Source organism: Protopterus annectens, chromosome 5.part1 (genome assembly GCF_019279795.1).
Source record: "Protopterus annectens isolate FY-2018-M chromosome 5.part1, PAN1.0, whole genome shotgun sequence".
NCBI lineage: Eukaryota > Metazoa > Chordata > Ceratodontiformes > Protopteridae > Protopterus > Protopterus annectens.
Genome location: NC_056736.1, coordinates 587,784,474 through 587,856,562, shown reverse-complemented (window position 1 = coordinate 587,856,562; position 72,089 = coordinate 587,784,474).

Sequence of the window (72,089 nt, the reverse complement as noted above, 5' to 3'; positions counted from 1 at the left end):
AAACAGCCTTTGCCACCACATCAGGCTAGCAATTTGCCTCAGCCACAGGTGATGACTCTGCTGTGGCCATTTATTTTACCTCAGACTGCTCATCTTTTAACCCAGATCCCTGTGGTATAGCATGTAGAGCCCCTACGGAGTGCGGGTTAGCCATGTCTTCTCAAGCTGTTAGGGTCCCCTCAGTGGGCAAGGGAGAGCCATTCTTATTGATCCAGGGAGAGGGAATGGGGAAGGTTTTCTTGTTTTGTCAGAATGTTGTGCCCATCCCTGGGGAAGCTGCTGCTGCCATTAGCAGCATGGTTGGCTCCATTTTTTCCTGCCAAAAAGAAACATAAAAACAAGCTTGTATCTATTCCTCTTCAATTGTCTTTGGATAGTAGTAGTTTACTGAGCCTAGTTCAGAGTGTAATTCAGGCTATTGATCCTTCTTTTAAAGGAATTTTTGGTAAAAGAAGGGGATTCCTCTTTTACTGAAGAGATTCAGAATTCTGAATCTGAATGGGAAGATGCAGGGTGCATACAGTTTTTTCCCCTATAGATTTCTGATTCAGACTCAGAGGAAAGTTCAATTTCAGATTCTCCCAGTGGGGTGGGAGGTAGACTATTACTAGAATGTGACAGTGTTTTCAGTGGGGGAACACTGAGGTTTCTCAGAACCTCAGAAAATACTATGAGTTGTTACAGAAGGATTTTCCAGAACCCACACCTATTCCTCCTGTCCTCACTCCTTTAGAAGATGTGTGTGTGTGTGTGTGTGTGTGTGTGTGTGTGTGTGTGTGTGTGTGTGTGTTACTGCCTGGAATTTTCCTGATAGTCAGCCAGCTGTCCCTAAAAGGGCAGACAGGATGTATAAAGGTCTTCAGTATTTTATATTTTTGTACACTATTCCAAAACATGACCAGGCTATAGCTTTAGTTGATCCCATTGCTGCTAAGCACTTAGTTAATTCTAATCCTACTCTTTCTGGGGTTCCTAGCAGCATCTCAAACGTTGACAATATTGAATGCGATATTGTCGACGCAAAAATGCCAAAAGTGCAGAACATCGAACGGGTAAATGGAAATCTCCATAAGGGGAGATTTCCATTTACTACAATGTAGTGCGGTCTCTGAATTGGTATATTTCAGTAGTGGGGGGTGTGGGGGGTGCAGGGGGGCTTGCCCCCCCCTGCCTACACCCTTTAGTTTTTTTTTATTTTTTTAATCGGCATTCGAAAATGTAATAGTTCAATCATTTCAGTTCAATATTTAAGCTCTGCTTAGCTGGTTATCCCCCTTAACATTATGGACATTGTTAAAGATGCCTTATGATTCTTCTTAGCTACAGAGGCTAGTTTTGCTTCATAATTTACTTTGGAGGACTTGACAAGATCTCCAATTTGTTTGTTTAGACTAATGATGGATTTTGTTTTCTGCTGAGTCATTCCCTCTTGTTTTTAGGCATTAGTTTCTTTCTTTTGTTTTATAGTCTGTTTACACCGGGGGTCCATCAGGTTGGATTGTTTTTCTGGCAAGACCTTTTTTTTTATCTGATCTGGTATAGCTGATTCTATAGAACCTCTGAGCCAACACATTTGTGGTCATGTATGTACCCCAGTCAAAGGTAGGATAGCTAACATCACCCATGAGTAAGGTGATGGGCTATATGGTAAGTGACTTCAGTAAGTCCAGGTATGTAGTATGCTTTTTCTGGTTCATTGTAGGGGACCTATAGCTAGCAGTGATGTGGTAGGGGATTTTGCCTTTAATGAATCGGACATGAAGTAGCTTGAGGGACTCATACTATTTAACCAGTCTCGAAGTGTACTTATGCTTAATGAAAATGTATACACCTCCACCTTTGGTTCTTTCCCATTCAGTTTGTGGTCTGAATGTAAGGGAGGCATTTTAGCCTTGCTCACCCGGGGTGCTTTCCATGCCTTTGAACCAAGTCTCAGTGACTGCACAGATGTCAACATCTTCCAAGGTAAAGAGAGCTTCCAAGGAGTGCAGTTTTTGTTAAAACTCCTAGGACTGAGCACCAGTACCTTGAGTTTATCCAGAGAAAATTCTGTTACATTGGGAGGTTAGTTATTTTGACATGGCCTAAAAAAGGCATAATTGGGGTGGCTAATGCCTTTGTCAGTATCCAAAAGTCTATAGGAGACAGGTGCAGGCCATCTTTGGCAAAGCAGTGTGCTCTGCCAGCCATTTCCTCCTAGGCTGACAGATATTGGATTCCCTGGGATTGAAACCAGACGTTAAGCCAATTGTTGAATTAAATCATTTTTTGTTTACATTGTGGCATCATCTTTGGTGATGGCAGAATGCTACTCAAGAGTAGGCATTCACACCCACATGGACTATGATGGTGTCATACTGGTACTTGTGGTTGAGTGACCTGAGTGCTTGAGTGACTTGATGGATCCTGGCACCTGACAGGCAGCGAATTGTAACCCTCTCCTTATCCAGCCTGTTGAGGGGAACATCTGTGTGTCTCAGTATGGAGTCATCTATGACCAAAATGCTTAGTTTTGTGGTGTTATGCTTTAAGGGCTTATTTGTTGACACGCTGCACTGGTGTGAGTATTATTATATGTCATGGCTGAAATTTGCTTTATTTTGTGTGTTTGCTGAAGGCAGCATTTGGGAGGCCTCTGGACTTTTGGTAATTTCCTAGTGAGTACCACCGCATATGTGGATTTATGTGTCAGTTCATTATTTGGTGTGGAAAGTGATATGTGTGTGTGTGTGTGTGTGTGTGTGTGTGTGTGTGTGTGTGTGTGTGTGTGTGTGTGTGTGTGTGTGTGTGTGTGTGTGTGTGTGTGTGTGTGTGTGTGTGTGTGTGTGTGTGTGTGTGTGTGTGTGTGTGTGCTGACAACCAGTTTTGCATTATATATGTTTGTATGTGAGGGATTTGCCTTCAGTTTCGTAGTGTACCTACATCTGTCACATATAGTACTAATTTGTTTTAGCATTAAGTGGCTGTCAGTATACATGAGACAGTTGCTACATTGTTTCAGGAGTAAGTGGCTGTTAGTATACACGAGATAACTGCTACATGGCCTCATGATGCCCATGTCCATCAGGCTGGCCAGAGAGATTATGGGAACCATCCATCTGTGATAGTGGATCTTTACTGTGTGTTTTCCTAGGGAAAGAAATAGGTTACTTTGATTGGACTTTTCACTGGACTGCAATGTTAGTCCAGAGACTAAAAGTGGGAGCCATATTTTGTGTAGTTTGCATAGTTAAATGTAAACAAAGCAATGCTGCTCAGAACAGCAGAGGGCTGTGAATGGTTTCACTGATAGTTATTTAAGGAAAAACTTATCTACAAGACATTTGCATATATACAGGGCACTGCCAACCACCAGTGGGGTATATAGCAGCTCTGTGCAAAAGTGAGGCTTAAATATCAGCACAAATAAACAAGTATAAAGCTAAGGGTGAATGTGAGGTGGAGTTCAGGGAAGAGTTTGCACTTGGTTGCAGTGAAGTGTTACCTAGTAGCTGGGTAACTACAGCAGAGCTAGTAAGGGAGACTGCTGGAAAGGTGCTTGGTGTGACATCTGGACAAATATGGGAGTGTGTTTTTGTTAAATTTGTACTCTTTGAAGGCTGTAGTGGCTGAGGCGCTAAGACAGACAACAATAAATTTTATTGGTTCAGAATCCTTTGTCGTTTTTTTGGAATATTAACTCGTTTCTTTGCTGGTTTACTGTTGGTTGTGATTCCTGGTCTTTCCATGGATTTGGATTCCTTACTTAACATTCCCAGGGTTTTTCGAGAAGATTTGACTGCTACCCCACCCATTCCAGGTGCTTCAGAAACTCTAGGTGTTTTGGGTATGGCATTACAGAAAACCATGGATAATTTTGTGGTCCATGGTTCATCATTTTCTGCTTCCCAGGCTTCTTCAAATGTTCCACTTGGTTCTAATATTTAACCCGGTCCTACTCATGCTATTGGAGTGGCTGGTGTTTCAAGAATTACTCAGCCGCTGAATAATGGTGAGTCTACCTCTGTTAATTTTGCTCTGAAATTTATGGAAGACAGAAAACAGAGACATAATAATCCATTTGGGGGCATTGGTGAAAATCCTAATGTTTCTTTTCCTCAAGAGATACAGGACAATATTGACAGCTTTGAAAAACTGATCTTCTGTGAAACACGTTGTCATTTTAATCTCTTGGGTTTAATAAGATACATGGAATTGAACAGTGCCCCTCGAGGTTTAAGAGCTTTTAAACGTCCAGCCACCCCATTTGATATAGCGGATAGCACTGATGCAGCATTTAAAGATTGTTGGTTAGCTGCAGCACATACTTGTGCTATGGAGTGGGTAAATATCCTTGTGGAAAGGGAACAGTTACTTCATGCAAAATTAAAAAATGATCTAAATGTGATGCACACACAATTGTTGAACCAAGTGGGTGATTCTAAAGTTAATGACATCTTCAAGAATTTAAAAGAAAAGTTGAACAAGTTTGAAAATGAGCAGGTTCATCTTAAGTTACATAAGATCAAACGCGATATTCGCGATTATGGAAATGGGTGTGCCTTTCTATGGAGAAGCAAGCAAAATATTCGTTCAGGACAGTTGGGGAAAACAGGTAATAATAACAAACAATTATCTATATCTTTTGCCTCTTCGGATGGTGTAGGTTTTACCACAGACTCAGAGGGTGAAGTACGTGATTTTCCCCCATTGCCTGCAGCACAAGAACCTGAATCCCATCAGCAGCGTTTTCGCCATAATGAAGAAGGTGCCAAAAGGGGAAATAAGAAAAAAGGAATTGGTTTCAATTCTGCGGCAAGTGAAGGACAATTTAAACAAACTTGTAAATGAGGTAGATGGAACTTACTGTATTTCCCTGAATAATACTGATGCTAATTCTAATTCTATAGATATCTCTAATGTAGTTAACTTATCTGGATGCACTCTTATGGATGAACAAATTGCTGTTCTCCGTCTTGGTTTAAAGTTTGTACCTACTGTTACACCTAGGTTATATATAATTAAACAGGATTTTTTTAAGTTAGTTAGGAAATTGCATTTAAAATGTTTTTTTTTGCACAAGGGGATCAGCAGTTAATAAATAATGACTTTGAATGTAGAATTGAAACTGACAGTAATGATGATAGTTTCTTTTCATGTTTATCTGATGATTTGAACATTAGTGCTTCTCCATATGCTTATTCACTGCTGGATACTACTGGCATTGATATTTGGAGTAAATTTATACCTCCTTATATTAATAGTACTGTGATACATTTTTCAGAAATGGTGAATTTTTCTATACAAGAACTTGTTGAAGAACATACTCATAATTCTCGACGATATAATATGACTAAAAATGAATGGCTTGCTCTTAATAATCTTGCTAATAGAAGTGACTTAATTATTAAGCCTTCTGATAAAGGTAACAAAATAGTGGTGCTTCATTATGCGCAATATTATAATATGTGTATGCAACATTTAACTGATGTATCTACTTATGAAATGTGAAACTGTTGAATACTTGAATGCTATAAAAGATTTTACAGTACTAATTGAAAAAGGTGTACGTTTAGGATATTTTTCTAAAAAGGACTTAGATACTAAATTTAATTTTGATAACTGTAAGTTAGCTACTTTTTATTGTCTTCCTAAGCTCCACAAAAATCTCACTAATCCTCCGGGATGCCCTATTATTTTTGCTGTTAATTATTTTCTGCATAATGTAGGAATTGTGATACATGGTTATTTGTAACCTTATGTGGAAAGAATTGATTCCTATATTAAAGATTCATTTGATTTCATTCAAAAAATATCTAACATTTCCTGGACTCAAAATATGTTTAGGGTTACCATGGATGTAACCAGCTTATATACTAACATTAGATATAGGGATGGAGTCCAAGCCCTGCAATATTTTCTTGAGGATAGTGCAGCTTCACATTATGTTATTGATTTAACTTATTTTTGCATACTTCATAACTATTTTAGTTTTGATGAGGTTATCTATCATCAGTTAAGAGGTATGGCCACGGGGGCACCATTTGCCCCTATGTATGCTAACCTTTTCATGGCAAAATTTGAGTTGGTACGAATGTATTTGTACAACAACATGTCTTATTTTATTTCCGATATATTGATGATTTGATTTTTATATGTAATGGGGGATGAAATGAAGTACCATTGTTCTTTTTGGAAATAAATGATAATGTGTATAATATAAAGTTTGATGGTCTATAATGTGGAACAGAGGTTAATTTCCTGGATATTCATTTATCAGCAATGAAGGATGGCTTCATTGCTACTACAGTTCATCGGAAGTTTGAGGATGGCAATCAGTACTTGTTTGGTACTAGTTGCCATCCGATTCACACATTACAGTTGCTGCCTATGGGGAGATGATTAGATTGTCCAGGCTTTGTAATGATAATTTGGATTTGGAGAAACAAATTACTGAATCATTACTTATGTTCTTATGGAGAGGATACAATGAAAATCTAATCTATGAATCCATTGACAAATTAATACAATTTAATTTGAATAAAGATGGTATTAATAGCAGAAATAGAATTATTAATGTTAATAATATTAATTTTAGGGCTAGAATAGTTAAGAATGTTAATAAAGAAAAAATATTTTTAGTAACAACTTTTAACGTATTAAGCATTAAGATTTGGGAATTAATGAAGCACTTTTGGAAATTTTTACAAAGAGATGAATTGCTACATAGAACTATTTCTGATTTACCTTATGTAGCTTATAGGAGAGGACAGAATTTGGGGGATAAATTAGTTAAAGCATATTATGTTGCTCCAGTAATGAGGCCCTCTATTTCTTTATCAACTTATGGTACTATACCATGTAATAATTGTAATGTATGTCCTTTTATTAAATTGTTTTCCTAGGATTAATGGAAAAATGTTTAAACCCCGCAGTTGTTTTACGTGCCATACAGTGGGTGTGATTTATTGTCTTAGGTGTCCCTGCAGCCTTTTCTATATTGGGAAAACTAAGAGGAAATTTAGAATTAGGTTTCAGGAACACATTAGAGACATAAAGAAGGGGACATTGGAAAGTCCTACAGCATCCCACTTTAAAGAGAAACATAATGGGGATGCTAATTTATTGCAAGCTACTATTTTAGAAGAAGTATTTATTAAGAAGGGGGATGAAAGATTAATTAAAAATATTTTACTTTATAAAGAAACTGTATTTATACTGAAATTTGATACATTGCCACCAATGGGTTTGAAGAGAAGTCAATTGGAGAAGTTTACTTTAAGATTTTAAAGTATATGTTTCACTAATTAATTGATTGTTCATTGTATTCAATTGAATGATTGTTTGATGTATAAATATGGGAGTACGTTTTTGTTAAATTTGTACTCTTTGAAGGCTGTAGTGGCTGAGGCGCTAAGACAGACAACAATAAATTTTATTGGTTCGGAATCCTTTGTTGTTTTTTGGAATATTAACTGGTTTCTTTGCTGGTTTACTGTTGGTTGCGATTACTAGTGGTTGAGTGACCTGAGTGCTTGAGTGACTTGATGGATCCTGGCACCTGACAGGCAGCGAATTGTAACCCTCTCCTTATCCAGCCTGGTGAGGGGAACATCTGTGTGTCTCAGAATGGAGTCATCTATGACCAAAATGCTTAGTTTTGTGGTGTTATGCTTTAAGGGCTTATTTGTTGACACGCTGCACTGGTGTGAGTATTATTGTATGTTACGGCTGAAATTTGCTTTATTTTGTGTGTTTGCTGAAGGCAGCATTTGGGAGGCCTCTGGACTTTTGGTAATTTCCTAGTGAGTACCACCGCATATGTGGATTTATGTGTCAGTTCATTATTTGGTGTGGAAAGTGATATGTGTGTGTGTGTGTGTGTGTGTGTGTGTGTGTGTGTGTGTGTGTGTGTGTGTGTGTGTGTGTGTGTGTGTGTGTGAGTGCTGACAACCAGTTTTGCATTATATATGTTTGTATGTGAGGGATTTGCCTTCAGTTTCGTAGTGTACCTACATCTCTCACATATAGTACTAATTTGTTTTAGCATTAAGTAGCTGTCAGTATACATGAGACAGTTGCTACATTGTTTGTTTCAGGAGTAAGTAGCTGTCAGTATACATGAGACAGTTGCTACATGGCCTCATGATGCACATGTCCATCAGGCTGGCCAGAGAGATTATGGGAACCATCCATCTGTGATAGTGGATCTTTACTGTGTGTTTTCCTAGGGAAAGAAATAGGTTAATTTGATTGGACTTTTCACTGGACTGCAATGTTAGCCCAGAGACTAAAAGTGGGAGCCATATTTTATGCAGTTTGTATAGTTAAATGTAAACAAAGCAATGCTGCTCAGACAGCAGAGGGCTGTGAATGGTTTCACTGATAGTTATTTAAGGAAAAACTTATCTACAAGACATTTGCATATATACAGGGCACTGCCAACCACCAGTGAGGTATACAGCAGCTCCGTGCAAATGTGAGGCGTAAATATCAGCACAAATAAACAAGTGTAAAGCTAAGGGTGATTGTGAGGTGGAGTTCAGGGAAGAGTTAAGACAGGCACTGGGTGACAGTGAAGTGTTACTGAATAGCTGGGTAACTACAGCAGAGCTAGTAAGGGAGACTGCTAGAAAGGTGCTTGGTGTGACATCTGGACAGAGGAAGGAGGACAAGGAGACCTGGTGGTGGAATGAGGAAGTACAAGAGAGTATACAGAGGAAGAGGCTGGCGAAGAAGTAGGATTGTCAGAGAGATGAAGAAAGTAGACAGGAGTATAAGGAGATGAGGTGCATGGCAAACAGAGAGGTGATGAAGGCTAAGGATAAGGCGTATGCAGAGTTGTATGAAAGGTTGGACACTAAGGGGGGAGAAAAGAACCTGTTCTGATAGGTTAGACAGAGGGACCGAGCTAGGAAAGATGTGCAGCAGGTAAAGGTGATAAAAGATAATGAGGGAAATGTACTCACAAGCAAGGAGAGTGTGTTGAGCAGAGGGAAAGAGTACTTTGAGGGATTGATGAATGAAGAGAATGAGAGGGAGAGAAGGTTGGATGATGTGGGGATAGTGAATCAGGAAGTGCAATGGATTAGCAATGCAGAAGTAAGGATAGCTATGAAGAGGATGAAGAATGGAAAGGCTGTTGGTCCAGATGACATACCTGTAGAAGCTTGGAGGTGTTTAGGAGAAATGGCAGTAGAGTTTTTAACTAGATTGTTTAATTAAATCTTGAAAAGTGAGAGGATGCCTGAGGAGTGGAGAAAAAGTGTTTTGGTACCGATTTTTTAAGAATAAGGGTGATGTGCAGAGCTGTAGTAACTACAGAGGGATAAAACTGATCAGTCACAGCATGAAATTATGGGAAAGAGTAGTGGAAGCTAGGTTAAGAAGGGAGGTGATGATTAGTGATCAGCAGTATGGTTTCATGTCAGGAAAGAGCACTACAGATATGATGTTTGCTCTGAGAGTGTTGATGAAGAAGTACAGAGAAGGTCAGAAGAAGTTGCATTGTGTCTTTGTGGACTTAGAGAAAGCATATGACAGGGTGCCTAGAGAGGAGTTGTTGTATTGTATGAGGAAATCGGGAGTGGCAGAGAAGTATGTAAGAGTGGTACAGGATATATACGAGGGTAGTGTGACAGTGGTGAGGTCTGCAGTGGGAGTGACGGATGCGTTTAAGGTGGAGGTGGGATTACATCAAGGATCAGCTCTGAGCCCTTTCTTATTTGCAGTGGTGATGGACAGGTTGACTGATGAGATCAGACAGGAGTCCCCATGGACTATGATGTTTGCAGATGATATTGTGATCTGTAGTGAGAGTAGGGAACAGGGGGAGGAGACCCTGGAGAGGTGGAGATATCCTCTAGAGAGAAAAGGAATGAAAGTCAGCCAGACAAAGACAGAATATATGTGTGAGAATGAAAGGGAGGACAGAGGAATGGTGAAGATGCAAGGAGTAGAGGTGGTGAAGGTGGATGAGTTTAAATACTTGAGATCAGTAGTTCAGAGTAATGGTGGGTGTGGAAGAGAAGTGAAGAAGAGAGTACAGGCAGGGTGGAGAAGAGTGTCAGGAGTGATTTGTGATAGACGAGTACCAGTAAGAGTGAAAGGGAAGGTCTACAAGAGTTTAGTGAGACCAGCTATGTTATACGGGTTGGAGACAGTGGCACTGACAAAAAGGCAGGAGTCAGAGCTTGACGTGGCAGAGCTGGAGATGTTAAGATTTGCACTGGGTGTGACGAGGGTGGACAGGATTAGGAATAAGTATATTAGGGGGTCAGTTCAGGTTGGAAGGTTTGGAGACAAAGCCAGAGAGGCAAGATTATGTTGGTTTGGACATGTGCTGAGGAGGAATGCTGGGTATATTGGGAAAAAGATGCTAAGGATGAAGCTGCCAGGTAACAGGAAAAGAGGAAGCCCTACGATAAGGTTTATGGATGTGGTGAGAGAGGACATGCAGGTGGTTGGTGTGACAGAGCAAGATGCAGAGGACAGGAAGAAATGGAAACAGGTGATCCACTGTGGTGACCCCTAACGGGAGCAGCCGAAAGAAAAAGAAGAAGAAGAAGGAGGAGGAGAAGGAGAAGGAGAAGAAGAAGAAGGAGAAGAAGAAGAAGAAGAAGAAGAAGAAGAAGAACAAGGAGAAGGAGAAGGAGAAGGAGAAGAAGAAGAAGAAGAAGAAGAAGGAGAAGGAGAAGGAGAAGGAGAAGGAGAAGGAGAAGGAGAAGAAGAAGAAGAAGACCATCTACCAATAGGGAAGGCACACAGTGAGTGTTCCTCCAACAATTTGCTAGTTGGGTGAGTTTATATTAGCACCCTTCTACCACAAAAATCCCTCTTAATGTAAGATATCTGGTTTTAGAGTGCAAGTGTAATCAAATGCAAAATAGGTACACTGTAGCCTGGGTCTTAAAGTAACAGTTCTGCTTACAAAGTGCAAGAATGCAGCAAAATGTCAGCAATGAAGCAGTAAATAATAACAAAGTGCAAATAAAGCTGAAATAATAATACTTATTTTGCAGATTCGGCAGTGGATGGCTTTGGGAAAAAAGCAGAATCTCGTAGCCACTTTGGCGAAATCACCAATTAAAGAGCAGCCACAATTAAAACAATGAAACGTTCTTAAGCATATTAGATACACTCACCCCCATCAGAACCAGAAAAATTTAGCACTCCACCCTGGCTAAGTAAACAGATTAAGCAGATCATGAAAGAGAGTTACTCAGCATGGACTGCACGGAAGAAGTATAATACTGCTCCCAACTTACAAACGTGCAAGCAGCTTAGAAATCTAGCCAAAAACAGTGTTAAACCTGACAAGAAAGCTTTCTACACTCACCTTCAAAACTCTAACCATTCCATCCCTAAACTATTCTGGTCTACCTTCAATCACCTCCTTTATCCTGTTGACACCACTCAACTACTCCCCTCACCTCCCATTCTGAATCCAGTTCATCTCTCACTTCATGCAGTCTGTAGCCTCTCTTCTTAAACTCTGAACCCCAAACATATCACCCAACTCTACTAATGACCTACATTTAAACAAACTATTGTTACAACCCATATCAACTTACTGCATTAAGAAAATGCTCCATAAATTAAAACGCACCACTCTTACCTAAGAACTTTCAAAGTCTAGTGCTCTTTTTATGAAAAGCTAATTCCATGCAAAAAACCTACAAACAGCTGCAGATGCTTTTGAATGCCCATCTCTATTTTAATCAATAGATTTATATCAGGATGGTACGTCTCTCTCTTGTAGAAGCGATTCTACATACTCCCACTACATAAAGGTGGGAGCTAAACCAAACCCCCATAGCCATCCCTTCACCGTTATCTAAAATATTGGAAAACGCATCCAGCAGGAACTACGAAAATAAAATATGTCACTGATGATAACTTACTCTCACCACACATGTTTTACGACATCACAATATCTCTACTGCCCTAGTCAGTTTCACCAACTTTATCAACCATAACTGAAATGCTGGCAATCTATTATCAGCCATCTTTTTAGATTTCTCCAAGGTTTTTGATACTGTTTCCCACCCTAAGCTGCTTAATAGGCTGCCCCTTCTTGGTCTAGAAACACCTTCACTGGTTTAATACCTACCTGTCTGATAGGCAACAAGCCATTAAATGGCATATCAAGTTTTTCTCCTTCCTTCCTTCCAGAATCTATGAGAGTCCCTGCAAGACTCCATCATGGGCCCACTTCTCTTTGACATCTCCATAAATGAGCTCCATAAGTTCAGTAAATACGCCACTATCATTCAGGGAGCAGACGAGTCTTCACTAATCTTCTTCTTCTTCTTTCGGCTTTTTCCCGGTTAGGGGTCGCCACAGCGGATCACCTTGTCTGCACATTGAATGGCAGTAGAGTTTTACGGTGTCGAGTTGCCAGCCTGGCGCCCAACCTTCCACAGAAGGCACACTCACACGCACACCTAGGGCCAATTTAGAGTGTCCAATCCACCTGCAGCATGTCTTTGGGATGTGGGAGGAAACCGGAGCACCCGGAGGAAACCCACGCGACCACAGGGAGGACATGCAGACTCTGCACAGAAGGCACCCCAGCCGAGGATCGAACCGGAGAACCTCTTGCTGTGAGGCGGCAATGCTAACCACTGCACCACCGTGGCCGCCCACGAGTCTTCACTAATATGCTCTGCAAATAATCTCAATGTTCTTCCGTATCAAACACAAGGATCCCTCCTCTCTTTTGAATCTTGGCTACATAACTGCCAACTCTTTCTAAATCCACAAACACTAAAGTGATTTTATTCACTCCAGAACAATATAACACCCAAGAAACACTTTTCTTCCTAAACCCCTCTGATAGTACCCCATTTCAACAAGTAATCTACACAAAGTTAATAGGTGTCACAATATGTGAACACATGAAATTAAATATCCACATAAAACAGACTGTCAAGAAAACCCAACAAAAACGTGGCACCCTCTACAGAATAAAACCCTACCTGATACGGATGATATAAGAAAATATGTTGCCACCACATGCCTTCTTCCAGCTCTTCTGTACGGTGCTTCCATCTTCATTAAATTCAAAGTCTCCCAGTCCTCCCTTCTAGAACAATACTACAACAAAGTAGCAAAATTTGCAGTAAATCTCCCAAACAAATCACACCACTTCCTAGCACTAAAGAACCTTCACTAGATCAAATTACAACAATTTACTGCACACTCACAGTTAGTTCTGAGAAATACCCTTATCCGTAATCCAGAAAAATGTCCAAATCTGTCCAACCGCAATATAATTCTAAAAGAAGCCTTTGTTCTGCAGATAAACACCTATTACAGGTAATTAATCCTGTAGCTCGGCAGGTGACTCTCTTCACTCCTTGCATGTCTCAAACTTGTGGACTCCATTCTACTCTCTCTCTAAAACAAAATAGTAATAAAGAACACTTAAAAACCTACTGAAGCAACACGTTAGGCCATTAGTCCTGATCTTGTTCTAATCCTGGTTAGAAAACAAACAAACAAAAAAAGTACCATCCAATAGCACTTATTAACTCTGTCCACATACACATTCCCATTTTCCCTCTGTTTAATTCCACCCATCCCTGCTCTCAGTGCCTCCCTGTTAGCTCCCACAAACTGAACCCCAAAACTTCATCTTCCCACTTTTCGCTATATTGTATTACATCTCACTCTTTTCTCCACATCCCCCTCTCGCCATCAATCCGCTCCTTCCTTTCTCCCTGTCTCATGTCATTCTCATGTCATACACCTCTACTGCTCCTTAACTTAGTTTATGCAACAAACAAACTCTGCCACTGTACTATGACTATCTCCTTTCCCCCCCAAAAAGTACTTGTCCACAGAATATGTAATCAGTGCTCACCCATGTTTTGTCATTTCAGTGGAACCGTTTTTTTTTATTGTATAAGCTATTCTGCTGTATAGGTTCAACAAGCAATGTGTTCTATTGCGATTGCTGCTTGGATCCTGTACACCTCTGTTTATACTTGTATGTCTAATCTCTGCTTAGTTAATTATTACATTACAACTTTTTTGGAACTTTTCTCCAAGGGTCTCTGCTGAAAAGAGGCTCTTACCCCGTTGGAAAATCCTGGTAAACAAATACAAATAAATAAATACATTTTGACTTTGTTTAATGTCTCTGTGTTAGAGCACTCAAACTGTAATAATAATTTTGACCTTCTAAATCCATGGCTACAAACCTGCAATCATGATATTGTTATCATAAATGAAACTTGGTTTAGACTACAAACCCCCCCAATTAACATCAATTACAATTATAATGCACACAAAAATGACTGTCTTGGAGTAACGAGTGGGGGGATTCTACTAGTGTCCAAGAAAATTCTAAATGTGACCTCTGCCCCCAGGCCCCAAATGAATTGTTATACTACTTATCTTAGGGCCCTGCAGTAAGTTCCAAATATTCTTCCACCCTACATTTCTAAATTGACTTCTTTACCTGATACCCTTTCCTAATATCAATCTGAGATCTTAACATCATCTGGTTTACTAATAATCAAAACAGACTCCAAAATGTCACCTCCTTTTCTAACTTTAACCAAATTGTTAATTAAACCCATTTACTAGATATCATTTTAGCTAAAATCTCAATTAATGATCTGCCCATGCAGTTTTCCCTCAATATGTCCAATGTCCAGTGCTCCTTACTATCATGATGGCCCTTAAAAAGCACTGACCATCACCTATGACCACACATTGTCATATGGCAAAGAAAATACACTAGCAGTAGCACTCAGTTCCCTTACCTGGGCATCACACTCCATAATAGCTAGCCATTCCCTGCACTGCCCTCACCGTTGTTACTAATGTCCTGCTACCAATACGAGTACGAGTCTGTGGAAATGCTTGTCTGTGACTTACACCTGATGTTAAAGGGATTTTACATCTGTGGAAATCCTCCAAGAACCCTTCCCGCCATCTTCATAATGTGAAACCTGTATAACTAGTTCATTTTTTATTAGCTTCCATATTAAGATACGTAATATTATCCGCGGTGGTGCAGTGGTAGCGTTGTTGCCTCACAGCAAGAGGTTCTCCCGTTCGATTCTCGGCTGGAGTGTGGGGAGTGCCTTCTGTGTGGAGTCTGCATGTCCTCCCCACGGTTGGGTGGGCATTCGAAAGACATGTGTAAATGGGCGTGCCTTCATTGAAGGTTGAACGTTGAGCTGGCACCTCGGCATTCGTGAAAATCTACTGCCAATCATTAGCGGACCGGAATTCCGCTGTGGCAACCCCTCACCGGGAAAAGCCGAAAGACAAACAACAACATTAAGATATGTAATAAAAAGAATCCAGGCAACTGTGTGCATATTATATATAGTTTTAAAATTTATTGTTTTATTTTCAATATGTTTCAAATTTTATGAATGTATGTATCAACGTAACACATCATGAATATTTTGACAAAATACAAAAATTGTTTGAAAAAAAATAATAAAAACTGAAGCAAGGTTAACATTTAAGTTTATCAAAGTTAGAGTTCTCGAACAAAGTAGTGGGCTCGCTCTCAAAGTCCAAGATTATATTGGAAAGAACTAAAATACTTTGGTGGATCATACCAAAACTGCAGCTAACATACCCAACTATTTAACTATTATAACTATTCCCACACAGATAATTCTACTCTAACCATCCAAAGTTACCATTACATGTTACATAACTTCGAGTTAACTCCCAGTAACTATCAATGTTCATCGTGTTTCACTGTTGCAGTCAATACTCTTGGGATATCCTGCTGGCAGGCTACCCTCGGTTGGCCAGAATTTCAAAGTCTAGGTCCGGCCTCGGTTGCTGTCGCCTCTTCCCTGATGTCAGTGTGCCAGGGGTATAAAAGATACAGCCGATGCCATTTTCTTCAGTCTTTCTTGCCGCGCGGTGCCCGAAGCAAAAGCAGTTGGCAAGTGCTGGTTGGCCAACTCCTGAGATTTTCAATTCCGAATTTCAGAACCAAAGTCCTCATTAAAGCTAAGTACCCCATTGGGGAAACTTTTTTCTTGCTCCAGACCGATGTCAGAAAAAGTTAACAATTGTATTTCTTGTGGGAAGCAAATACCTCATAAGGATTTTCACTCTTACTGTATTCCTTGCCTAGGCCCTGACCACGACGTTGCTAGTTGTCGGTTTTGTGCTAGATTTAACCAACGCACTATCAAGCGTCGGTTCGATTTTGCTTTTCATTTCTTTGGCTGAAGATTTAATTATATAATGCCGTCAGACCAGCTGACAACCAGAGTTTACAAAAAACGCAAGGACAAGGAAAAGGATAGGCATCCGAGGTCCAAAACTGACGACGAAGTCTCTGCTAGGCCAGTTGCCGGTTCGCCGGTTCTCAGTGAGGCACTTTTGCAGCCCCTGGTGCCCGCTACCTCAGAGCCACAGGCCGCTTCCGACTCCCACGTGGATCCGACTGGGCCTCTGGAAACTCAAGGTATTGGACACTCGGAAATCATTCCCTCAGATGGGTCTGGAGCCGCTGAGCAGGCATCGGCTTCTGAGGGTGTCTTCAGACCTACACAACTATATATTAAGCCATCTTCAGCTTCAAAGACAAAGACTAAAGCAGCTCTAAAGACAAAGAAACAAGTACAGCATTCTCCTACTCAGACTTCCATGCCTAAAAAACAGATGCTTAAAATGGCCGAAGACCTAATTACTTTGATCAGGGGCAACCATCCCCCTCCTGATAAGAGGCCTAGGCAAGAGACTGAGTATGATTCTTCTGATCAGGTTTCTATTTCTTCTGATTCCTCTTCTGAACAGGATTACTCCATGCTTCCCTATGAGGATTCTGATGCTGAAGAATCCATTCCTTCAGCCTCTCCTCCTGAGGATTATTCTTTTGGGGAAACCCTACATACCATGAGGGAGCATTTCCACTGGGAGAGCCAAGATTACTCTGAATCTAAGAAAAGGCTCAGAGACTTTCTGCTACTTCCTCAGCACAGACACCTTGCTATTCCACCTGTCCTGGATATTGTAGATGATGTATTTTCAGAGTCCGGCCTGTCCCCTGACTCTTTACCCCCTGCACCTGCTAAGCCAGACAGGTACTACAGAGTCCCGGATTCTCACAAATTCCTATATAAAAACCCCGCTGCTGACCCAGAAACTATATCTCAGGGTCCCAAAGGGGTTAAAGCTTCCACTGCAAAAATCCCTGTCCCCTCTGATAAGGATTCTAGGGCTCTAGACAGATGGGGGAAAAAAGTCTACACTTCTGCTACCCTGGCTGTAAGGGCTTTAAATTGTCAATTTCATATGCTTAAATATCAGCAATATTTAATGTCACTGCTTAAACAGAAATTGTTGACAAATATTGAAGGTTCAGAAAACAAAGAATTGCAGGATTTATTGCATGCAGCTGAACAAGTGGGAAAGCATACTTTGCAATGTGGTTATGATTCACTGGAGGCCTCTTGCAGGGCCGCTGTTACAGGTTCTGTTATTAGAAGGCATGCTTGGTTAAAGGAACAGAATCTGCCTGATCATGTTAAAGCAAAATTATTAGATGCACCATTACAGCATGATACTTTGTTTGGTACTAAAGCAGAAGAGGTGTTGAAAAAAATGGAGGATAAAGCAAAATCCATGCAGACAGTTAAGGATTTCTTACAGGTGCAGCCACCCAGGTTTAGCAGGAAATGGCCAACTAAAAATTGGTCCTTTCCAGTGTCAGACAGACCACAAAGAGGCAGATACAGGCGTCCCAGAGGCAGATCTCAGCCCCAAGGCTCATACAGGCCTAAGCAATGGGGTGCTCCTACCTCCAAAAGCGGAGAAGACAAATCACAACCTTACAGGAAACAGTCCCAGTGACTTTCCTCTACCAGATCCAAGCACTTTTCTTTTGGCAGCCCCCTTAGGGGGAAAACTAGCACTTTTTTCATCAAATTGGCAAATGATTACCCAAGACAAATGGGTCCTGAACATAGTGTCCCAAGGCTGCAGGTTCCATTATCACACCCTACCAAGGTCAAAGGGCATGCCAGACCTGCCACACAATCAATGGGCAGAGGCACAAAAACAAATTACAGCCCTCATGGACATGAGGGCCATCCAGCAAGTACCACAACAAGAGCAGGGGCAAGGTTTTTACTGCAGATTTTTTCTAGTACCCAGAAAGGACAAAACCCGGAGACCAATAGTGGACCTGTCAATTTTAAATATGTTTCTGGAAGTTCCAAAATTCAAGATGTTGACTTTACAGCAGCTACTGCCCATGCTGGGAAAGAAGGCTTGGCTCGTAACTTTGGACCTAAAAGAGGCATACCTGCATGTCCCAATCAGACAATCTTGCAGAAGATACCTCAGATTCATAGCTGGCTCAATGCATTACCAATTCTCTGCACTGCCCTTTGGCTTATCTACTGCACCCAGGGTCTTCACACAATGCCTGGCACCAGTAATAGCGTTTTTCAGACAAAAAGGAATTCAAATATATCCCTACTTGGACGACTGTCTAATTCAAGCAGAGAACAAAGATATTATTCTGAAGCATCTGGCATTTGTAAAAAGATTACTAATTGGCCTAGGGTACACAATAAACAAAAATAAATCAAACCTAGTGCCCTCTCAAGAGATAATATTCCTGGGTGCAAGCTTAAATACAACTGCCCCGATGGCTTATCTCATGCCAGACAAACAAAAGCATCTTACTACTTACTTCAAGAAATTGGCAACACAAATCCACTTATCTACAAGGAAAATCCTGCAGGCCTTGGGTTTCATGGCATCTTGCATTCTACTAATTCCATATGCCAGACTGCATATGAGGAAACTACAATGGTACCTAAAAAGTTTTTGGACTCAGCATTGCCACAGCCTGGAGACAGTAATTGCACTCATTCCCTGCCTACAACAGGAGTTTCAATGGTGGGCAGAAGCCTGTCACCACAACAAGGGTCTGCCATTCAGTTTACCCACAGCCAGACAGACACTGACAACGGATGCATCAGATTATGCCTGGGGAGCCCATATGGCAGGAAAATGTATTCAGGGCACATGGTCTGCAAACCAGATGCATCTTCACATCAATCAAAAAGAGATGCTAGCTGTTCAAAATGCCCTGACAGCTTTCAAGGACCTGCTTCATCCAGGACGGTTACTGATAAAGACAGACAACACAATGGTCATGTGGTACATAAACAAGCAGAGTGGTACACATTCCTACCCCCTATGCAGACAATCAATGACCTTATGGGACACAGCATTGGCTTTTCAAATTCACCTACAAGCACAATTCCTGCCAGGAAAAACAAATACTCTGGCAGACGAACTAAGCAAAAACCTCATGGATCCCCACAAATGGAAACTGGATCCACAAGTCTTCAGCATGATAATAAGGAAATGGGGATGCCCAGACATAGATCTATTTGCTTCCCCTCACAACTGCCAATTGCAGAGATTTTGCACAAGGATTTATCACAAGCAAGCATGGAAAGTGGACGCCCTATCCTTCAGCTGGAAAAATCTAACGGTATATGCTTTTCCCCCACTGCCTCTCCTTCCCAGGGTACTCCTAAAGGTCAGACAAGAGAAGCCAAAAATGATACTGATTGCACCAGACTGGCCACGCCAGCACTGGTACCCAATTCTAAAGAGCTTGTCTCAAGGTCCAGCATGGATATTGCCTCAAACTTCTCACTTGCTGACCCAACAAAACAATCAGATCCTGCACAGCCAACTCAGGACCTTAAATCTGGCAGCATGGCAGATAATGTAGCCATTCATAACACTCCTCTTTCAAAAGCTGTTATGGATGTTATTTTGGAGACCAGGAGGCCCAGCACCAGAAAATCTTATACAGAAAAATGGTAGAGATTATGTGCTTGGAACCAGGAACAAGGCATTGACACGTGTTTACCAAATATCCCTCAGATTTTACATTACCTAACTGAGATGCTGTGCCTCTGCCATTTCAGCCCATTACAATATGGAACCACCTATCTTTCCTCATCCTTTAATAAGGCAGTACCTCAGAGGGGCCAAAAATGTTAGGCTTCTAAGGAGAGCACCAATTCCGGCCTGGGACCTCAATTATGTTTTGGAAAAACTCACACTGTCTCCTTTCGAGCCAGCATCAACAGCAGATATAAAATTCTTGTCCTGGAAAACAGCTCTGTTCCTAACAATAACCTCTGCAAGGCGAGTCTCGGAGTTACAAGCACTCATGGCTGTGGACCCTTTCATAATTTTTCATCCAGACAGGGTTTCTCTGAGGACAAACCCTACATTTATGCCTAAGGTGGTGTACAGTGTGGCCCTTAACGAAACCATTCACTTGCCAACCTTTTATCCTAATCCACAGAACAAGGGTGAGAAAATTCTGCATTCTTTGGACATACACAGGCAGTTACGATTCTACTTGGACAGAACTAAAGCTTTCAGAAAAACTGAGCAACTTTTAGTGTCATATGCTGCAGGATCACAAGGAAAGGCTATCTCAAAACAGACTATTTCAAAATGGATAGGCCATTGCATCCATTTCTGCTATTTTCAACATGGCAAATCAGTGCCTAAGGACATTAGGCCTCATTCCACCAGAGCAGCAGCCACTTCAGCAGCCTTCCTCAGAGGAGTACCAACCAAAGATATCTTAGAGGCTGCAACTTGGAGTTCAGTGCACACCTTCACAAAGCACTACCACTTACCTCTTTACTCTAAGTCCAGAGCAGGCTTTGCCACTGCAGTTCTACAGGGCCTCATAGCCTCTCTTAATCCTATTTAGCCCAGCCACCCTTCCTCAGCTTTGGGATTCAACCCAAGAGTAATGACTGCAACAGTGAAACACGATGAACATAGTACAGTTATGTACCTACCATAAATGTAGATGTTCGAGTGTATTCACTGTTGCAGTCCAGGTTACCCACCCACCATCCCCCTTTTCTTTGCTGGGACTTATCTGTACTTCTCCATCCTATACAACCTATTTGGTGTATTTGCTTGTAGATGAAGGAAATGTTATTTTTATGCATGCATATTAATTGGCATATTTTTGAGCCTACCAATTTGGGGGCACCTGACATCTCGGGCAAGAAAAACTGAAGAAAATGGCATCGGCTGCATCTTTTATACCACTGGCGCAGTGACGTCAGGGAAGAGGCGACAGCAACTGACATCGGACCTAGACTTTGGAATTCTGGCCGACTGAGGGTAGCCTGCCAGCAGGATAACACAAGAGTAATGACTGCAACAGTGAATACACTCGAACATCCACATTTATGGTAGGTACACAACTGTACTTTTTATTTCCATACCCTGCCATGGGTAAACGGTTGGCCAGACCTGCCAAAAAATCAATAGGCAGAGGCTCACAAACAAGTCACAGCTCTCATGGACATGAGGGCTATTCAACAAGTGCCACAGCAAGAGCAGGGACAAGGATTTTACTCAAGACTGTTCTTGGTACCCAGAAAGGACAAAGCATGGAGACCAATACTGGACCTATCTATTCTAAACACTTTCCTGGATATACCAAAATTCAAGATGTTGACCTTACAACAGCTTCTGCCCATGCTGGGCAGCAAGGCTTGGCTTGTGACTTTAGACCTAAAAGAGGCATACCTGCATGTCCCAATCAGACAATCATGCAGAAGATACCTCAGATTCAAGGCTGGCTCAAAGCATTACCAATTCTCTGCACTGCCCTTTGGCTTATCTACTGCGCCCAGGGTCTTCACAAAGTGCCTGGCACCAGTAATTGCTTACTGCAGACAAAGAGGAATACAGATATATCCTTACTTGGACGACTGCCTCATACAAGCAGAGAGCAAGGACATTCTACTACAGCATCTGACATTTGTGATAAGACTTTTAACATGCCTAGGGTACACAGTCAACAAAAAGAAATCAAAACTAGTACCCTCTCAAGAGATAATATTCCTGGGTGCAAGCTTAAATACAACTGCCCAGATGGCTTATCTCACTCCAGACAAACAAAGACAACTGACTACCTATTTCAAGGAAATGGCAACAAACAAATGCCCAGTTATCTGCAAGAAGAATTCTGCAGGCTTTGGGCTTCATGGCATCCTGCATCTTACTAATTCCATATGCAAGACTGCATATGCGGAAAATTCAGTGGTACCTAAAAAGTGTCTGGACACAACATTGCCACAGTCTGGAAACAATGATTACTCTATTTCCCTGCCTGCAACAGGAATTTTGATGGTGGACAAAGGCTTGTCACCAAAACAACGGACAGCCATTCTCACTACCCCCAGCCAGGCAGAACCTAATGATGGATGCTTCAGATTATGCCTGGGGGGCACACATGGCAGGAAGAGGCATTCAGAGCACCTGGTCCTCAAACCAAAAGCATCTACATATCAATCAAAAAGAGATGCTAGCTGCTCAAAATGCCCTGACAGCCTTCAAGGACCTACTTAATCTGGGACAACTACTGATAAAGACAGACAACACCATGGTCATGTGGTGCATAAACAAGCAGGGGGGGGCACTCATTCTTATCCCCTGTGCAGACAAGCCATGGTTTTATGGGACACAGCATTGACTTACCAAGTTCATCTGCAGGCACAATTCCTGCCAGGAAAGGACAATAATCTGGCAGACAAACTAAGCAGAAATCTCATGGATCCCCACGAGTGGAACCTGGATCCACAAGTCTTCAGCATGATAACAAAGAAATGGGGACGCCCGGACATAGATTTATTTGCCTCCCCTCAAAACAAACAACTAAAAAGATTGTGCACAAGGACTTATCAGACAAGCTTGGAAAGTGGACGCCTTATCTTTCAACTGGACAAACCTATCAGTATATGCCTTTCCTCCACTGCCTCTCCTCCCCAAGGTACTCCTAAAGGTCAGGCAGAAGAATACAAAAATGATTCTGATTGCCCCAGACTGGCCACGCCAGTACTGGTATCCGATCTTAAGGAACTTGTCCCAATGCCCAGCCTGGACCTTACCTCAAATACCTCATCTACTGTCCCAGCAAAACAATCAGATTCTGCACAGCCAACTCAGGGCCCTAAACCTGGCAGCATGGCAGATAATGTAGCCATACAAACCACACCTCTCAGTAAAGCTGTGATGGATGTCATTTTAGAAGCCAGAAGGCCTTGTACTAGAAAATCCTATGCTGGAAAATGGAAAAGATTTTGCGCTTGGAACCAAGCTCAAGGAACAGATACAGCTGTCCCAAATATTCCTCAGATTTTACAATACTTAACTGAGATGCTGGACAAAGGCCTATCTTTCTCATCAATTAAAATCCATGCCTCTGCCATTTCGGCTCACTACAATACAGAGCCACCACTCTTTTCTCATCCTTTATTAAGGCAGTACCTCAGAGGAGCTAAAAACTTAAGGCCTCCAAGGAGAACACCAATACCTGCATGGGACCTCAATTATGTCTTGGAAAAAACTCACCTTACCTCCTTTTGAGCCAGCTGCTACTGCGGATATAAAGTTCTTATCTTGGAAAACAGCTCTGCTCCTAGCAATAACTTATGCAAGACGAGTTTCAGAGCTACAGGCTCTCATGGCTGTTGAACCCTTTATCATTTTTTTTATCCAGACAGTGTCTCTCTGAGAACAAACCCTACATTTATGCCTAAGGTGGAATCCAGTGTAGCCCTTAACCAAACAATTAATTTGCCAACTTTTTATCCAAATCCACAGAACAAGGGGGAGAAGATTCTGCATTCTTTGGACATACACAGACAACTTAGATTCTACTTGGACAAAACTAAAGTTTTCAGAAAGACAGAACAAGTACTAGTGGCATATGCCACAGCATCACAAAGAAAGGCTATCTCCAAGCAGACTATTTCAAAATGGATAGGTCACTGCATTCGATTCTGCTACTCACAGAATGCAAATCAGTGCCTAAGGGCATTAGGCCACATTCAACCAGAGCTGCAGCCACTTCTGCAGCCTTTCTCAAGGGAGTATCAACCAAAGACATTTTAGAGGCTGCTACTTGGAGTTCAGTGCATACCTTTACAAAACATTACAATCTGCCTCTTTACTCTAAATCCAGGGCAGGCTTTGCCGCTGCAGTTCTGCAGGGTCTCAAAGCCACTCCTAATGCTGTTTAGCTCCAGCCCCCCAACCATAGCTTTGGGACTCAACCCAAATGTAATGACTGCAACAGTGAAATGCGAAGAACATAGTACAGTTGTGTACACTTACCATAAATGTAGATGTTCGAGTGTATTCACTGTTGCAGTCCAGGTTACCCCCCCCACCATCCCCCTTATTTTTTCTGGAACTTATCTTTACTTCTCTAATCTATACAACCAGGGTAGTGTATTTGCTTATAGATGACGGTAAAGCTTATTTTGGTGCATGTATGTTTTTTTTACATAATTTTAGCCTACCCTTTTGGGGGCACCTGACATCTGGGGCAAGAAAAAACTGAATAAAATGGCGTCGGCTGCATCTTTTATACCCCTGATGACCTGACATCAGGGAAGAGGCAACAGCAACCGATGCAGGACCCAAGACTTTGGAATTCAGGCCAACTGAGGGCAACCTGCCAGCAGGATAACCCAAATGTAATGACTGCAACAGTGAATACACTCGAACATCTACATTTATGGTAAGTGTACACAACTTTTCTCTAACAACTTAGCTTATCAGAGCAATATTTAAAATAAATGCATTGATTATTTAGTTGATCTCACCAGAAAATTCTATCTGAACAGGAATATAGTTGGCCTTCTTGTAAATGTATGCCAGCTTCCATAATGTAACGTCCTAAACAGTCATGAAATGTCAGCCTTAGACAAAATACAAATTTAGTCAACTATTCATTTCAAAATATAACCATAAACCATGATAATGTGCCTTTAAAATAAATTGTAATCCATTTTAATATAAATTGCTTTTCAAAAAAGGGTATGTCAATGGTGTATGTTGGAGAATACCGAGATTAACTCATGTATCTGAATTTTATAGGATATATGAACATCAATATCTTTCCTTACACAAGTGCCTTTTTCAAGACTTTGAGTAATAGATTCCAGGAAAGTTAAATTACTTGCTGAAGTGGAATATGAGCAGCTACGATCTGCTTTTAAGATGTGTTTTTTGTTTACATTGCTAAAAAAATGTAGTGCAACTGCGTAGTCATTCAGACAAAGACAGGTATGGGTATTCAGAGCGAATCGTGACGTACCCACTTTTGTGGTAAATAATGCAGTGAAGGCAGTACAGTTATCTCACAGGGATTAGTTATTAATGGGTACTGGTATAGTGCATTTGTACTGGGTGTTGTGCTGTGTAATGAATCTCTGCAGTCGCAAAAATGGCAGTAACTGTGCAACTGAGCTAATCTCACTTTGTGTAATCACATGACCTGGAGACATCACCATGGTGGTATTATGGTCGATGCCATGCGCATTCACATGCACATGGAAATGCCCCATAAATGCTAAACAGGTATAGCTATGAGTCCATGTATGAGACCCATAGCAAAGTGACAACTGAGTTTATTATATAAATGGTAAGGAAATTAGGTGATAGGGCAGTCAGAAAGGGAGTTGAGAGAGCAAAGGTACACACAAAAGGACAATGGGAAGGGAAGAGTGGTGTTGGGGTGGAAGAAGTTTTTTCTTTTTCTTTTTTTTTTTTTTGGTAGGGGTGCCCATTATTTATGTATTTATTTATTTTGAGATGGTACAAGGGGATTGCAGCATGGGGGAAGGTGAGGATAAGAAGGAGGGTATAGGGAAGGAAGTAAGGCAGACAAACAAAATGTAGTCAAAAACTAACAGTGGAAGTAGTGATACAGGAGGAGACAACGACAGACAGCAGTAGACTGGCAGACAGGAGGCAACTAGTGATGGGGAGGATCAGACTACAGTCAGGGAATGGGTGTGTGACATAAATAGCCAAAAAATACAATGATGGGGGGCACAGAGGGGAAAGGAAGGCCTGACAAGCTGGCCCAGAGGAGAACCCAAGTTGAGGTCAGTCATGTCCATTAATGCTATAAAACCTTTGCATCCAGTGGAATAGGCAGTCCATGCACCCCATTTATTTAATGTAAAGGAGGGCAGCACATGTCTGCTAGCTGCCATGTTATGTCTGTGTTCACAAGGCTGTGAAAAACTATGTGCTGGTCATGGAGGTGATAGTACATCATCTGCTGATGCTCTCTTCTGTTGCAAGGAGGCCGGCAAAGTGCAACACTGTGGACATTGTTCCCCAGGGTGGCTGCAGGCACATGCTGACCAAATATTGCAGATGCTACTTCTAGCATGCGAGCTCAAGCAGTATATCTGCACAGTGAGATGACAAATGATACTGTTCAGAGGAATTGATCGCTGCTGCTCATAACACCAGTTTTATGCATTTCTGAATTGTACCACCCTGTTTGATTTCGTCATTTGTATATGCAATGGCTCTTGTTAGCATATTGCCAATTATTTGCATAGCATTATGTGGTCATTTGCATGGGATGCATACCAGTCTATTTTCTCATTAACAAGGTCACACTGCACGTGTCTCTGAATTCCATCTTCCTGTTGTGTCACCACCTACCATACAATTTCCCACAATGCACCGTGGCATTTGTTTCTGACTACATCTCAGATTTTCCGGTTTGCAAATACCAGATCTGGGGTTCACATTACAATAACTTTATTATTCAAGTCTTTATGATTTTTCTATAAGTAATGATTATAAAATTAAAAGCATTATTTAGAAAGATGACTCAGGAGGCCATACCTTGCTGTAAATCTGCTGTTGGAAATGGTGGAGGAAAATTTGCAAATATAACAAATAGAAATATTCTTGGAAATTCAGTTGGACTGGGACATAAAATTATTTCTTCTTTTATGAGAGAATAATCACTACAAATTTGAAAAACTAGATGAAATAAATTTATCTGGGGCTAACAGTATGCACTAGAGTGATTTTACAGTTTTGGACTTGACTTTGACACAGAGTTTCCTGAGAAATTAATTCTGAAGCCGAACCAATAAGAAAATGGTACAGCAAGCTGCATAGCCAACATTTTGTTAAATAATTGGCTCAAATTTCACACAAGTTGACTGGAAAGCAGCAGCCTGAGAGGCGATCAGCAATAGATTGCTAAATTGGTTCTGAAAGATCGAAACCCGAGAACACTAAACAGAGAAGCTGGAGCAAAAAACAGTAAAATACCGCATACTGAAACTGCTAAAAACTGAAAGCTGAAAGAAAAATAAAGCAAATAAAAATAAACATATTGTATAATAACTATTACAGGGGCCAATGCCTCTCCATTCCTTGTAAAATAATGCCCCATCTGTGAGAAAGCACCTGAGAGCTTTGCAGTGAGATAAGAATTACCTCCCTATTTGTCACCTATAGCTGTCTTAAAACGGAAATGTTTTATTTCACTTTCAAAGTCACCTCTGTGTGTCTGTATGTGTGTGTGTGTGTGTGTGTGTGTGTGTGTGTGTGTGTAAGAGACACAGAGACACACACACACACACACACACACACACACACACACACACACACACACACACACACACACACACACACGTGTAGGTGTAGGTACAGTTGAAGGTAGTCAAGGTGCTTAGGGAGTTCTAACCAGTTTAGAGATTGAAGGGTGAGGCAGTGGTGAGTTGAGGTTTTGGATTTAGTGGCGAATTTAGAGATTTTATTATAGCAAGCTTCAAGTTTAGAGGAGAGGGAGGCGGACAGATTAGTTAGAAGAGGGGCACCATAAAGTAGAGAGGGAAGGAGGTAGGAGGTAGCTAAGGTATGCCTAGAGGATTTAGAAAGAAACCAAACTTACTGGCACACTGTTCAGACGCATTTTCACAGACACATGAAGTCACACATATACATACATATACATAGTTGTTCTGTCTCAGCTTTCCATGTGTACCTAATCATTGTTCTGTTCTTTCCATTATAGGATCATAGGAAGTGACTAGGCTATTGGCCCTGATGCCCTTATAAGCCTAGCCAAGAGTTTAGCCCATGTTTAGACACGTTAGCACCTAAAGCTCCTGTCCTCCTGTTGCTTAGACAGTACCTCAGAGGGGCCAAAAACATAAGACCTCCAAGGAGAGCAACACTACCTGCATGGGATCTCAATTATGTCTTGGAAAAACTCACACTGCCGCCTTTTGAGCTAGCCAATACAGCTGAAATAAAGTTCTTATCTTGGAAAACAGCTCTGCTCCTAGCAATAACCTCTGCAAGATGAGTCTCAGAGTTACAGGCACTCATGGGTTTCTCTAAGAACGAACCCGACATTTATGCCTAAGGTAATGTCCAGCGTGGCCCTTAACCAAACCATTCATTTGTCTACCTTTTATCCAAACCCACAGAATAAGGGTGAGAGACTCCTGCATTCTTTGGACATACACAGACAGCTACGCTTCTACTTGGACAGAACTAAAGCTTTCAGAAAGACTGAGCAACTCTTAGTAGCATATGCTGCAGGATCACAAGGAAAGGCTATCTCAAGGCAGACTATTTCAAAATGGATAGGCCACTGCATTCATTTCTGCTATTCACAACATGGCAAATCAGTGCCTAAGGGCATTAGGCCACACTCAGCCAGAGCAGCAGCCACTTCAGCAGCCTTCCTCAGAGGAGTACCAACCAAAGACATTTTAGAGGCTGCAACTTGGAGTTCGGTGCACACTTTTACCAAACACTACCACTTACCTCTCTACTCTAAATCCAGAGCAGGCTTTGCCACTGCAGTTCTGCAGGGCCTTATAGCCACTCCTAATCCTATTAAGACCCAGCCACCCAACCTCAGCTTTGGGATTCAACCCAAGTGTAATGACTGCAACAGTGAAACATGATGAACATAGCACAGTTGTGTACCTACCATAAATGTAGATGTTCGAGTGTATTCACTGTTGCAGTCCAGGTTACCCACCCACCATCCCCCTTTTCTTTGCTGGGACTTATCTGTACTTCTCTATCCTATACAACCTATGTGGTGTATTTGCTTGTAGATGAAGGAGATGTTTATTTTTGTGCATGCATACTTATTGGCACAATTTTCAGTCTACCAATTTGGGGGCACCTGACATCTGGGGCAAGAAAAACTGAAGAAAATGGTGTCGGCTGCATCTTTTATACGCCTGGCGCATTGACGTCAGGGAAGAGGCGACAGCAACCAATGCCGGACCTAGACTTTGGAATTCAGGCCGACTGCGAGTAGCCTGCCAGCAGGATAACCCAAGTGTAATGACTGCAACAGTGAATACACTCGAACATCTACATTTATGGTAGGTACACAACTGTACTATACTGAGCCACACAGATAGAGTCACATGGTGACCAGAGCACTACATAGTGAATACACCAATGAATTAATTACAATTAATAATTCATTTATGCAAATTAGGGGACACGTTTAAAGATTTTGAATTGCGCATGCATTTTTTTTTACCATTTTAATAGACTATAAGGATTGTGTCAAAAGGCTCCAGGGGGGTTATTTTGCTTATTTAATGCATCGGTAGCTAGTACACATGTACTCCAGGAGCCAAGCCCAATTTCTCACTTGCAACAGAACAATGTCTGGCTAAGTGACATACTAAAAGTCTGACAGTAGGCAAATGGGGGATGGGGGAATCAAATAGTGTAACACAGGAAGTAGAGCATTTATATCTCATAACCTTAATCTGAACTAACTGACTTAACATGCTATACTATCAGATGTGGGATTTGAAACCATAACTTTGTCTGGAGACCAAGATACTCTAAATTTAGTAAAAGATTTTTGTATTGCAGATGGTGCTTTATACTACTCATTCAGCCTAACAGATGCATGCTGGACATACATTGAGAGCAGTCATGTTCTTAGTGTAATGCTGTTTACAACACTGCATGTTCTGAATTCGTAGAACAATTAATTGTAAAATACATTAACATCAGCACCACTTGCGTAATTCCAAACCATTTTTTTCTGATAAAGATTTTTGCAAGTCAAAGTTTTTATCAGTTTTCTGAGAAGAAATAATATGAAGGAATATTTTTTTGCATGACAGGTACCTCATTTGCAAAGTTGAAAAAAAAAAACAGAGCTGGATTCCATATTTTACTTTTTGGATGCAGCAAAACGCTTGCAGGAGAGAAGTGTGATGAGTCAATGTCCAGATGTTTCCTGTAATATATAACCAAAACTGAAGTTTCATAGACTTTCTTTTGAGAAACATCATTTCTCACATATTTTGATTTACCTATTAATTATTGTAACAAAATTATAAAATTACTTGTAACACTCATGCTTTCTTAGAGAAAAATGCTCCATTGAAATGTCTCACCTCATGAAAGATGGAGATTATTAGTATTTCCATAAACACTTTTGATTTGTTTAAATTATTCTGAGGTTAGTTATCCAGATTTTATCAGGCTGAACCTACCATCTTTCCTGGCATCATTTTGAAAGCAAACAACCTTAGTGAGAAGCCACCATCTCCCACAGCTGTCTAGGAATGATGCATGAGCCAGGAAGCATTTGCTGGAGTATGACTGGGGTCATTATATCAGGAACTATTAATAGCTTTCGTTTACTCTGCACATATTTGAATGTTAAACTGAGCCAAGTTACAGAATAGCAACCATCTGTCACATTAACATGGCATGTTGATTTCTCATGGATATTTCCCTTTACTAGGTCAAGTTAACAACAATACACACTCAGGCATTTACGTGTGTGTGTGTGTGTGTGTGTGTGTGTGTGTGTGTGTGTGTGTGTGTGTGTGTGTGTGTGTGTAAAAGACAGACCTCCTGTACATTCGTTTCAGGTAATTTGCAGATGGTATTTAGAAAAGCTGTTGTAATTTTTCTTTGCGTGTGTGTGACCAGTATTGATGACAGCATAAGACAATAAACACAGTAATACAAACAAACATTATTATAAAAGAGTACGATTAAAAGTTGTGATAAGAAACCAACTTGAGGAAAAGCTGCATCTTTAACTAAACAACTAAATACTGACACCAAAATTGTCATCAGTACACCATACCCCACACCTCACCAAGGCCATCACAACGCATATAATCCATCAATTATTGGACAGAGGCTGCTCCTAACTGCCTATCTCCTGCATGGTCCCCTCAAATTATCTATGGTATGATCCCAGTTATTCTCAGATGGGTAATCTATAATCATCAACCATGGGATGGGTAAAGTCAATCTATAACAAAATGGGACAGGTTATTTCAAGTACAAAAAGAGAAAGTGGCTAGGCTTAAAATGGCCTGAAGGGCAGCTAGCCTAGTACATAACTATGAACCCATGAACTTATATTTTGAGGGTCTAAAGATATACTTGTCAAAACTTCAAAGACCTCTAAAACATAACACAAAGCATACTGAGCAAGTTAACTGTGCCACCTCACTTAGCACAAGGAGTCCCAAAGTCACTGATGTTGAGCCATAATGCAGGCATCGACCCAACCAAATGTTCTAGTTATTTGTGACTCCATAGCAAAACATACTGATGTACCTTTTACCAGGCTGAGCAAGAAAATATAGACGTACAGGGTATGAGGGCATGTGCACAGAGCAAGGAAAGAGTGACAGATAGCTCGTCTGGTGCCAGTATCCATCAGATCTCATGTGCAATCAAGTCCTTCAACAACAAATATTGGTATGGCTTTGTCATAGTACATGTGGATGTCACTTACCTGAGATGTACCACTCTGGACTATAAGAAGAAAGCTCTCAAACTGTGTGTCTCAGGCAGGTTTGAACCTAGCATTCAGCAGTATACTGCATTTTCCAGGGATAATGCCTGGTGTCATTAGAAGGGTGTCCAATATTTGTCAGCCTGGGAGGATATGATCAGCAGACCAAGCTACTTTACCAGGGATGTGACCTTCATCTGTCCCCACTTGGGTTTTAATTATTGTGAAAGACATTATCCACCCCATAGTGCCTTTCTTAGCCAATGCCAACCTGATAAACCTATATGAAGGTGTTACCCATCAGTACTTGGAGCCAAAACAAGAAACTACACTCCCTACAAACCTTCCTCACCCTGGAGGACATGCATGTCTGTGTAGTGACTGAAACATGGTTTGAAGCAGTAGAAAACACTCTGTCTCTGCAGGGCTATAAAGCCTTCCACATGATTAGACCTGATACTTTGCCTTAGAGGAAAAAGGTGGACGTGCCTTAATCTTTATCCTGACGTGACTCGCATCAAGGCTGGCAAAGCACCAGGATGTACTAGAGCATCTTCATGTCCAAATAACCACCAGAAAGGTCCCATACCATATATTAGCTAGTTTTAGAGCTCCCTCATTGACCAAAGAAAACCACACCACTTATCATGAAATAGAACCAGTATTAAACCCAAAACCATTTTCCTATGCGATTTAAATTATCCAACTACAGACTGGGAAAAGTACACCACCACCAGTGCACAAGCAAAGATTCTTTGACTTTATCAATACAAATGCCCTGGAAGAGTACCCAGTAGGAGGAAAAACATCTTGGATCTTGTTCTAATATGGGGGTCATTTGCACCTTACTAATAGGGGGGCAATTTGTACCATTCCTTGGATATCGTCATCATTTGATAGATCTGACTATAATGCCATCTCCTTCAAAATAAAACTAAAACCAGAAACCCCTTCCACCCAAAGTACCTTTATAAATTTCTCTAAGACAAACTACCTACTCCTAAGTGATACATTAGCAAACTTCAAATCCCCTCCAAACCCACTTAACCCCAATGAATATCTGGAAACATAGACCACCACACTATACCAACATATAAACAGTTGCATAGATGCATATGTACCCTGTAAGAACAAGTGCAGGGCAAACCTTAGAAACAACCCCCCTTGGTAGAACCAACAAGCTTTACAATAAAAGGAAAATAATTTTGACCAAAAGTAGGAAGAGTAATTCTCAGGACAGAACACTCATTATCGAAATAGACAAACAACTCAGAAGTTTAATAAAATTCACCCAAACCCAGGTTTGAGGTTAATATAGTCTCCTAAGCCAAAGAAAGTCACAGGGTCTGTTTTAGTTATGTTTGTAATCTCAGAAGTATAATGCAACAATGCATTAAGTTGATTGAGAATGATATTACCTACTCTGAGGCTGAAGATGTAGGTAACCTTCTGGCCAATAAACTTATCTCAAACTTTAAAAAGCTAAAATATTGCATGGATGGGTCCTAACAATATGGGTGCATCTTAAATAGCAAGATGCATGATTTACCCCTGCCAGCAACACTGTTCAACCTCAGCCTCCATGCAGATTTTTACCAAGTGAATGGAGAACAGCTACAGTCATTTCCCTGCATAAGGAGAGGTCATGCTTACTTAACCTGGTAGACGTCTTTGAAAAGGTTACTAAAGCAATGGATGAAGGTAAAGCAGTACATACTGTGTAGCTTGACCTAGCCAAGGATTTTTGATACAATCCCTGACTTGGGCTTAGCAGAAAAGCTAAATAAACTGGAAATAAACCTCTACATCACCCACTGGATTGCCAACTGGCTGACAGATCAAATGCAGGAGATCTAAACAGGAGAAGTTACTGCCAAAAAGAGACCAGTTACCAGTGGAGTCCCTCAGGGTGCAGTGCTGAGACCTCTCCTGTTTGGCATTTACTTTTCTGAAGTAAAAGCTAATACCAAAGGGCTCTGTCTGGCTAAGTTTGTGGATGACTACAAGCTAGGAGCAGTTACTGAATCCCCAAATGACTTAACCATCCTGCAGTAAGGTTTGTCCCAAACAAATAACGTGTGCCAGAATCAGGGAATGAAACTAAATACCAAAAAAAAAAACATTACCCTATCCTTTGGGAAGTGGGAACTACCAAACTGACAATATGACCCTGAACGCTGACACAGTTAGTTGGCATTTGTGAACTTATGTGGACAGTGGCCTAACCTTCAACCGACATGTGACAACTGTTATAAGAAAGTCTTTCTAAATTGAACAGATTATAAACACCCACAGAGATACCTTACTAAAAGGGTACAAGGCCTAAACAGTATGTCCTATATGGGCTGCCTTTATGCCTTCTAACTTTACTTGGTATCTTACTAATTGCTAAGAAGTGACCTCTGTCTGACATACAAGGCATCCTTCGATCCAATACTGATGGAACTACTGACATCAACAATTGAAACGGCATCAGAAATACTCAGTCCATGGAACTATACCTCTTCTGCAACATCAACACAATAGTTTAAAGGGTCAGGTATGTCTTGCATAGGATACTACTGCTCTGGAACAGTTTGGAAGTGTTTGCATAGGTATTTTTATATCCAAGCACAGGTGAACACTTTGAAGTACTCCACAAAATAGATAAATGCATTTTAGAGGCTGAATCTGACGCACATTTGTCTGGTTTGTGGAATATAACAAAATATATTGCTGTGCCTGGATACAAACATACCTGTGTAAACACTTTGAAGCAAAAATCCTAAACCTTCTGGACTTTGTTGCGTACTTGGCAGCCATACATTTATCCTCCCGTTGTTCGTTTGTGAATCGCTTTCCACTCATTAAACCCAATCTTTTCTAATCTTCTCTGATCGATTCTTAAAGTTATCATGCAGCATTTTATGTCACCTAATTGTCCCTTTTTTAACAGCATCTTCTGTTCTAGATTCAACTAAAAGCTCTACCGAAGCAAGCATTTCACTTAGGTCTCCTCTGTCCCTTTCTCTTGCCTATACTCTGATATCAATCCCTGGTAGGGAAAGCAGTGCCTAACCTGCAATCTAAACTTCTTCTTCACCTCATCCTACTCTATTACCTTTTCCCATCTCTAGATATTTGTTCCTCGTACCTTGGTTCCTTTGCCAGTTTTCTCCAGTAAATTCCAGACCCCTTTTACCTATTTTCTGTACCCATACTTGCAGTCTCTGTGTTGGCCATTTTTGACCTGTCTGCTTTCTTAGGAAGCATTTTTCATATATCCACTATCCCTTCTATGAAAAATACTTCCTTATATCTTACAAGAGCACATATCCTTTCATGTTTAAATTGTTTCTTCCTGTTATAATATATTGGTTGTCTCTTTCTTAATAAGTGACTTACGTAGACAATTGTTAAAAGGTCTAACAGAGAGGTAGTGGTATTTCTTGGGAGAATATTTTTGTCTGTAATTCACAGTGTTGGTCAGTAAGTTATTAAATAAACACCATCAAAAAACAGTTTGATATGAAATGTCAGTATCCATATGTGTAAGTCTGCAATTGCACTGATTAGCATTTTGCTGAGAGACTTAGGTTATATATATTGAAAGTTTATAAAGTGCTGTAGTCTGGTGACAACATAAGTGATCATTCATCCCAAAAATTGCTGACAGCTTGGGCTGAATTCATAAAGGTTACAGTGAAGTGTACATGATGTGTACACCTCGCTGTCATCTTTTTGAATTCAAAGACAGCCCAAACACAGTGCTTTGCATGAAAACATGAAGCACTGCATAGGGCTGTCTCCGTGGCTGTGCTACATGCTAATGAGGCAATCCAGGGGGGAGACATATGCTAATGAGCCATGAGGTCTCACCCTAGAACTGACTTCTGGAAGGTATCTATGCATACTGTGATTGATGGATTTGCTTTGCACTGTAAATTAGCATGGTCATTCCTTGCACCTTGTGGTAGTGAATGTGGCCAAAAGGCCACATGTTCAGAGTACTAGAGGTAAGTGTTGGGTAAGTTGGGTAAGTATGATGCCTCTCAGCTGGTGCCACAGCATACTGTGCCTGCCTCTGTTTGGCATAGTCGTCCACTGCCATTGGCTCCTCCTCTGACTCCTCAACTGCCTTAGCTGCTGTTGCCTGTGGTGCCAGAATATGTGATACCCAACCACTGTCACCCTGTAATAATCTGCTTTCTCATTATTATATTATGCAACATGGCACAAACAGAATCTTTGTACACATAGCATAATCACAATGCAGGGCTCCACTGTATGTATCCAGGGGAACCATGACTTTAGCAGTCTGAACGCATGCTCTATGATGCGTCTAGTTTGTGAATGGGTGGGGTTGTGGCCTTGTTTTTTTGGGTTCTGTGGATTTCTCATTTGGATCCAGCATTACCCTGCTAGATGTCCCTGTGGGAAGCCACCCCTAGCAAACTGGTGGTAAAGATCACAGGTGTGACTAATGGAAACTGCCTGGGTGGCCTACACATACATTGTAGATTATACCCAGTGCATTAGAAAGCACATGGCAGTTGATGGAGTAATACCTTTTGCAGTTCATGTAACTCCTTTCCTGATGACAAGGTGGGTCCTTTATTTAGATGTGGTACAGTCTGTGGCCCCTATTACTTTGGGGAGAGGGTCTCTGGTAACCTCATATGCTGTAGCCCCTGGTGACTGCCACCCTGCTGTATCTGCATCTTCCATATTATATTATGTAGCATGGCACAATGAACATAAACATGATTTTGTGAGACATCATATTTGTAACTTTGTTCTGTTGGGCCAAGTGGATTTCTCATTGGGGCATTAGGCAAGGTTCTAGGGCATATCCAGCACCTCCTACTAGATATCCCTGCAGGATATTGCTCCTTGCAGACTATTGGTAAAGGTCACATGTGAGTAGTGGAAATTGCCTGGGTGACCTGCATATACATTGTAGATGATACCCAGTGCATTACAGAACACCTGACAGTAGATAATGTATTTCCTTTTGTGGTTCACATAACTTCTTCCCTGTTTTGATGCAGGTACAGTCTATGGCGCCTAGTACCTCAGGAAAATGGGCTACAGCATAAATGTTCCACAAGGTGTTTCCTCCCTCCTCTGGGGTCTCTGGAAATTGCATATGTGCTCCCACATGCTGAGGCATGGCATCAAGGAATTATTGTATTCTTGAGGCAGATACATGAGATATCACCACTTTGACCCATGGATGACTGCAAGGTCCCTGTAGCTAATACATGCCGAGCCACACATAACGTAGTGTCCACTAGCTGTTGTATGGTGTCCATGTCCACTCAATAGCAGTCTGTTATGTATCTGTTATGAAGGACATGATAAGTAGAACATGTTTCCAAGACCCTGTGCTGCACTGTTGGCAGCAGCTGCTGCTATTAAAGCATCCTGTGGATAAAACCACTAATGCTTTTTATAGGCTCATAGGTGTTACTAGGCTAACAACCACTGGGGCCGTTTTAAGCCTAGCTGTGCACCCCAAATCCCTGACAAGGTCTGGTACCCTTGATAAGTGTAAGCACAGGCTTAGGAGATAAAACATTTACAAGCAGGGACCTGGTAGATGAACCATTTACAGGTTACCTGTGTCCATTAGACACACAGGTGCCAAACTAGGGATGACTTTCCTGTTCCCCATCCAATTGTCCAAATTACATTTGAATTGAATTAAGGAGGCACTCTGCTTCACATGGATGGGGAGCCTGTTCTGAGATGGGGTAATCTCTGGGATACATACCTGTCTCTCCAGCAGTTCTTATTCATATCACAGGCAAAGTTTTAGGGTAATTCTGGTGTTGTTTGGTTTATGGATATGCAGGAAGTCCATCAGGGTGGAGTCTGACAATGTCTTGTATGCCAGGCATCGATCTGCACTCAATAGCTTGCCTGAGGCAGAATACAGGGATAGGGCTTTGAGGTGGTCTGCATAGGACATTTTACTTATACCTTGTATTCTTTTAGTGAGGAAACTCTGTGGAAATTCTAATTGTTTTATGTGCTTGGTTTAGTACATACTAAAGGGGGCATTGTACTCAATGAGAGGTTTGATGAATGACGAATATAGTGGAACAGTGACATCATTGGACCTAGATGCTATATCTTTGTTTATAAATTGCACAACATAGAATGATTTCCTCATTATTGTAGACACATGATAGCCAAAGGCTACAATACTGTCTATGTGTGTCCCAAAATCCCTGACTGATGAGATGACTCTTAGGGGTATTTTGTCAGTATGATAGTTACCAGGGGTGGATGACTTCCTGAAGGCCACTGTTATGGATTTCTTGGCATTAGTTTTAGTCCATGGCTTTGACACAGGTTATTTGTCTGTGTCAGCCCTTCCTGGAGAACATTACTGTCAATGGGGGAGTCTATGACTGATCTTAATTTGCAGCCATCTGTAAATTTGGTCTTGACTTCAGAGAATTAAATACCAAAAAGGAACAGTCCCAAGACTGATTCCTGAGTAAGTCTGTTTATGACTGGCCTCTTTGTAGAGGTGGGCTTCCCAATTTTAACTTTCTGGGTCTTGCTGTGATTCACCTGGCAAAGACACCCTCACAGGAGTCACCCTGATTTGAACGGGTGCATGCACAATGTGCTTCTGCTTGATTTTATAAGTTTACTTCATTAGCTTACAACACAGCTCATTATATGGTCATTAGCCATATATCGCAGTTGTGCCTTGCTTTCCCGCCAGCCTCATTATTCAGCTCTGCTTTCTGAATCACACACACCCTACATATCTCCACTCATTGTGCAATTGCACTTAAGCACAATGCAGTGAGCATTTATGAATTACAGATATGGTGCTTTGTGTTCCAATGGCCTAATTCCCTGAGTCTAGAAAAATGGTTGAGGTCTATGGCAGTCACACCCATTTCTAGAAATAATATTCTTTAAGGTTGCCTTTATTGCATATTTTATGTGGAAATGTATTCAACTATTTTAAACTTAATTTAATATTTTCATACACAAGTCAAAACACATTACTCTTTTATTTTATGTGACAGGATAAGTTAGGAGTTATTGGCTACAACACATTTAGATGCTTTGTTGGATACAAGATATTGAAGAAAAAAAATGCAGCCAGGCATCATTTCTTGTGCATAGAAGCAAGAACTGTAATTTCCTAAGTGGTTAGTAGCCAAAACTGGCTACCTATACTATAGCGGTACAATGGCTAGTGTTACTATCGTCCATCTTCTGAGAGTCATCACCTATGTCTCACCAAATTACAGTCTGAGAAAGGTTTAGTTAGCCAGTTCCTTCAACTTGGTGAGATGTTAAAAAAACATGTTGTGCAGACGACTTTGACCCTCACACCTTGTTTACGTAGAATTCGACAACCGGGAAAAAAATAGAAACTTGTTAAAAAAAAAAAAAAAAAAAAAAAAAAAACATTACAAACTCAGAAACCACACTATGTAGTGATTTCCTTTGAGAAAATACTGATCAGGGAGTTCAGCTGAGGATGCGGAATACAGCCACTTGTTACCTCATTCAGTTTAAAGTGGATGAGTAGCAGGGAAGCCTTTTATGAGGGCCAGAGGCTTGACACCAGCTTCATTTACTATGTACAGAGAGTTTATGCTCTTCCTGTATCTGATTATTTTTTGTACCATCCAGTTTTCTTCAAAGGTCCTGTGAACTGGCTATTCTAAACTTCTCATACCTATTTTACCTTGTGACCCATGCTTTAGCTAAAAAAGCTAGTTAAAAATGATCAAATAAATCTAATTTTATGTATATTTAAGACTTGAGTGGTTGACTTGCATTTGCAGGCTCCTGGACACTTTTTCATCAGGATGATCTCATAATTTTAGCTGTCGCTATTTTTAATGTGCAGAGCTAATGAACTTTCAGACTGGCTTGGATGGTGTTTTCACACTAAGTTTATAGGTGTACTAGGCTAATGGCTTTGGAACCTTTACAAGCCTAGCCCATAGGATTACCCTGGCATTGTGCCACCCGACCTTAGTTCCCAGTGCCTCTGTCAAGTAGAGCCACTGGAGTGATCCTCGGGGTGACTTTTCTATTTCCCATCCACTCATCAAGATTTCTCTTGAAGAGGGCTAGTAAGGTGCTCTGTTCGACAAGTATGGGAAATCTATTCCATAGCATGGGCAGTCTCTGGATTATGAACATGTCCCTCCAGCATGTTCTGTTGATTGTAGTAATGAGGTTGAGGTCTCTGGAGTGTGTGGTGCAGAGGGATTGAGATTTCTTTAGATGTAGCATTTCTAACAGAGCTGGGTCAGACATGGCTTTGTAAGTCAAGCAGAGATCGCCTCTAAGTAGGTGATATGAGACGGAGAATAGTTGGAGTTTTTTGAGTCTGTCCATATAGGACAATTGTTTAAGGCCTAGGATCCTCTTTGTGAGGTACTTTTGCAGACTTTCCAGTTGTAGCAGGTGTCTAGTGAGGTACAGGCCAAATGGGGCATTGTACTCGATGACCGGCCTAATGAGGGAGGAGTAGAGGGAGAAAATGACCTCTTTCTTCCTTGATGCAAAACCCTTAGTAATGAGATGTGCCACATAGAATAACTTTCTTAATACAGTGGCAATGTGGTGGTCAATAGAGAGGTTGGTGTCAACCTGTGTTCCCAGATCTCTTGTAATGCTTTCTGAGTTCAGTGGACTACCATTGATGTGGTAATTCATGGGAACCTTCGTGTTGGCCTGAACTTCAGAGAAGTAGATACCAAACAGGAGAGGACCCAAGACCGAACCATTTTGGACTCCACTCATGACTGGTCAGTAATCTGACTTGGAGTCAGCTACTTTCACACTGTGGGTTCTATCTCTGAGCCAGTTTGCAACCCACCTAGGGATATAGGGGTTGATGCCTAGCTTAGTGAGTTTTTCTATGATTCTTGAGTTGAGTGGGGAATGGTATCAAAGGCCTTGGCCAGATCAAGGTAGGCTGTATGAACCACCTTTCCTTCATCCACAAATCTGGTGACTGACTCGAAGAAGTTGACCAAGTTGAGCAAGCATGATCTACCCTTCACAAAACCAAACTGTGGGGGATCCAGCGTTTGGATATTCCCCTTATATCCTTGTTTATTAGGTCCATAGCTTTGCATATCAGACTCATCAGGCTAATGGGGTGATAGTTCCCAGGGTCTGTAGTCTCTCCTCCTTTGTGGAGAGGGATGACTGCAGCAGTGTGCCATTCAGTAGGGACAAAGCCTGAGGTGAGGCTGTGATTGAACAAGGCACAAAGGTGAGGTGCCATTTCAGTCTGTAGATCATGTAGATCACAGCCAGGGATATTCTCAGGTCCAATAGGAGCTGTATTTTTGGCCTTAGACAGTGCTGTTTTAACCTGTGCAGCAGTAATACTGGGTGCTTGGCAATATACTGGTATTATGATTGGTCCTTTGTGGGGGGGATAGGGTAAAGTTGGCACTGAATCTGTCGGCCAGTATATTGGCAATATCTGTTGGCTTGGTCTAGGAGGTACCATTGTGCAGTAGCTCAGAGCAAATCTGGGTATTACCATGGAGATTCTTTACATAACCATAGAAGCCCTTGTGGTTGTCTTTACTATCTGCTACAGTTCTGTTTTCATAGCTAGCTTTAGAGGATTTGATGAGGGATCTCAACTTTTTGTTGATGCTGATAAGGGAGTTTTTCCAGTCTTGGGACTTCACCTTATTCTGCATCAGTTTACTCCTTCTGTTATAGAGTTTGTTTATGGCAGGGGACCACCAGACTGGGTTCCTTTTTTTGGAGGTGATCATCTTGGTTCTATTGGATATGGCGAGATCCATGTATTTGTTTACGTGTTCATACAGTGCATTGGTATATGATTCGGCGGTCATGCAACTATTCACCATTTGCATGGGTGCCGTGAAGTTAACCACCTCTGTTTTTAGAAGCCCAAAGTTAGCTTTGGAGAAGTTGTTCATGGTGGTTACCTTTATGGGGAGGGGGTGGGTTGGAGGGATGTGGATTTCCAAGGTGATTAGTTTGTGGTCAGATCTAACCAGGGAGGAGTTGGCTATTGGTGTAGAGCAACAATCACCCATGGTAGTAATGACTAGGTTAAGGATGTTGCTACCTCTAGAGGGGGTAAGAATGAGCTGGTCCAGAAACGTTGGGCAAGTGTATTGGTACATGAGTAGTTTTCCCAGTTAATGGAGGGGTAGTTGAAGTTACCCAGTATGAGAGTGTTAGGTTGGACCCTATTATTTTCCAGGGTGCTTAGAAATGTGAACTGTGAGTCTTGGGACATGGTTGTGGACCTATAGCAGGCTACAACCTGAATCACTGTCTTACCCAATGTTAGCTGCACCTGAAGTATCTCAGATGCGTTAGGGTGGGCTACCAGTCTGGAGGTGTGCACATCCTTTATGAATATGGAAACAGCACTGCCTTTGAAGCTTCGGTCCAAGTTCTGGAGTCGAAAGGTCTGGGATGAGTTATAGCCTGGTAGTGCAGGGGTGCTTCCTGCTGCCTTGAACCAGGTCTCTGTTACAGCACAAATGTCGATGTTCTCCATTTTAAGGAGTGCTTCGAGTGAGTGCATTATGAGATTAAGACTTCTAGCGTTGAGCAGCATGACCCTCAGATTGCATTTGTTTGTAGCTGTTACGGTGGTAATTTGGTCTTTGGAACACCGCCTAAAAAAGGCACTATAGGGGTGACATGAGGCTTGGCTAGTATCCAGAAGCCCAGGGTGACAGATGCAGGCCATGTCCGGCAATGCATCGAGGTCTGTCAGTCATGTCATCCCATGCAGACAGATACTGGATCCCCCTAGAATGTCACCATAAACATAGCCATTTGTTAAAATCAATCATTTTCTGCTTGTACTGTGGTATCATTCCAGGTGATGGTAGGATGCTGCTAAGGGCTAGAGTCATAACCGCCTGGGCTACATAATCTGAGAACTTATCCATGTCTCTTTTCATGTAGTCCATGGAGATACATCTCAGGTCATTCACACCCACATGTACAAAGACAGAGTCATATTTGTACCTGTTGTTGAGGGACCTGAGTGCATGTATTATGTGGCAGATCCTTGCAAATAAATAAATAACTCCCAAATGCTAAAGGTGGTCTGTCACAAAAACAGTCAATATTGGCAGAAAAAAGACAGAAAATCCACCCAAGTATGGCCAATCAACGAAATCCACAAGTGTTCCAATTAAAATGTAGTCCTTTAATACGAATGAAACTTCGACTTGAAAATAAAATGAAAAATAAAAAAGCTCAAAACTGTCCCTTGAAGATATCCGATAAGCGCTTTCGACTGTTGTCTTCCTCAGATTGTATATAACATATATATCGTATTAAAGGACTACATTTTAATTGGAACACTTGTGGATTTCGTTGATTGGCCATCCTTGGGTGGATTTTCTGTCTTTTTTCTGTCAATGTGGCAGATCCTGGCACCTGACAGGCAGCTGCCTGTTACTTTCTCCTTATTCGTCCTAGTGTGTGGGACATCAGTGTGCCTCACTATTGAATCATCTATGATTAGTGTGTTGGGCATGCTGTTTTGCCTTAGGGGCTTTGGTTGAGAGGCACATTGTTTAGGAGAGTTATGTATCTCGTGATTAGTGTTGCGTTGTGGTGGTCGAGTGTGTTTCTGCCTTGGAGGTGTCTGCTGTTTGGGTAGATTTTTATTGAGACCCTCCACGAAGGTGGGTGTATAGTTTGTGTTTTTATGTGAAGGCAGTGCTGGTGTGTGTTCTGGAGGGCTATGTGTTCCATGTGGTATGGTGCAAGTGTTGACCTTCTCCTTTTGACCAGCTATTCTAGTTTAGGCTGGAGAGTGAGTGGCTTCCAATTTGAATATATAAGTGCACCTCTCGCAAGTCTGAGTGTTGGGAGGTAAGAGGATAGGTTTGTCAGTGTACATGAGGCAGTTGCTACATTGCCTCAGGATGCCCAGGTTTACCAGGTTAATAGAAGAAAGCACAGGAAACTGACTTTTAGACATGCCTGCAGGGGTGGCCTTTAATAATAAGTACTGGAGCTGCTTCCTTGTAGAACGTTTAGTGCTGATAGCACTTTTGTGTGCTACAATAATTGCTACAAGAAGTCTGGTAAAGTGCTAGACTAATAAGCTTGGAAAAGTGCAGGAGAGGAGAGAACTAGCAGATCTAAGGTAAAAACTGAAGAGCAGACTTTGGCATCACTCAAAAACTTACAAACAGTCCTGGATACAGCAAATCTGTATCTGGACTAGACTAGTTACAGGAAAGGTGGGAAACAAGCGCAAACACAGACTTTTAAACCAGAAAGTTGAAAGAGATGGAATAACTGCCCAAAATGGCTAATAAACTACAATATCTGGGCCAGAAACCCCTCCTCTTGTGGTAGATAGGCTACCTAGTGCTTACCACTCCCACTGATAAGCTAGAAGGCTTCCCTCCAACACAGAAAGGTTTGGGGGGCTTAGAAGCTTACAAATAGTCCTGGATACAGCAAATCTGTATCTGGACTAGACTAGTTACAGGAAAGGTGGGAAACAAGCTCAAACACAGACTTTTAAACCAGAAAGTTGAAAGAGATGGAATAACTGCCCAAATGGCTAATAAACTACAATATCTGGGCCAGAAACCCCTCCTCCTGTGGTAGATAGGCTACCTAGTGCTTACCACTCCCACTGATAAGCTAGAAGGCTTCCCTCCAACACAGAAAGGCTTGGGGCGGCTCAGAAGCTTACAAATAGTCCTGGATACAGCAAATCTGTATCTGGACTAGTCTAGTTACAGGAAAGGCAGGAAATAAGCTTAGATTTTTTTTTTTACAGAAAAGCAGCTAAAACAGCACTAAAAGCAATTCAAGTACAGTGCAAGCTAGTACACTTGAGTGTGTAGCAGTATTAAAGCAAATACAGTTTAAATAAATGCAATTTATTCAAAATGTATTCTGTACTGAGGTCAATTGTTTTATTCAACTCTGAACACTTAAAAAGTACCAGAAATATACTTAGCTGAGAAGCACAGTCACTCAGAACACAAGGAGGTTCTAGGAAAGTTTTTTTTTAGTAAAGTGGAAAAGGGGAAAGGAGGAGAAGAAGATAATTCAAGGTTAAGAACCTAAGTGGGTTGGCCTTCTCAAATGTTCTCTCTATATCTGTAGAATGAACACTAGACTGGGAGGAGTGTCCCAGATAAAATTTACAGTAGAGGCGGGCAACTGCAAAGCCACCAACTATAACAAACACCACAGGAATAGGGTGGGTGGGAGACAGAAAAACAGTTTCAGAATAGATCAGAAACAAAAAAGAATGCCAGCAAATATATAAAATAATTCAGTCAAGCAAAAATGAAGACAGTGCAGAACTCTGAAAAGTTAAGAAAGTGCCACAAAATATATGGTTTGGATAGTATTTTCACACTAAGTTCAAGCCTGGCCCATAGGATTACCCTGGCATTGTGCCACCCGACCTTAGTTTCCAGTGCCTGTGTCAAGTAGAGCCACTGGAGGGATCCTCAGGGTGAATTTTCTATTTCCCATCCACTCATCAAGATTTCTCTTGAAGAGGGCCAGTAAGGTGCTCTGTTTGACATGTATGAGAAATCTGTTCCATAGCATGGGCATTCTCTGAGTTATGAACATGTCCCTCCAGCATGTTCTGTTGATTGTGGTAATGAGGTTGAGGTCTCTGGAGCATGTGGTGCAGAGGGATTGGGATTTCTTTTAATTGTAGCATTTCTAACAGAGCTGGGTCAGACATGGCTTTGTAAGTCAAGCAGAGATCGCCTCTAAGTAGGCGATATGAGACAAAGAATAGTTGGAGTTTTTTGAGTCTGTACATATAGGACAATTGTTTAAGGCATAGGATCCTCATTGTGAGGTACTTTTGCAGCCTTTCCAGTTGTAGCAGGTGCCTAGTGAGGTACAGGCCAAATGGGGCATTGTACTCGATGACTGGCCTAATGAGGGAAGAGTAGAGGGAGACAATGAACAAGGAACCAGTTTTAGAACAGATCAGAAAACAGAAAACAATGTCAGCAAATATATAAACAATTCAGTCAAACAAATATTAAGACAGTGCAGAACTCTGAAAAGTTAAAAAGTGCCAAAAAATATACTTGTCAGCACTATATTTCCAGATTGTTTGAGAAGCACTCTTCAGTCAGAACACAAGGAGATTCTGGTAATTCAGGCTTTGAATATTACTGCAGTAGAATTAGAGATCTGCTGAGCTAAAATGTATGCTTACTCAGACTAGGAGCTGCAGTGATGAGGTTATACAGATCGACATTTATACAAGTCTAAGATACAGATAAACCAGCTCTGAACATGAATGTTTTCTGCCCCCCCTCACAAAAAAGTAGTGTCTGAAAGAATTCTTAGCCATTTGCACTGAATAATTAGGCCTGTCCACAAACATTGATAAATGATGTTGCAGAGAGATTGCAGATCCCTTCATCCACAGCTCACTAAATATCACTTTGTATCATACGTGATATGCTTTAAATAATTTATGATAAATGTGATCACATTAAGGTACTAAGAGAATACGTTTCACCTGGGATTGTAGTTTGCTGTGTGCAGCTGTCCTTCCTATTTTCATCCTTCTCTTTGACCTCTTCTAGGTTGTTTCAAATGCTGATGCAGGTGTAGATGCTAATCTGTTCTTGCATAATTTCGAAAACCCCAAATATCCATTCAGTGAAATGTATCTCCTGTTGTCAGTATTAAATCCCCTCTCCATTTGCCACGTACACCCAACAGAGGTCACTCCTACATTCAGTACTGCTACCTGTTTTCATTTCGATGACACTTTGTATCCATATCCTACCCACCCACCAAAGTTGCATTTTGTGTTCAGATGTGTTCACCAGCAGTGTAATGCGCCTTCCCAATTATTTGTAATGCTTCATTTTCATTTTTTGTACCCTCTTATTATATTTTTTCTCCAATTCTCCCCCTCCTGATATTGCTTCCTGTAAGGAACACAGTATTTTAGACAATTTTGCATCTAGTACCTGGAACATACCCGCTCAACCTGTAGAAATTGCAAATATGAACAAAGACATTGAAAAGTAGGTACAGCTAGCAAAAAAATCAAAATATCTAATAAGCATAACATTTAAATACTAAATAGCACATAACTCTTCCCACTTCCATTAGGAATGTGGTATACTACTTAGAAACATGATTAAAAAACAGAGACCAAAATGATGGAAAAATATCTGTACACGTGAATGAACTGTATTGCAAAATTTCACACAAGGTCATTTATTTTTGCTTTAGTAAAATGGAATTCTAAGATGCGTGTCTGCTTTTTGTAAATTATTGGTGTTACTAGTATGTTGGTCATGTAGTGTAGTTTTCTGTGTACTAAACAGCCCCAAAAATGACATGTGATGAAGAGGCTTCAGAAAATTGTGCAAAGGGTAGGTAAATCAAGCCTGGAAACTGGGACACGCCTCCAAAAATCCATACATCATGTGGAGGGGTAAATCATATCTGAAAACAGGATTCTTCCAAAACACAAACAGTTGATATGTCTAATCTGGAATAATATCATGCAGCATTAGCATCTTAAGAATGCATATATATCCCTGCTGGGTCACACAGTCATTTTGTTGACCTTTGACACCGACCTCTCACATTCCACAACCCGATTCAGCTTGAGGGTGATTATAACATATACATATTTTTCTTCTTTTATCTGTATTTTGGAGAGACCTACCTTTTAATTCTCCCCACTGACTGCATTACCCTGTACCTTCTGGAACTGAACCCAGGTGTCTCCTCTCCTCCAGCCCTCCATGCTGGCTTTAGTAAAGATGACATCCCCACTTATTGCCACCAATGCAAGCTTTTTGACCACAGGGAGCAGACTTGAAATTTTTTTGTGGCTTCTATACAACCTGTGGCTTAAACGTCTTGTAGAAGACCGACTCCACCACCAGACCTTACACTGTTTAGCAGTTTCTCTCTTATCTGCCACGCAAAGTCCTATCAGCTATCCATTTCTTAAGCACAATCCCACTCCCTTAAACTACCAAGCTGCTGCAAAGCTTGCTGTTAGTGAGTAGGATGGCTTCCAGAAGCACATGGTTACCATAATCCTTTTGATATATCTTGGAGAAACTACAGACCTACTTTCTCAGTTGTTTAATAGTTGAGTAATATAGCTACTGCTGAGGGTAACTGTGCTTTGCAGGCAGAGTTTGCTGTTGTCTTTACTGAGCTATAAACACACATATAAGGTTATCTCATGTAAGATAGAATGCAGTGACCACTTAATGCAAACCTCCAAGGACAAGGACGTCTGCACTGCTACCATTTCTCTCAGCTGCATTCATTAGCTACGAATGAATTTTACAGGTCATTATTAGTTTTGTTATTATTCATTTGTTAACAATTTACGTCACCAGGCAAAGGTACTTCTATTCAGGGCTGACCCAGGAGTAATCTAATAGTGAGTGTCTCATGTTATGAAAAACAAGGACTGATAGAGAATCAAACCTCAACACTGCAAGGTGTAAGCTGCTGGTAACCCATAGCCCGAATTCTGCGTTGAATTGACACTACACAGTTAGCCAGCATACTTTGATTGATTATAAAATATTAGAGTAATAGTTTATATTTATTTTAAACACAAATAGTAACTACTGTTGCAACATGTTTAAACTGAATTGCCTTCCCCACTCATGCACATATAATAAAAACGCAATTAGACTCAAATGCCAGTGGCAACAAGATTCAGAAATGTGTTCTTATTCTGCAAATGAAATATGACATACTGCCATTTCTGCCTGGGTGTACTGCTGTTTACCAAGTGCAGTGTTACATGTCTTTTTAGGATGTGAGAAGTAATTCAAGTTAATAAATGTTTTGTTGACTGGTTCTTCAGTTTGCGATACAGCAAAGTGCCACTGCAAGCTGTTTAAAAACTGAACAACAAGAGCAAAATGTATGCAATTCTTAGCTATAAACATAGGAGCTAAGTTACTGGACGTCATAACACAGAGTGAAGTTTGCTCCATTGAAGACCTTGCTAAATGAAAGAGTTTTCAACATGGATTTTGATTAATTTCTTTAAAATAACTTTTCCTGAGGGTGTTTTTCCCTCTCCACTGCAGATTTATTTAATCAGTTCTAATGCCGCTGTACTTTTTTGGCAAATGTAATGTCTTGAGCTCAGCAATCCAATTTGATGAATGTGTAATTTGGCTGAATGTGTCACAAGACTGCCCAGCATCGGTGTTAGCTGTATTAATGTATGCATACCTTCATAATGCAATGTGATGGTCATGCAGTAACCGCTTTAATAATCTACAACTGGAAAGCTGGTTAAAGCCTCAAAGTTATTTGTTTGATCTTGTTCAGATATTGTCCTCTTATATGAATATTTTTAGAATAGTGTTAGCACCTTATGATCTTACCCTATATTTAAAAAAATAATCACAATTATATTATACAATAACTATCCATTAATATTCAAAAACAAACATGCTGATTGGTCAGCCCAACCAGCGTGCCTAGTGTAAATTGAGCATATACCTATAGAAAAAAGTCCAGTCATCCAGACTTTTTCCATTACTATATGCTATAACTTTTTAAGTTTTCTTCACCAGAAAAAAAAAAAAAAAAAAATATATATATATATATATATATATATATATATATATATATATATAATAAAATTAGAAATCCGGACAGTACGAAGGTATGAGAGACGCAGCAGAGAGAAATTACTAGGAAAATCAGGTAGGTTATTCAAAACTAAAGAAATTAAAGAACCATACCTGATTTTTCTTGTATTTTTTCCATCCTGTCTCTCTCAGACCTCTAAAGTGTCCGAATTCCAACCTTATTTTAAAAAAAAGGAGCAGTGGAGATTTGCCTTTCCCATACATATGGATAGTGCATCAAAAAAAGCAGCAGGATATCCAATGAAAGCAAAACACCATAGAGCCGAAGAAAACATCATTTAGGAAAAGTAAGTCATTTTTTTCTTAAATAACGTCATTATATAATAGTAATAACTGACTCCATGATGTGGTATACTGAAGATTTACCCATGGTTGGCTTTCTTTAATCACTCAGACTTTTGCCCTCATGATTAAACTACACCAGCTGTGGGTAAATATTCAATATACCATGCACACACACACACACACACACACACACACACACACACACACACACACACACACACACACACACACACACACACACAATCTATATCCATATCTTTATCTATCTTTCTATCTATCTATCTATCTATCTATCTATCTATCTATCTATCTATCTATCTATTTATCTCTCTATCCATCTATTTATATAGGTTTACTATCAAAATGTTGAGGTGACTTACCTCGACCATTCACATACCCGACCCGTAACAATGAAAAAGCATAATGCCGATTGCTTAGAATGTCAATTCTTTTGAAGGAAAGACTCAACATTCAACTGCTCACCATCTGGAAAAAAAATCCGCTAAGAGGCAGAAAATGTCCTACCCCTGCATCCCCCACACCCTCTGCTACTTATATATTCTAATTCCAAGATCACCCTACAGTGAGGAAAAGGGTAATTTTCCCAATCCCCACTGTAGTGTGATGCATTTCAAAACACTGATGCTCCAAACTGCGAACACAGTCTCTGTATCAACGTTTCAAAGTTGACAGGAATTGTGTTTGCTGTTTTCCCTCTCTGCCGCTCAGTGTTCATCCTTCTCACTGCCGAGGTAAGTCACTTCGACATTTTGATAGTAACCTATATATATATTTATATATATATATATATATATATATATATATATGGTATATATATATATATATATATATATATATATATATATATACATATAGATATATATATATATATATATATATATATATATATATATATATATATATAGATATATATAGTAGTGGTTGTTTTGACTGATTAACATCCTGCTGACTCGCATTTGACTGAAACTCGCTGTGATTTAAATGACCCAGTTTTTTTAGGATGGAACATTTCTGTGACTTTTGTAAGATAAAGTAGCATGTTTTAATGGTACAATCAACCATAAACTTTTATTCTGAAGTCTATGTAAAACACAAGATTCATCATCTATGCTCTTGACTTAGTTGGGGCCGTACAGGTATTTCTTACATTATGATGTTTTTCATTGACATCAAAAGGTACTCCTATCTAGTGGGTCAAAGCATGGAGAGTGGTGATGTTGTAGAGACCTTTTGGTTCCTGAATGTAGAAGGGTGCTATGTCACCTTAGCAGTTACCTATGCTGATAATCAAGGTTTGGAAATGAATCCAAGTCCCCCGATGGGATTTGGAAGGCTGATATTCACTGTATTGAAGCCTGCTGTGCCATGTCACATAGAGTAATACTGACCATTCTGCCTGGGCTACAGTCTACCAGTGGCTAAGTGCCTGATCATGGCAGCGTTAAGAACAATACTCAAGACAAGGGCAGGCCTTACACTTGAACCTTTTATCGGTACTGCACTTCAGGGGAAAAAGGAAATAAATGGAAGTAAAGGGAAAGAGGACTTCTGGCTGATTGGTCACTCCTTCAGAGGCACATTATCCTGGATTCATTTTGAGATCACCATTCTAATGCTTAATAAATTGCAGGCTTACAGGTGACCTCTTGCCAGAGAAAGAGATACTGAGGAAAAACTGTGTGTAGACCCAGAATCATGTGGTGAGAGTGTGAAGGCTGCAGAGAGTGACAGCAGTATGCATTGTGGTCCTAAGTAGGCAGTGCTAAACTGGTCAGAGAGCAAGTAAAACAGTAGAGAGAATAACTAAATTCTTAACAAGGTAATTTAAAAAGCAAAGCTTTTTCTGCCACAGTAATGGAAGATAAGTTAGAAAAGGGTAGTTATTATTTGAAAAGAGGTATAAGTTGTGTGGGGATGGCTGTGTGTGAGTGTCTGTGTGTCTTATCGTTTCAAGGTAGATATATTGAACCACTTCCTCACATGAAGAGTAGTAAATACATATAACATTCTTTCTTGGGGGTACAGCAGATTTACAAATGTGCAACAAGACCATAAGATGAACATTTTTTTCATATATTCACTAACTGGATGGTTCTAATGGACTTAATATAAGTCTTTGTTCCACAGAGAAAACCAGGGTGCAAAGAGCAGCTGTAGTTGAATTCATACTGGTTACATTCATGATATCTTTTATGTTTTCATGTTTTCACTGACCACAGAAATGACTGACAGGTATGGAATACAGACTAAAGTAATGTCAGAAATCTAGCAGACAGCTGAACTGTACTGATCTAAATACCATGTGAATAAACAAATAAGTAATTAATGAATCATTCACAATTGTGTAAAATATTTAATTTTGTCTCTTGTTGTTTTTATTCATATCCCTTGGTGGGACCAAATTATTAATGGTAATGTTCACCAAAACACTGGCATGTAGCCAGATGAATAGAATATATTAACACAAACAAGTCATCCATCTAGTGTAGTCTTGCATCTTTAATGACACAGATTTCAGTATAAGGAAACTACAGCTATCATTTGTGGGTATCATTAACCTTAGTCTCAACTTAATAATTTTAACTTATTTCCTGATTTAGGCCATGAGGGGTCAGTATTCCATATTTTTAAACATAATTTGACTCATTTTTCTTCTAAACATGTTTTACATTGTCACCTCTCTCTGACCTTTTCACCCTAACAGTAACTACAAACTTTAGCAGACCTTTTGTTAACAGTTCAATGAAACCGTGAAAAATGAACTGCAATAAGATTAAACACATATCATTTTTATAACACATAAATGTCCTTAACAACTTGCTTTTAGTCCTCTCATAGCTCCCATTATATAAACCAACTGCCAGCTTCAATAAACTGTCAGATTCTCCTGTGGTGTTGCAGCTGACAGACACATTTACAGGGTGTATGAAATATTTAATTTTATAACACTGTTTTGCTCCACAGATAGATATTTAATTTCGTCGCACAATTTTGATGTACACATAGATCCATGCTGCACTTACGACATTCAAAGTGCCTTTTGCAAATAAAAGCCATAAATAAAGATGACCTCTGCTCTAGATGGACTCAGTCAGCAGTGTGTGAGGTCATACGTGCAATAAAAGAAAAATAAAAGATAACTGAATAAAATGAATAAATAATCTGAAATCAGCACAAGGATTTTATATTACTACTCCTAATATTTCATTGTAATATAATATTGATCAGTAACTCTATCTGAATATGAGGATTGTTTCCCATGTTTTCTTTATTATCACTGAACAGTGGATATAAATATGTTGATAGCTGTATGGGTTTAAAAATGTTAGCTGAGTCAGTTTAGCTTTCATTTTGTAGCCAAAATGATTTATTCATCAGATAATTCTACTTTTTATTTGTTTAACACTACAAACAAGATTCAACATGGATCCGCATAGACCTTTTCCAGATTCATCCTGGCAGTACTCTGTTGATATTTGACTTGCTCAGAATAACACAATAAGCAAATGCAAGGTGAGATTCAAACCTTAGACTACAAAAAGGTTGTTAATAGCTTATAGAGTTCAGGCTCTGCACTGCCAGATAGCAGCACCTCTTTCATGACTTGCTTTTAAACAGCTTAGTTGGTATTTTTCAGGATAAACCTTCTCCAATAAATGATGTCAAGTATACGGACTAACATTTTCCAAGTACCCACTAATTGGGAATTCCAGCTAGCTGACAGAAATTCTCAGTATGAAAAAAACATAACCTAATTTGGATTTTGTAAACACATTTGATCTTTGCCCAAAAAGCTGAGAACAAAATATTAGAATCAGGATTTATGCTCAGTATCAAAACTGTAGGTTTCTGCAGGATAGTTTTTAAAATGTTATGGATATTGATTTTTCCATTTTTTAATGATAAACACCATAAAATTATTGGATTCGTAGTGTCTGAGGACTGGGAAAAGGCACCCTTTCATGCAATTTGGAATTTTGGGCCAGAACACTCATGCATCATTACTTATATTTCTACTTGTAATTCATACTTGGAAAAGCTATCGGTTTGCTTTATTTAGTGTTTTGTACATAACATCTACATTATTTTTCTTCATTTACAGATGCAGCATTGCAAAAGATAATGGAATCATAGTTAAAGAGTGGAAAATGCACTTAACAATTATGAAAACAATTCCTGGAATTTCAGCTCACAAATTATAGAATTTCATTTATTTAATCACTGTCAGCCAGTGTCACTGGCTATGACATCCAAAAGATTCATTAAGTTAAAGACCAATGGGTCCACCAGTATCATAACCAGACGTAAATCATTGTTAAAAGATAAATAAAACACAGTGGATGGACAGCTTTATGACCCAGTACCTCCCACATCTCTAGAATAAACTTACCCTGCCAACTCGCTATCTTTAGACATAACCTAGATGACTGGATGGATATCCAGAAATTTACTGTGGAATTGATTGGTATGGTTATCCTGCAAAAAGGAAGCGCAACCTTAGTGCACACATGGTGTAAAAGGTCATAAAGCACTCAATAGCCTTGGAATATCTATGAATCCATGCAGCAGTCTAGGTTCATTGTTGTTTAAAAAAACCTATAACCGTGGAGATCAGATTTATCTATTTATTATTTTTTTTACTAGCTAGTGACTGTTTACTGGGAAAGACAGTGCCCAGTTTTGCAGAAGGCCTTAAGAGAAAAACACCACAAAAATGTAGATATTTACAACACAGTAAGCAAATCTGACCACCTTTATAAAGCAGCTAGGCATGCAGTTTATGCACACTCTGTATACTCATGACTTACATTAGCAACATGTATTGCTTACAGTGAATACTGTTACAATGTAGCAGCTGATTACTGGATACACAGAGACACAGAAAGCTGATCAGGTCTATCATATTTCACATGCTGAAAATATACAGCTGACAAACTATATACACAGATTGTAATGCCTCCTGTGCAAGTGATGTTTCTTGAAGAAAACAAATAGCTGTTAGCTAAACCACCGTATGTGGCACTGAGTCTCTATTACCTGATTATTTATGTTAGGAATTTTATAAAAGGCAATGTGTCAGTATAGCATTTCTTGTCTTCTACTGTGGATGAAGACATCTTTATGCCTGCCATCACTGACCTCATGAAAGCTTTTTGCCTGGTTTGCCATCTTTATCTTGTTTGGAAACTGGCTGGCATGGATATCAGTGGGTCCCCCAAAGATTAATTAATCCTCTAAAAACAACCCTATATGAAATATTCTTTCACACTTTCAGATCCTGGTCTGATTGTGGCTGTTGGTTCTTAAGACTATCCATTTTTATATGTGACATTTCACTTTTCTTATTGGTTTGTATGGTACCTACCCTGTCATTTTCAGATGTGGTAATATCCCTGGCATTCTGATAGTAAGTAGCAACTAACAATTAACAAAACCTTTCCTAATCATCTTCAGTTTAAAAGTCTCCATTTGTAATATCTTTGAAATGTGGAAAATGGTCACAGGAGTACAATTATACAAAGTTGAACCCACAACAGTCCTTGGAAATATATACATCAGTTAGCCTCAGAAGTATCATACGTAAAGTTATGAAATGTGTGATTACCAACTGATAAATAATGACATAGATTACATACAAACCCTGGACCCTAACCAGACTGCATATGTAAAAGGTAAGTTGTGCTGATTAAAGCTACTGAATTTCTTTGAAGTGGTCACGGAAGCCATGAAGGAAGACACTCCATACTGCAAACTTTGGCCTTGCTAAGTCCTTTGACACTATCCGACACAATGGTATCACAGATAAACTCTCCCAAATTAACATAAATGTGTACATTAGCTACTCCATTGTATAGAGAGATAAATCCCTGGCAATGCCACAGGTGACCTGAGTTCAAATAGTTTCTTGGGCACCTGTAGGAACCGGCAGGGTAGGATGGGAGGGAATGGTCACTGCCAGCTCTCCTATCCTAGGAGGATGGAAGCAGCTCTGATTCACCACATGAGTAACACCTAGCAAGAATACTGTGTGTCCACCTCATGGAGCTTGACTCTACCAAGTTGGACTGTGACCTGAGGGAAACCTTTGGCAGGCAGCTGTAGCAGAATACAGGGAGGGGTGTTCTTTTCGAGGACAGGACAGGTCACCTTACTTAGTATCCAAATCTTGCTGTGAGTGGATGAAGTTACAAGGGGTTGCTGGACAGAAATAAATGGGCCACAGGGGTCTTGCCTTCTGGAAATCCTTGGCTTCTGCAACCATGGAATGAGTGTGCTGACTGGGTGCAGGTAGAGGGCCCATCTGGATCAGTAAGACTGGTATCAGTACTACTGGGATGCAAAAAAATCCCGTAAACCTGTATGTTGTCAGCGAGTCTGCTTGATAGAAAAAAAAAGGATGCATTTATAAATGATAAGATCACATATAAATTATGCAGTATACACCTGTACACCTGCTAAAGAAGTGACCATGTTCTTGAGGTGAAAGGGTGCAGGTACAATATCATTTTTCAACACTGTAATTTGTTTGTTTGTAATGCTTATTGTAATCTGGTTATTGAATAATTCATGCCCACAATAAGTCTGTAACCCTACTTTTGAAGGAATGGATAATCATCTCCTTGGGCCAGACTGAGTGAAAATAATTGCAACTAGTTATTTGTGGAATGCTGAGTGGGACTTTTAATGGGGTACACCCTTATTCCCTCAAAGACAAGAGAAGCCTCTAGTCAGTTTTTTTTTTGTTTTGTTTTTTTTTTTTGGCTGCAGGCGATTCAGGAGTCCTGTTTCAACATGTTGTTTTCCTTCATGTGGAACGTGTATTACTTTGGACCTGTTTAAAAAGGTACTACAAGAGTGAAAAGATTGGATTAGGGTACCTAACCCATTATGAAGGGGAGTGTAATTTTAATTGCAAAGCTCATCTTGCCTCACAAATTTCCTCACAAGCACAAAAACAATAAAGTCCCCGCAACTGACAATATGATCTAAGCCAAAAGGTGAAGCCAGTAATTTTTGCATATATTTTGGTTCCATCCTTGGCGATGGATGGATCTCTCTTTTACTGGAAAGGATTTATTAGCCTGGGAAAGGACATCCATAAGGGTAGCCATATTCCTGTAAATCAGTGGGAGAGAGGAGTCACAGTGTTATTGATTTTGGCTTGTATGATTGCAGAATTAAAATCAGTATGAAGACCTGTGATACATGTAATGGCCTTAATGACATCTCTAATCTTAGATTTAGGGAGGTATGACATTGTTTAATTCATTTAAGAGAAAATATATGACCAGGGAAAAGTAATTTGGGGGAAATAGGATCGGGGGAAAGAATGGATAAGTTAACCATCAGCCACATGTAAGACAACCATATTAAACTGTCAAGGGCTTTTTAATTTAGCTATCCTTATGTGTATCCTAAAGGATTATGTTACTCTTATTTGCAATTATTGTAAATAAAATATCAAAATGCACATGCCATCAGGTTGAATGACATGCCTTATAATCTCATGAATGTGGTAATGTTCAATTTACAGATGGATATCAAGATTTAATCGTCCCCTATTTCCTATGATGGATTTAATAGGATGCACATTTTTCACCTTTTAAAACACACTGACATTTAAAAGCATAGCATAAGGATAACACATTTCTATAGGGTGCTTCAGAAAAAGTAGTTTGAAAAATATGAATTAAGTAAATGTTTGGAACAAGTTACTGAGCTTTCATTTCTAAGCCAATTCCTATAAGAGAGAGGAAGCACGTTGTAGAAAGGTACATTGCTATACTGGATGATATTAGGCTACAAATATACTTAGGAGTCATTGTTGACTCTGCCATCATGCGTCTTTAGTGCAACGGTGTTTCAGTGAGTTGGGTTTTTATCACCGTGTAATATATTGTGCGAGCCAGTGTTCCTTTTTTACCATTTTCTTCACTGTTGTGTGACCATGAAGTTGGTATATGTAAATTTTGGGGGATGTAAGGAACTTGTTTCTTGCAAAAAAGATTCTTTGTGGGGTTTTTTTTTTTTTTTATGGTTTTTCAGTTCACTGTTTTTTTTATGGTTTAAATTCTACAAGTCTTTGGGGTTTCTAATACCAGAAAGGGAAAGGACCACATTTCTCAGTCAAAAAATGATTAAAGTTTGTGAAATTAGTATTGTTTCAAACTTTGATGTAGCCAAAAGTGCTTTTCACAGTGCTCACAATATGCCCCAGTAATGATTCCTTCAATTCGTACAGTTACATGTATTGATATCATATCGAAGTACAATTGTAAATTCTAAGATAATCCTATTTGCAAACATTATACATCACTTATAATCTACCCAATCATTGTCAGTCAGACATTGCATAGTGCATTCAAGTCCTGCCTTCTCCTAAACCTCATTCATCCCCTGTATGTATTGTTCCCACAATTCCCATTTTTCTTATGTAATTTCTTCCTACCCTTTTTCAAAGATCCCAATTGCAGATGTTTTATCTCTGTTACTATATTCACTACTTCTAATACAGCTGGTTTAGACTTTGATTTCCATTTTCTAGTAATTGCTTTTTTGACAACCACCATAATTATACTCAGCAAGGCCATACTATGTGTAGGCAATTCCAATATCATCTCATAGCTCAGAAAAATTACACCAATTTGCTCACCCCAGTATCTCCAATCCAGTGGTCTGCAGGGAATCTTTATTTATTTGCTTTTTGTTTACCAGGAAAGTCCACTCTGCAGTACAAAATATTAAGAGCTAAAATTACAAAGTTGAAATTAAAAATAAATTACAAAGAAATTAGAAGGAATAAGTATATACAAGTTAAGAAAAAACAGAGCAGAAGTTTATTAACAGCATTAGTAGAATCTTAAATAATCAGTGTAAAGTAAATATCAACATAGCTTATTGTGACAAAACTCCCTCTATAGTACTGTCTTACAGAAAAACAAAGATGATAGGAAAATAGGGAGTCATACATATTCTAGGAGGGTTTGATGCAAGTACACTTCCAGCATGACAAAAGATGATTATGTAGGGAAGTTTGTAAATGGGAGGAATTTTGAGTTGTTCTAATGGACAGAGGTAAAGTATTCCAGTTCTTGGCTACTGAAAATGAATAAAGAAATTGGTCAGATGGGAGGTTAGGTTTGTGGACCTGTAAGAGCTTGTGATACTCTTTAAAGTCTTCCACCTCATTACACTCCCAGAAAATATGTTCCCAATTACATTTTTCTTCTCCATCACACCTTCGACATTTGCTTTCTACCTGAGGAAAAATTCTTTGGAATCTACTTGGGGTATAAAAAATATTTATGTAAACATTTCCAAACAAAAATCCTAAATCCTCTAGATTTTATTGCTTATTTGGGAGACATGCATATGTCTCCCATTGTTTCTTTGTGAATTGCTTATCCAGCCTTTCTTCTCAATCCTTTCTAACCTCCATGATTGATTATAGTTATCATGCAATATTTTATATGTTCTACTAATTAGTCCTTTTTTAATAGCAGCTTGTGTTCTACATTCTACTAAAAACTCTGCCAGTGCTGGCCTTTCACTTAGGACCCCCTATTTCTTTCTCTTTGCTTATACTCTGATATCAATCCTCGATAGTAAAAGCAATCTCTAACCTGCAGTCCAAAAAATTCTTGATATCTTCCTATTCTATCATCTTTTCCTCTTTAGTTATTTGCTCTCAATACCTTTGTTCATTTGCAAGTTTTCTCCAAAAAATTCCACCCCCCTCTTGCCTATTTTCTGTATCCCTAATTGCAGTCACTGTTGGCAGAATCTCCTTTCTCCATTGTCATGCTGGATCAGTTCTTAGAATACAATCTTCTACTTTACGAATATAATATTCTGTATTGTTATTCTTATTCTCCTTAAAGATCTGCATCCAAAATCCCAGTCTCTCATTGTTTCTTGAGCCTCCACCCTGTTTCATCATCATCCCTTTCCACTTTGAATTGTAGGTTTCTGCTAGTGCTGTGTATTGTAGCCTTAACTGTGTAGCTCTGAAATGCATCTTCAAATTGGGTAATTTCAATCCGCCCTATTCTATTGGAAGAATCAGCTTATCCCACTTGACTCTTGCCATCTTCACCTCCCAGATAAAATCCTTCAGCTCTTTATTAATTGCTATCTACAACTTCTTCTCTGGTTGATAAAAATATGCCTGACCTGTGTATAAGACTAAAAGAAGTAAAAATATTTTAACTGCTTGCTATCTGTAGCCATATAACAGAGCCTCCAATTTCTCAGGTTTTGTATTAGCTTTTGTTTAGTCTCTTCCCACATATCCTTAGCTGCCAGACTGGAATAATTTTTAATCCATAGTCCTAAATCTTTCATTTTATCATATCCCCATAAATATTCATATGTGGGTACATAATTTACTGCTATTGACTTTGTTTTAGCTTCCTTAATTTTGTATCCTAAAAAGATTTGAAACTGTCTCAATTTTTTTCCACAGCACTGTAATGTCCTTTTCTGGCTTTGTTAGGTACAAAATAACATAATTTGCAAATAGAGCAAGATTTTCTTGACTACCATAACAATTATATCCTTGAATTTCCCTTATTTTCTTTGTCAATGGTTCTAAATATAATGCAAACAACAAAAGGGAAAGAGGGCACCCCTGCCTTTTTCCTCTGCTGAAGAAGAAATTATCAGAGAGGACTACACCCACTTTAATTTTCTCCTCTGATCCCTCATTTATCCTCCTAATCAACGTTATAATTTTATCAGGGAATGCAAATGCTTCCACTGCCCTGCTCTGAAAATCCTAGCTTACTCTGTCAAATGCTTTCTTTGCATCAAGACCCACTAACAACAGTGGTATTTTCTTGCATTCTACTTCCCTCTTGATCATCGGTGTTCTGTTAATGTTGTCAAATGTTTGCCTCCCCTACACAAAATCACATTGATCCATATCTACCAATTTTGGTATCACCTTTGCCATTCTTTTAGCCATTATAGACATCAACACTTTATAATCATGGTTTAGTATTGAAATTAGCCTGTATGAAGCTAGCTCTGATAGATCTTTACCCTGTTTAGGTATTACAACTGTCACCACTTTCTTCCAGGATATTGGTACTTCTCCTCCTCTTAAAATACTGTTAAACAACACCTTCAAGATCTTTATCTGTTTTCCCCCTTCTAGCTTCCAAACTTCCTCAGGAATGCCATCTATTCCTGGGGACTTTCCTGTAGATGGGTTGTACATCACCATTTTTATCTCATCTCCTTCTATCCTAACTGTTAGTAATTGAGCCTTATCTACCTCTTATCTTAGCATATTTAATTCTTCCATAAATATTTCCATTTGTACATTTTCTTGATTTCCCTATTTCTCTGCTTTATACAGACATTCATAGACTTTCCAAAATATTTCTAATACCTCTACAGGATCTCTTGTTACCTTCTTTGTTTTAGGCTGCCTAAGCTTGACTACAGCCCTTTCTAGTTTCTGTTACCCAAGCCGTTGTGCTAAAAGTTTTATTGATCTAGTTATTATCTAGTTATTATCAAAAAACAGTCACTTAATAGCAATCTTTTCTAAACTCATGCATATTATCAAGGTAATCTGTTATTTTCTGTTTAGCATTCTGCAGTTGCTCCTCTTCTTGCTCTATGAGATTCTACTATTCTGCAATATTTTAACATTTGTCAGTTCCTCTAAATAATTTTTGTTACTTCTTAACCATATCTCCTTTTCTTTTATGTCCGCACTATTTTAAATTTCACTTTAATTTTATACCAATCCCTAACCATATTTCCAGAAGAAGTTTCTATCTTCTGTAATAGCTCCTGAATAATTTCCACTACCCATTCCTTAAAATCCTATCTTTTCAATAGATAGGTGAGAAAATGCCAGTATCTCATTTTTATTTAATTACCCTGTGTTTTTATTTAAGTTATTATTGGCACATGATCTGGAATAGTTATTGGGCGCATATCAAGACTTTCAATTAAATGCACATGTTCCTGTGAAATGTAAGTTCTGTCTAGCTTAGCCCAGTTTTTGTATCTTGGGGAATAATATGTTAATTCACTTCAGACTCCTAGTACCGAATTCACATCTTCCATGCCAAACATTTTCATAAATTTCTTCAAAAGTCTACATTCCTTTGTTAACCTTCCCTTCTGGCTCTCCTCAGACACATCTTCAATACTACAAATCAAATTCCAATCCCCATCTATAATTACTATTCCTTGCTGAAAGCTGATTATTTCTCTCAGAATATTCTTAAGCTCTCCATTATAGCAGTTTTATGTGGAATATAAATACATGCCAGTGTAATCCTCTTCCCTTGCCAGTCGCCCCTTATTAATACAAATCTATCATTATTATCTTTTTTCTCCTCTAGTATCACCATTGGATCTCCTCTTGCAATTAATATAAGTACTCCTCTTTTCCCTTGTCACAGGTATACCGCTGAATAACCATCCTGAAAAACCTTTCTTTATCAAATTCATATGTTCAGTTCTTTCCAAGTGTGTATATTGTAGCATAACTATTTACACTCTAAATTTTTTAATATAGTTCACTACACTTTCTTTTTTTTTTTGTATTTTTTATGAGACCATTGATATTTAAAGACATTACAGAAAGCATCATTGTATTAAAAAAGTTATTATTCCCACCTTTTATGTATAACAGCTTATTTGTTAAATGTCTAGTTCCAGCTTTTGTGTTACATGCATACACTGTTTGGCAGGTTGAACTTTTTATACAGTTGTTTCTTGTCATATCAATTTGAGCTAATGTCACCTCTTACAAAACTTTTGTTTTATTGCAAGCACTTAAACAAAAAAAAACAAAAAAAAACAAACACACCCCCAATACCCCCTAAAACATATTAACTTAATACAAATACACAAAACTGTGCACATCTTCAAATATTGAAGTTTCACCCTCCTTATAAGAAGCAATTTCCCAAACTGACAGTCACACTCATAGACTTGAGCTAACGTAAAAGAAAGGTTATCCATGCTACGATGCATGGTGAAGCCTGTACTTCTATGAAGTGCTGTCTGGTTTTGCCTTATCTTTAAAGGCCTCCCAGCCTGGAAAACACCTGAAGGCTTTCAGAGGACATTATCTCCTAGCCAGTTTCTCTTTTTTTTTCCTAGCCAATTTCTCTTTATCAGATTGTATACATTTTCTATTTATCAGATTGTCTTCATGGATACATGAAGACCAGATACAGAACTGTCAATAAGGATACATTTATTAGCCAGAAAAAAGCCTTATAATATTCAATATTCTTTTTCACTTACTTGCTTTTTCTTAAAACATGTTACTAGATAAAGCTAATGGCCTTAATACAGTCATTCCCCCATGCAATAATGAGAAAAAGCACATTCATTTTTCTTTTGACATGCTGTTTTATGCAGACATTTTTTTTTACATTGCAGTGCCTACATTTCTTAAAACTGAACAAAGAGCAAGAGAGAAGGAGGGATAAAGAAAAAAGAAAGGCAAAAAAAAAAAAAAAAAAAAAACTGGAGCACCTGTTTACAATAGTATCCCCATTACACTTAAAAACAAATGAATACACTTTACTTTATAGCATGCAAAGAAAATCATACACTATAAAAATAGTACTATTAAGAAAAAAATGTCATTTTTCTTAGTTAACTTTCTCCCTCTTCTTCCCCTCCCCTAAGTATTTTTCGGAACATTAATGACATGAAATAGGGCATATACTTTAGAGTCCCTCAAATTTCAGAAATCTCCAGTGTTTCCAGGTTATCTTGTTCTGTCATGTTTCACAAATATAATTATTGCTTTGTAATCCCATGTTTGTCAGTTTTGATGTTAATGTTTTTATTCCTGTTCATCTCCATCTCCCAAATCTTGTCTCTGCTTCATTTCCAATGTACTCTTCATTCTTCTAGTCAACTCTAATGCTCTCTTCCATCTCTTCAGCATTTTTTGATTAAACATTGGAAAAGGTTTCTCTTGCATAGTCTTTCTGTGGTCTTTATTACCAGAAGAACAAGAAGCAGAATCTCCTTCTGTTTCACAGCTCACTTTTTGTTGGACAAACTTTTGTATTTCAAAATGTACAAATAGTAGTCGATCCACCAGGCTGAAAAACCTTTATTAAAAGCACAAATTAAAATAACAAAATATGAGCACTTTTGGGACTAAGCCCTTCCTCAGATAAAAGCACATTTCAAGTCAGTGGAATTTAAATACATGACAACCAATCACATTCTTGTATTGCACCCTCCATTTTTAATGCAGGTTTCAGTGGAATGACATCATTCAAACCAGGTGATCTCTGTGCTGTTAACTCTATAATCCACTTCATTTCATTATATTCTGTGTGAGACCAAACTTTTGTATTTCCTCCTGTGCATGTAATTCATCAAAAAATGATTTTGTCCATTCAGGGCTGAATATGTTAAAGATAGATGGCTACAGCAGTTTGAATCTCAGGCCTGCTTCTTGACATTCCCTGAATAGTGGAATAAATGCCCCTTCTGCCTGGTGTACAATCAGTAATCATTCTCCACAAACACTCTGCTGTCTCCAACTTTTAGTACTTTGTCCTTCTGCCACAGTTTTGTCACAATCAACACCTTCTGCCGGTAGGATTGTATCTATACTATTAAAGGTCTAGATTGCTTTCTCATAGCCAGGTTTGGAGCATAAACATGATGTGCCTTTTCAATTAACAGCTCATGCTGTGGAATACCAGTTCAGCTGCTTATTTGTGCTTTTATAAAATTGATACTGTCTGCTTTTTACAGTTTCTCTGGTATAGCAGAAAATCTTAGGTTTTCCCTACATGCTCTGTCTTCTAATTCTATTATTTTTTGAACTATCTCTTCTTGTTTCAATTTCTCTGACCATTACTTCATCCAATTTCATATCTTGTACATTTGAACTTCTTATTCTTTCTTTTTACTTCTTTTAGCCATTCAGCATGTTTGTTATGTTCCACAGGATCTTTGTAGATGTTTCTCCAAAATGTATCTATTTCTTCTTTTTTTGATGATGTTTTAATTCCTTTTGCCTTGTTTCACAATTCTCTATAAAACTTTTTTGGGGTCATCAATAAATTGTTTTTTTTTGCACTTTTCCTTTACATTTATCTGCATATGTTTTAAGCTTTTCTGCCTGGGCTGATATTTTTAGTCTGGGGCAGTGGTGGTGCAGGGGTTTGGGTTGTTGCCTTACAGCAAGAGGTTCTCACATTTGATTCTCAGCTGGAGCACCTTCTGTGTGAAGTCTGCATGTTCTCCCCATGGTCAAGTAGCATTAAAGACAAGCAGGTAGGTGCGAGTGTAAATGGGTATGCCTTCTTTGAAGGTTGGGCATCGGGCTGGCAACTTGGCACCTTAAAAATCCGCTGTGGCGACCCCTAACTGGGAAAAGCCAAAATACATTACTTTTACTGATAGTTTTAGTTTATTATTTGTGATAGTGCGCTATAGAGCATGATCTTTTCAAATACTGTGCATTGCTTTTATCATGTCTATCTTTCTGAGTATTTTTGTTGATCTGTTCCCTCTTCTACACTCTTCTAGCAATGACACTTCTTGTCTAAATTGATTTATAGTTTTCTCTATTCAATATTTCCATTATGGCATTTGATTTCTCCCCTTCCTTTCCCTTACTGCCCTGTGTTTTTGTGATAAGACTTTATCTGTTATTAATTTAGCTGCACAGTAATATAGCCTATTTACTTCTGTTATATTACATAAATCTTTGTGAACAGTCCTATCTACTGTGTTTGCTTTATCAAGCTTCTAACTTTTTTGGGGTTTTATTGACTTTTTGTAGTCTGTTTCTTTCAATGATCTTAACTCATCTGTCCATCTCTATTAAATCAAGCAACTCTTCTGTTGATCATTTTCTTCTAAGGGGCGCATTCTTTGTTCTCCATTTCCTGCAGGCATTCTACAGAAAGTTCTAGAGCATCTTCCAGTGCCAAGTGAGTACAGATGTGCAGCATAATGCTTCAAGTGATTGTCAAATTCTTCTCCCATTATGTCCCGGAATAACATCTTCCCTGACATAGATGGCTGACTGGTAATATTAACATAAAAAATCTATTTGCATTTTAGGCAGCCTAAGAAAATATAATATTATGGGTTTGAGCTCTTAAATCTTCTCTTTGAACTTTTTGGCAACTATTAATAGTTTTGATAGGTGGGCAAGGTAATTTGTTACTGGATTCTGTTTCTGCATTTTTTCCAGTACTTTCCCCACTTTATAATTTTCACACACATATTCACATGTGACAGTTATACTTCTAGCCTTATCCAGTTCTCTGAACATTACCCTCTCCACGGGGTCTATATCAGAAGACCGAAGAGGCGTTTAATCGAACACCTCTTCAGCGACACACAAAGAGCGAGTGCACTAAAGTGCAAATGCTCAAAACAGTGATTTCTTTCCCTGGGAAAGAAATCGCATGGCCTTACCCATGTGTTTGCCTCTTTCCCCACTGTAGTGCAATCTCGGAGTTGGTATATTTAGTTAGGGGGTGTGGTGGTCACAGCCCCCCACATTGTTATGTTTGAAAGTGTATGTGTTTGTATGTTTGTACTACTGATTTCTTTCCCAGGGAAAGAAATCGGTGTTTTGAGCGTTCATGCTTTAGTATGTTCGCTCTGCATGTGCCGCTGAAGAGGTGTTCGATTAAACGCCTCTTCAGTCTTCTGATATAGACCCCTCTCCATGTACTGCAATAACTTAAGAGCATCCATTTTGTTTTGGTCCAGTCATAAGCATACTATGTCCATCATGTTGTCAAACTATTTTGCAGCATGTGAGCACATGCCAAGACCAAATTTTGAAATATCTACATTTTGTGATGCATTGGTTCAGTGTAATAGAGAGCAATTAAAACAGGGTTTGAGTAAAATCAGTATAATTTAGACTGGAGTCTTCCTTACTAGCTGATTTTTCAGAACAGATTACCACTCTCAGACTCACGAGATATAGAACATTCAGACATTCAATTTGACTCAATGTGTTTGTATGTACAAATAAACCAGTGTCCATGAAAAAATACTACTATTTGTACGTTTTTTATATATTTTTTAAACTGGAGCCATTTCCCCTCCAGTTGATACTCATACCAGATTATCAGTTTTGGAGTTGTAAGCCATTGAACATCTGCATAACCTAACCAATGGAACACATATGTGAGCATTTGTTTGGTTTTGTTATCTGATACTGTCAAAAGCTCCATAAATATAGTGTAAACTCTGCTTGATAGCAGAGTGTGTCTCATTTAGCTATTAAACCTTGACCCCATCTGTAAAAATAGAAAAAAGAGGTTGTGGATAGATGGATGGATGGAAAGAATCATTATGGACATGATAAATGAGGACATAGGTAACCTGTAAATGCTAGACTCATCACAGTTCAACTTTGTTAAAGGAAGGTCATACCTATTAAATTTGGTGGACTTTTTTGAGAAGGTTACCAAAGCACTGGATGAATCGGCCTGGCCAAGGTGTTGGTATAGTACCCCACTCAGGCATTATAGACAAGCTCACTAATTTAGGTGTAAACCCTTTTATCACTCACTGAATAGCCAGTTGGCTCACTGATAGGACCCAGGAGGTGAAAACAGGTGAAGCCACATCCACCAAGAGGTCAATCACTAGCAGAGTCCGCAAGGACTGCGTACTAGGACTGCTCCTTTTTGGCATCTATTTTTCTGAAATGGAAGCAAAATGCTGAAAGTTTATGGCTGACTAAGTTTGCAGATGATTGCAAGCTGGGGGTTACCATCGACTCCCTGCAGACACTAACATTCTTCAAGAAGGTCTATATCTGACTAATAAATGGTGCCAAAGTCATGGTCTTAAACTCAATGTTAAGAAATGCATAATTATACCCTTTGGGAAGTCAACCATCTTGGCTAATTACCATGTTGATAATTCGTCCCTAAGAGTCAACCCAGTGGTTAGGGAGCTGGGTACACACATAGACCTGTTGCCACAGTGTTGAAGAGATCCTTTCATGTTGCTTAATTTATAAGTAAGGGAATGACATCTAGGTCCAAACGGGTCATTATACCACTGTACTCTGCCCTTAATAGAACAATCATTGAGTACAATGTTCCTTTTGGTTTGTATCTGACCAGGCATATACAGCAACTAGAGCGACCTCAGAGATTCCTTACAAAAAGAATAAAAAGTGTCACAAACCTGCCTTATGCAGAGTGCCTTAAAGCCCTTGCCCGCTACTCAGTCTCCTATAGATTGCAGAGGGGTGATTTACACCTGGCTTACAAGGAATCCACAAACCCTACACTAATGAATCTCCTACATATTTATAAGTCAATGAATACCATAAATACAAGGTCTAGGAACCTGTATTTTGTCTGTGAGTTATACAGAACATGATGGAGAAACAGATATGTGTCCCAGAGACTATCCCTTCTATGGAACAGGCTTTCCATTCATTTGAAGCTGAGCTCATCTGTTAACCAGTTTAAACACAACCTGAACCAGTGCACGGAGAACAGGAAATTTACACCAGGCTTAGTACCCATCTCCCTTATGGACAGCGGTAGGTTATAAATGCCCGGTTCTTAATATCCTATTCAGATACAGGCCATCATTATTCTTCTGTGAAAACTTGGCCAGGCTCAGAATTGCTTCCCAGGTCATTAGCCTAGTAACAATCTATGAATCTGTAAATTATAAATCATCATCTTCTTTTGGCTGTTCCTGTTAGGGGTCAACACAGTGGATCATCTGTTTCCATTTCTTCCTGTCCTCTGCATCCTGCTCTGTCACACCAACCACCTGCATGTCCTCTCTAAACACATCCATATACCTTATCTTAGGCCTTCCTCTTTTCCTGTTACCTGGCAGCTTCATCCTTAGCATCTTTTTCCCAATATACTCTGCATCCCTGCTCAGCACATGTCCAAACCAATGTAATCTTGCCTCTCTGGCTTTGTCTCCAAACCTTCCAACCTGGGCTAACCCTCTAATATACTTATTCCTAATCCTGTCCCCCTTCGTCACGCCCAGTGCAAATCTTAACATCTTTAACTCTGCCACATCCAACTCTAACTCCTGCCTTTTTGTCAATGCCACTGTCTCCAACCCATATAACATTGCTGGTCTCACTACCCTCTTGTAGACCTTCCCTTTCACTCTTACTGGTACTCGTCTGTCACAAATCACTACTGACATTCTTCTCCATCCTGCCTGTACTCTCTTCTTCACCTCTCTTTCACACTCACCATTACTCTGAACAATTGTTCCCAAGTATTTAAACTCATCCACCTTTACCAACTCTACTCCCTGCATTCTCACCATTCCTCTATCCTCCCTCTCATTCACACACATATATTCTTAGTCCTGCTGACCTTCATTCTTCTTCTCTCTAGAGCATATCTCCACCTCTCCAGGGTCTCCTCCACCTGTTACCTACTCTCACTATAGATCACAATGTCATCTGCAAACATCATAGTCTACAGGGACTCCTGTCTGATCTTGTCTGTCAACCTGTCCATCACCATTGCAAATAATAAAGGGCTCAGAGCTGATCCTTGATGTAATCCCACCTCCACCTGAAACACATCTGTCATTCCCACCACAGACCTCACCGCTGTCACACTACCCTCATACGTATCCTGTACCACTCTTACATACTTCTCTGACACTCCCGACTTCCTCATACAATACCACAACTCCTCTCTAGGCACCCTGTCATATGCTTTCTCTAAGTCTACGAAAACACAATGCAATTCCTTCTGACCTTCTCTGTACTTCTCCATCAACACTCTCAGAGCAAACATTGCATCTCTAGTGCTCTTTCCTGGCATGAAACCATACTGCTGATCACTAATCATCACGCCCCTTCTTAACCTAGCTTCCACTACTCTTTCCCATAACTTCATGCTGTGACTGATCAGTTTAATCTCTCTGTAGTTATTACAGCTCTGCACATCACCCTTATTCTTAAAAATCGGTACCAAAACACTTTTTCTCCATTCCTCAGGCATCCTCTCACTTTCCAAGATTTCATTAAACAATCTGGTTAGAAACACCACTGCAATTTCACCTAAACACCTCCAAGCTTCCACAGGTATGTCATCTGGACCAACAGCCTTTCCATTCTTCATCCTCTTCATAGCTATCCTTACTTCCTCCTTGCTAATCCACTGCACTTCATGATTCACTATCCCCACATCATCCAACCTTCTCTCCCTCTCATTCTCTTCATTCATCTACCCCTCAAAGTACTCTTTCAATCTGCTCAACACACTCTCCTCACTTGTTCATAGGTTCATAGATTAGTACTAAGCTAACTGCCCTTGTGAGCCATTTTAAGCCTAGCCAATTATCCCTTGTGAGACTGAAACCCTGCACCTTGTGTTTGTAAGGCAAACACCTTAACCATTAGGCCACCCTCCCAACCCTCTAACTTGTAACTTATAAATATAAAACTCAAATTAGTACAATACAGCCTTGCTTCCACATACACATGTATGACTTTATTTTATAGTGTAAAAATGTTTTAATGTGGATTTTTGCATTCCTCAGCTGTGATATCAAACTGACCGGTGACAGAAGTTTCACTTACCAGAATCAAAACTCCTTGCCTGTTTTCTAATACCATGTTCAACTTTCATCTTTTTCACCGTTGCAATTTCTCTGCTGCATATCTCATACCTATTAAAGAAACGTTTAACTAAACACCAGTAACTCTATTATCCAATGTGTCAGAAAGAACGAACACTGCAGAAAAAAAAATTGTATATGCTTGCTGGATTAAATCCAGATTTCTGGAAGTCTGTCTGACCACATGCACGTGTGCCGATTAATTATTCCATGGCAGACATTTGTGTTGGCCTAACTGATCTGCTTGATTCACAATTATTTGTGCAGCAAGTCTCTTGTTTAAACTTTATTTGCATGCATGTTACAGGTAATATGTGCCTAGATAATACACCTCAGTCTCCCATTTCACCTACAGTCACATGCTGTATTTTCTCTGAAGTAATATTAAATCTCTGAAACCTATAATTTTATTTCTTTGTGTTTAAATCAATCAGCTTTCCGTCTGATTTTCTCTGCTTGTAAGAGTAACTTAACCTGCCTTTTTTGAAACAAACAAGAAACATCTTTATTAAATGATCACTTATGACACAGGCAATCATACATTTATATAAATGAAAACTAACCACATTGACATAATTTTAATTGCAAACATTATACATCACAAACCATGTTGTCATAATTGTAGTTGCAAACATTACACTTCACTTATAATCTATCCAGTCATTGTCAGTCAGACATTGCATAGCTCATTGAAATTCATTCATTCAAGTCCTGCATTCCCTTAAACCTCATTCCTCCTCTGCATATCTTGTTCCCACAATTCCCATGTTGGTGACTTAACCTGCCATATTCCAATACACAGTAGTTCTTGTCTGTACAATCTAACATGCTAAATAGATTTGTATATGTATATATCCAGGCTACACAAGTTGTGCTCAAATGCTGTAATGGATGAAATTGCATGTTAACGGAAAGGCATTTTCTTGGTTTTGCTCAGTCTTCCTTAAGTGAAAGTAACAGTTATTAGTTAAATTACAAAGAAACACACATAACAGAGAAAACCCTACTTAGGCACGGTTAGAATCACAGAAGTAAAGGGATAATATTATGTCTCATCTGAGATTCAAACCCACGACTTCTAGTATACCCTGCTGGTATCACTGCTACTGGACCAACAGCAGGCTGCTATTTGTCCAGAGCCTCTTGTTGGTCTAGCAGCTGTGATATCAGCACAGAATGCTAGAGGTCATTGGTTTGAGTCCCAAAAAAGATCTAATATTATCCTTTCACATCTATGGCTGTCAGTTACAGATAAAAAGAGTGAGTTTATATCCAAGCACAAACATTATGTTATGAGTAATGCAGCTATATTCAATTTGTTTAACTAAATATACAAATCTGCCCTTAAGATCTTGAAATATGTATTATATTTGCTATTCCGCTGAGACTTCTGCTGGGTGTACTATATTCTGTTTATTTAACTTCTGTGCTGTGTATGTTAGCTGTAGCTAAGCTTCAGTCCAGGAGTGGTTTTGTACACTTTTTGTTTCTTTGCCGGTCTTACACTTTACGTACTTCAAAAAGCAAATATAACTGTCCTTGTTCTAATTCAAAACAGATCAGTTAACTGGAAAAAGTAGTCAATATGCTTGTTTTTGTTTTTACTCATAGGTACAATCAAACTGGTTTCTATTGAAAGTAGTTCTTATTTGTGCCTTTTTGGATACTTGTTTAGACTGGGCTCCTCCTTTATTAGCCGAGGGCCAAGCTAGATCACCAGTGTTAGAGTTGTAAGATCCTGAACATCTAGATGGCACAGATGGCTCAATACATATGTGATATGTGAGCACTATCTTAATTTATTATATGTTGCAATATGTTCATTTATTATCTGCTGCAATTAAACTCAATGTGAAGATTGTATAAATCCT